The 72,089-nt window shown below is 43.9% G+C and overlaps 1 protein-coding gene across 1 annotated transcript; it reads left to right on the top strand.

The window, feature by feature from the left end:
• Positions 1–7,175: 7,175 nt before the first annotated feature.
• On the top strand, positions 7,176–50,206 carry LOC103695637 (zinc finger CCCH domain-containing protein 45-like). Its single transcript, XM_008777010.6, has 7 exons — positions 7,176–7,730; positions 10,102–10,503; positions 14,046–14,208; positions 14,372–14,482; positions 25,057–25,125; positions 46,111–46,197; positions 48,823–50,206. The coding sequence occupies exons 1-7, from the start codon at positions 7,348–7,350 to the stop codon at positions 49,696–49,698; spliced, it is 2,091 nt and encodes a 696-aa protein (XP_008775232.4). The 5' UTR covers positions 7,176–7,347; the 3' UTR covers positions 49,699–50,206.
• The last annotated feature ends 21,883 nt before the right edge of the window (positions 50,207–72,089 follow it).

The raw sequence follows: 72,089 nt of genomic DNA on the forward strand, positions 1-72,089 counted from the left end.
AACGGAACGCCAACATCCAGCGCCGACCTTCGGTCCCGCTGACTTCAATTATCGCCCCCTGGCCATTTGCCCAGTGGGGAATTGATATCCTGGGGCCCTTCCCCCTAGCCACCGGATAAAAAAAATTTCTGGTCGTCTCCATCGACTACTTCACCAAATGGGTCGAAGCCGAACCTGTGGCCCGAATCACCGAGCAAAAGATGCGGGACTTTGTTTGGAAATCCATAATCTGCAGATTCGGACTCCCCCGCATCCTTATATCAGACAACGGCCGTCAGTTCGACAACATCCACTTCAGAGAATTTTGCTCCGAACTAGGCATTGACCACCGCTTCACCTCGATCTCCCATCCCCAGACAAACGGAGAAACTGAGGTAACTAATCGTACCATTTTGCAGGGGCTCAAGGCTAGGCTTGATCGGTCCAAAGGACAGTGGGTCGAGGACCTGTACAACGTCCTCTGGGCTTACCGGACTACGTTCTGATTACCCACCGGTGAGACCCCCTTCAACCTGGCGTACGGTACGGAGGCTGTTATCTCGCTGGAAATCGGCCTCCCCTCCTCAAGGGTGGAGTACTACGACGCCAACTCCAACTCTTCCCGGCTCAGGAATAACTTGGACCTCGTCGAAGAGACGCGGCAGGTCGCACGAGTCCGCATGGCAAGGTACCAGCAGAAAACGGCCCAGTACTACAACTCCAGAGTCAAGCCCAAGCTCTTCAAGGTGGGGGACCTCATCCTCAGGAGAGCCGAAGCTTCTCAGCCTACCGAGCAAGGAAAGCTCGCCCCAAACTGGGAAGGACCGTATCAAATCGCTCGAGTGCAACGACCCGAGGCGTACAAGTTGAAATCTCTTGAAGGAATCCCTATCCCGCGAAGCTGGAACTCCGAGAATCTACAGATGTATTATCAATAAAACCCCACGGGGTTCCGGGCGATCAGGAACATGGATCCTGTCTCCTCTTTATAATGATTTGCCTCCTCACAATGATTATGATTATGTCTTCCCTAATATTGGGTCGTTTGTGATCCTCAGATACCCCGACTAAGGTCGGGACGCCCCGTGCATCGACCGTAGAGTCCCAAACTCCCTCGACCTCGGAAAGCGTCGCAGGTCGACAGAGCGATCCCAGATCCCTCGACCTGGCGCACGATTCCTCGACTAAGTTCGGGATGCCCCGAGGATCGACCGTAGAGTCCCAACTCCCTCGACCTCGGGAAGCGTCGCAGGTCGACAGAGCGTTCCCAGACCCCTCGACCTGGCGCACGATTCCTCGACTAAGTTTGGGATGCCCCGAGGATCGACCGTAGAGTTCCAAACTCCCTCGATCTCGGGAAGCGTCGCGGGTCGACAGAGCATTCCTAGATCCCTCGACCTGGCGCATGATTCCTCGACTAAGTTCGGGATGCCCCGAGGATCGACCGTAGAGTCCCAAACTCCCTTGACCTCAGGAAGCGTCGCGGGTCGACAGAGCGTTCCCAGACCCCTCGACCTGGCGCACGATTCCTCAACTAAGTTCGGGATGCCCCGAGTGTCGACCGTAGAGTCCCAAACTCCTTCGACCTCGGGAAGCGTCGCAGGTCGATAGAGCGTTCCCGGACCCCTCGACCTGGCGCACGATTCCTCGACTAAGATCGGGATGCCCCGAGTGTCGACCGTAGAGTCCCAAACTCCCTCGACCTCGGGAAGCGTCACGGGTCGAGAGTGCGGCCCCAGACCCCTCGATCTCGTGTATGATCCCTCAACTAAGTTTGAGATGCCCCGAGTGCCGACTGTAGAGATCCAAACTCCCTCGACCTCGGGAAGCGATGCCAAGTTGATAGCAAACCCAAGCTCCCTCGACCTCGCGCTCGATACCCCGACCAAGGTCGGGATGCCCCGTGAGTCGACCGTAGAGTTCCGAACTCCCTCGACCTCGGGAAGTACTGCCGAGCTGACGACGAGCTCACCCCCCCCCCCCCTCTCCTCAATCCGAGGAAACCGGGGACAATGCCTTGACGGCCCTCCGGGACATTCAACAGTAACAACGGAGCAACGCTCGCGAAGGCTTTCGACAACGGCAATACCCCCTGGCTCGATTGGTATTTCCGAAATAGACCCCAAGCTAAAGGATGACTCCAAAGGCCAGCCAGGAAACAAGGCGATCTACTCCACTACGAAGCGCGCAATCTCGGAGGTGCAAGAGGTACATCCTACTTGACATTCGCCTTGTTATATTCATATACCTATGTATTGCCAACAAAATCCCGATTGAGATCGGGACCTCATCCCGGCCAAGGCCGGATCGCCCCTACGAGTCGATCCAAGACCGAGGTCCCACCGACCTCGTGCACGCTTCCTCTACCGGTGACCCCCATGACGACTCATGCAAACTTTTTTGAGTAAGGGCCTGATTCGGCCCCCATACGTTGAGACATCGATGTCGACCTGTGAAGATGACCTCGATCACGGACGTGCTGATCGAGATCAAGAGGGCCGAGGTACCCTTTACAGGTTCCGACTCCGCTTGCCAGAACCTCGGCAGAGCCCGAGGGCAATAACTATGAAAGCCCCGATGACAGTTTGACTATTGGCTCATGCTCCCCTTCAGGGAACGGCCCTAACATTTTTTCGGACCTACGCTCCAAAAAGCCAAACTCAAAAGCTTGATCAAATACCCCGATAGCGACCTATGCAAATCTAACAAGGCCCCCTCTCGGGGGTCCGAGGCCCGAGCCTGGTGCCCCAGAAATCCAAAAACCAAACTCGGTGACCTCTGCGAGCTTCAAATCCGAGCTCCAAGACTTGGCAAAGTTTCCTAGAATCCAAGCTCAGAGCCTCCCCTAATCAGCGTGACCGGAACTTAGACACTTAAACAAGTTAGGGGAAAGAAAAGCAAAACACAGCCAAGAAGCATGCCTTCATTGGCAAGCAGCCCAAAGGCTAGGATACAAAGTCGAGGGTCGGTAAGACAATAAGTTGAAGTACCGGCCTCGCTTACAACTGAAGAAAATAAAAGGGAAAAATAAGCGTAGAAGGGCGAAGGAAAACCTTTTCATTAGTAAAGTGCCGGAAGGCTAAGTACAAAATTGGAGATCGGCCGTTCAACAAATTTGAAGGCCGACCTCATTTACAACAAAAGGAAGATAAAAGTCCTAAGTCTTAAGGGACGGCAGTTGCGTTGGCATCACCCTCGGGGTCATCTATGGCGATGACCTGGGGGCCTTCGGCGGACACGGGCTCGGGGTCTGCGGCGGGGACCTCGGTGGGCGCCTCGGGAGCGTCCTCGGTGATTCCGTGAGGAGGAGCCTCCGTCACCGCCGGCCCGGCCACGTCTGCCTCAGCCTCGGCAAACTCCTTCTCGGACGCGAGGGCAGCGGGAACTTCGTCGTCAGAGTCGGTACCCAATCCCATCCTCGGACGAACCTTAGAGAGATCGAACTGGGGGCAGAACCGAGCCATCTGCCTCCGAAAGTTGTCGAAGCCACGGAGGAACCCATCCACGGTCTCCTCCTCCAACATGTCGCGGAACTCGTCCGAGTCCTTGAAGAGCTCCACGGCATGCTCGGCTCGCTCGAGTGCCCTCCTTTTCCGGGCCTCCAGTTGCTCGACCTTCAGCCGCAGGACCCCGCCCTCGTATTTGAGGCCCGCAATCTCGGACTGAGCCTCCGCCAGACGCGCCTCCGAAGCGCGCAGGGCCGACTTGGCCAAAGAATGAGCAGCCCTTTCCTCCTCGAGCTCCTCAACAATGGCCAGTCGCCCAGCCTCCGTCGCCTTCCTCCGCGCTTCGGCCTCAGCCAGCGCGGCCTCCAACTCGGCGACCCTCTTTTTGGCCGGCTCCAACTGCCGGCTGAGTCGCCGAGTCTCCTCCTGACATCCTTGGGCGATGAATACCAAGGTGTTGACTTCGTGAATGTGCTGCAAGAGAAAAGAGATAAAGCGATTATAAGTAAAAAACATACAATACGTACACTAGTAGCCGAAGGAAGATTAAGAGAATGGCTTACCCGAACAGTATTGCGATAGGTACCGTCGACGATCTCTTCCAGCGATAAGTTCCGGAACTCGGCCCGGTCCGCTGGAAGCATAGCGCGCTGAAACACTGCACGCGCGACGTCGGCGTCGTGGAAGGCCGAGCTCCCCTCAAGGAGTGGGGACCCTGGCTCGGCTGATTCCCCCCTCTGGCCCCTTGAGGAGCTCGGCTCGTCCGAGCTGGGGACCTCGGGGCCCCTGCTCGGCTCGGGCCCCGAACGCCGCGGCTGGATTATTGTCGGCCCTCCCCGCTGGGCGACAGGGACAGGACAGGATGGGACCGCCGAGCCCGCATCACCGGCGGCCGACACCCGCCCTCGAGCGGCTGCGGAGACCCCCGCCTCCGGGCCTCCCATCCCGGCCGAGGTAGAAGCGGCGGCCGACTTCGACTTCTTCCGAGGCTGGGGAATAGCCCTGCCGGCCTCGGCCTCCCGCCTTTTCAACCGGGAGAAGAGAGATGTGTTGCTGGTCGGCATGTGAGGAATGTCTGAAACAAAAAAGATTTTTTCTAAGTATCAGACCAACGTTAGAGGAGCAAGAGGAAGGAACAGATAAAGCAAAGACGAAGCAATGCGACTACTCTTACCCTCGGGATGCGCCGAACTCAAGCCAACGCTTGCCAAGGCGCTCTCACTTAGGAGCTCGGTCAGGTTGAACCCCTTTCCGAGGCCCCGCAAAGCGTCAAGGACCCTCTGGTCCCTCCCCGAGGGCTCGGAGAGCCTGTTAAGGGCCTTCAGCAGGGGGTGCCCCCACCTCGGGTCAAATCCCCACGGCACCTCGGACGCAAGAAAGAAAAACTTCCCCTTCCACTCATGAATAGAGGAAGAGGCACCCTGGAAAAGCGACATACCACCCCGAAAGGCGAAGTATAGCCACCCTCCATCCGCCGGGTTTGTCTTCAGTAAGAAACACCGGCGGAAGACGCTCACCGAAGTCGGGATCCCATGTGCAAGACAAAGGGACAAAAACCCGACTATGGTCCTCCACGGGTTCGGGGCGAGCTGTGCTGGGACGAGTTGGTACTCCACCAGCAAGTTGTTCACGAACTCGTGTAAGGGGAACCGCAAGCTGGCCCAGAGCGTTTCACGATGAATCGCGATCCGACCTGGGGGCGGCCGCGTCACCCTATCCTCCGGCCCTGCAGTTTCGAGACGAAACCCGGGCTGGAAAAAGAACCGGGAGTGGATTAACTCCAGCTCCTCCCCCGACAGACTAGACCCGACTTCCTCCGGACCAAAACCCATTTTGGAGAAAACCGAAGTAACCTAAAGACAAAAGAGACGGGAAAAAGGAGAAAGAAGAAGAACCCCCTAGCTAACACAAGGAAGAAACCTACGGGGGGAGTCGCCGGAAATCGCTCCAAGCACCACCGGCGAGATTCTATTGAGAAAGAGAACGAAGGTGGAGACGGCGAAAAAGAGAAGGCAACCGAACAAGACTCCTCTTAGGGTTGGTTTGGGAGGGGTTTATATAGACCCCCCTAACGACCCAGATCGGCGGGTTTGGTTTTCACCCCTCCGTCTGGATTACGCCACGTGTCGGCCTCGGAAGCCAAAGTGCCGCATTCATTCCGGACCGATGCCTCGGGCGCAGAACCGAGGCGTCGTCCCATCGGATCTCGCGGCCTCATCATGGACCTGCTATACCGGATCACCTCGAAAGGCGAGCAAGTGCCGCCCCCGCTCCCCTCATTAAAGGAGCCCCGGGACGCGCGGAGCGCCGACATAATTGTAGCCTCCCAAATCCCCGTTCGGCCGATATGAGATTAAATGCGTCCGACCTCGAGTAATTGGCTTAATCCTCGATCCCAGACTACCAGCTCGGCTTTAAATCCCGAGCGGCTGATCTAACGTCCGACCTCAAGGCGTCCGGTTCAATAAATGTCCTCCGCCCGAATCACACCACGTGTCCGCCTCGAACATCGAGACAGCGTACTTATTCAAGAAGGACGCCTCGAATACGGAATCAAGACACCGCCCCACCAGGTCCCAAGACTCCATCATAAGCTCACCATACGAGACGGCGACGAAGGGTCGAGAGGCGCAACCCCCCGCCTCCCTTCCGTTATAAACGCTTCGGGACACGTGAAGGCGCCAGCATAGTTCAACTCTCCTCGATCTCAGTTACCATAATAAAGACTCCTACTTCCCGCGTCCGAGCTCGCAAGCGGCTTGAACTCGGAAGTCGGGGGGTAGTGTTGGGGGAGCGCACCTTCCCCTCCCGAGTGCATGAAAACTCTGCCATCAGAGGACCGATGACGGCCGACCTCGGGCGGCCGAGCTCGGTGCCCGACCCCGGAACATCCGACCCGAAGAGCTCCCGGCCTCGGAAGTTCGCCCTCGCCGCCCACCTACCGTGGTTGCATCCTGCCGAAGTCTGGTCAGGGGCCATACCCTGCCACCGCCTCCAGCATTTAATGCGCACAATCAGTGCATGTCTCCGACTCACTCAACAATCAATGCATGTCTCCGACTCACTCAACAATTAATGTGTATCTCCAGCTCACTCAACAATCAATGCGCATGGCTCCTGTTATCTACGGATCCTCAGTCCAACACGGCAAATCGGCTCGGCAGTGTTCAATCAGCCGTGACAACTCTCTGATCCCGGCCTCACCTCCGACATCAAAGCATTAATCCACCTGATCGCGCACCAACTCGAGCGATGTGCTAAGTCGTACGGCGACCTCGCCCCATCACATCACAGGTAATCCGACCCCCCTATAAAGAGGAACCCCTCCTCCTCAATGGGGGGTTGAACTCAGAAAAAAGGAAGCAGAACGCTTCTTCCCTCTTCCTCTCTCCCAAATTTAAGCCCCCTCTAACTTAAGCATCGGAGGGCCGGCGCCGGAAACCCCGGCCACCGGCTTCTTGCAAGATCCCCCTTCCACGGAGGACGCCGCTCGCCAAAATTCGCCGAAGCTCCACCTCCTCGGCCGACGGCCGCCCCCGGGTCCAATTTCCAGCAACAATATTATTTTATATTACAGTGATATTATACTATATCGTATATTATGTATTAATATATGTTATGTATAATACTATGCAATGTCCTTCATAATAATTTTGTTATACAAAATAATTTTTTAATTTATTTACTAAATATATATTAAAATATTATAATATTTTAGTAATATAATTATGAAATAGCAAACATCCTTCTGCCTCCCAAGTCCCAACGGGCCTGAAATCTACCGCCCCCCCCCCCTCTTTTTTTTTCTCCTCCATTTGGAATGAGACTCCTCTGTTCCCAGAAATCCTAACCCCAACCCGTAAACGAGAGCTCCCCCAAAAAGCTAGCGAGGGTGTCTCCTCCTCGCCTCCTCTTCGAGGGTATGGAGGACGCCGAGGGAGCCCTCAGCTTCGACTTCGAGGGCGGCCTCGACACCGGCGCCCCGGCCCATGCCTCCTCGGCGCCGGCCTCCCTGATGCCGTCCGACCCGACGGCTGCCGCGGCGAATGCAGGTGCCGTGGCGACCCCCGTCGCCGGAGATGCGGCTTCCACAGGAGGGAACATCCCGGGCAGGCGGAGCTTCCGGCAGACGGTGTGCCGCCACTGGCTCCGCAGCCTCTGCATGAAGGGCGACGCCTGCGGTTTCCTCCACCAGTATGACAAGGCGCGGATGCCTGTCTGCCGATTCTTCCGCATTTATGGGGAGTGCCGTGAGCAGGATTGTGTCTATAAGCACACCAATGAGGATATCAAGGAGTGCAACATGTATGAATCTCTAGATCCCACACTCTCCCTATTCCTTTCTATCTGCCATGTTTTTCTGATTTTCATTTCTTCAGAAAGAAATATGTATCAGGGGTTCTTGATTTGAAGCTGATTAGATGCAAGACAATACACGTTGTTCTTAGGGTTTTGAGTTCTGTTGTGGAATTTCGTACATGATTATGGAATTTGGGGACTTTTGGTTCCCTTATTACTCTTTGGAAGGTGCTGAGTTTGAGGAAACTTGGCGATATGAGATGCAGTTTTTGGTTCCTTTTGAATGTATGAATTATCTTTATGAGGGTGTGAGGTCAAAAAATTAGCCCATAATATCCTAGTAGTGTTGCCATAGAAGTTAATTATGGCATTAATAAGAATTAATGGGATATTTGTGAGAAATCCCTAGATTTTGGGAATTATTTTGCAATGCAACAGAAAATTATATTGATCGTCGTTTTTTTCAGGGCGGTGGCGGCTAGACTAGTTTACTCTTCTTGGATGCTGCTTTTAAAGAGTAAAGCTACATGTGGGGATAAAAGGGGCACCATAAAGTTGCTTTGACTTTAGAGGTATATGTTTGTAGATCTCCAACTTCTCCTCAAAAGAAAAGGGGCTCTTTTTTTTAAACATGGGTATGAAACAAAGGACCTGGTTCAGATTACTTATGAAATGGAAGTAGATGGAAAGTTCTGATAAGGATTACAACGAAAAGTGCTTGGATGAATGTATATAAGATCTAAAATTTCTAAGGAAATGTGGGGGTTAATACTATGTTTATCCACATTAAGTAAAACCAAGTATAAAAAAACATAAAACAATAGATACTTCTGACAAAAGGCATCCAAAAAATATATTGAATGATGAAAGTAAACTAAATCTTAGACATATGAATATGTAATTAGATACAAGGGTCTTGCACTAAGGCCCCGTTTGGCAGAGCTGTTGGTAGTAGAGCTTTCAGAATTAGCTCTTTTTGAAATAGAACTTTTTGAAGTAGAGATTTTATGAGAAGCTATTTGCTGTTTGGTAACTATATTTCTAAAGTACTATGAAACTGTAATTTGTGTTTGATAAATAAACTGAGAAAGTACTTTTGGTATAACAAAATGACCATAAAGGACATTACATATTATTATGCAATATAGTATAATAAAATATAATATGTATTAATACATAAATATATGATATAGTATAATATTACTGTAATGTAATATAATATTATTATAATATAGTAATATAATATTGTATACTATAGCATAATAATATAACATAATTTGATATTATATAACATAACATATCAATATATTATGATATAGATAATATAATATTATATTTATGGTATAATACAATAATAAGGTATAAAATATTATAATAATTATTATATATTAATAAATATAAAGATACATTTTCTGTAATTATAATATTTTATTATGGGTATTTTGGTGCAAAAATAAAAAAATTTATAAATCAAAACAGTTTTTCGACGCATGCTAAAAGTGTTCTTCCGAAGAAGCTTCATTTTGGAGCTTTTCTTAAAAAACTGTTTTAGCTTTGCCAGAAAGCTAAAATAGCTTTCTGACTTTTTTACTGAACACCTCTATTCCATCCAAAAGTACTTTTGGAGGGTCAGAAAGTGCTTTCTGACCCACCAAAAGCTCTGCCAAATGGGGCCTAAATTGTTTGCAAGGTACAACCTTCAGTTAGTTGTGAAACGTATATTTAAATGGTTGTGAAGAGATGAAAAATATAGAGATACAAATCTTTTATTTGTAAAAAGAACGAGGTGCATAAGCTCTAAATTCATGATGTTAGTGTAAAGGAAAGAGTGTCAAGAATTTGCTTTCATTTGATCTGCTCTTAACTTCTTGTGGAGTTTCCACTGTGTATTTGAGCGGTTCTAAGAAAAAATAAGAGTTTTGTTAGATAGTCCACACATTGGTGCCTTATTGTAGTTCTTATTGTTTGAAAGTATAGTCAGACATTTATGTAATAGCATGAGATTTAATGAACGAATTGCATTGGTGAAGCTTTTTAGAATTGGTAGCTCCATAAAGGAAAAACTTTTTGTTAAATTTCAAGGCAAAAGGGTCTTTTTAGAACTCACCATTAGTATACAAATTTGCAGCTGTCAGTTACAATTGACATGCAAGAAGCACTTTGCTGCTGATATAACTGAAATATCTTCAACTAAGAAACTACTTGGTAAGGTATAATTTTATTATTTGGGATCACATTGGATATGTCATATGGTTTGAAATGCTTTTGATAGTATACATGTATTATATCTGATTACTATGTTTTGTGATAGGCTTTAAATATCCCCCATGTATGCAGAGGTATCCAATCTGACATTCTGGTGTTATATCTACTGCAGGTACAAATTGGGTTTCTGCCCAAATGGTCCTGATTGTCGGTATAGGCATGCAAAGCTGCCTGGACCTCCTCCCCCTGTTGATGAGGTCTTTCAGAAGATTCAACATCTGAGTGCTTTCAACTATGGCTCTTCAAATAGATATTTTCAGCATAGGAACACTAGTTATAACCAACAATCAGAAAGGCCTCAATTGTCACAAGGTTCTGCAGTAGCTAATCAAAATGCAGCAGCGAAACCACCAATTCCAGTTGAACTGTCCAATGTACAACAGCCACAATCTCAAATTCAGCAGTCACAACAACCACCACAGCCACCTGCTGACAATCAGGTGCAGCATATTTCAAATGGCTTGTCGAAACAAGCCACTAGAACTGCATCTCCACTCCCTCAAGGGCAATCTAGGTTCGTCTGGAGTTTCTAGATTTTGTCAGGTTTTGTAAAAAAAAATGTCTTGTAATATTTTATCATACAAACTGGTTTCTGAAGTCTCTACTGAAGTTGTATTTAGCTTCTGAGAAGCCTATGCCTATTAAAACTTATGGTGTTATTGAGTATTTAATAACACAGTGGGGAATCAACTTTGTTTCAAGGATTTTTTTTCTCCTGCTCTCCTTTAACAGCAAGCAAGAGAACGTAGTGCTTGTATATGTGGCTTAGACATTTCTTTTAAATAGCATCAAAACGAGATAGATGCAAGTTGGTAGCGGAGAGTAATTGAACCTACTGAATTTTTGCAGTACATAATAATTATTCCTTTTAGATCATTCATGTACTTAATGTTGTCCTGTCACCCGTATGACCAATGATTTAATGAAATAGTCAGATGCTATGTAATATGATTATCCTCATCTAGGAACATCAATCTAAAATCTATAGTTTATAGATTGTATTTAGCAATTAATATGCTTATAGGAGCTGTCAAAAATATAAAGGCCGGGAAAAATATTATGAGAACTATGTATGTGTCTATATCATGGGCTGTCAACCACCTTGTCTTAGAAGTAATCGTCTGATTTAGAATTATTTCTGGGCTCCATTGGTGTTGTTTTATTATAATGCTTAAGTGGACGGCCTAGTATGCATGAACTAAAGTTTAAAGTTTCTCATATCATGCCCATTTATGTGAGAGGTTGGCATGAATATTCTACTGTGCCTAAATATCTTGCCACTTAGCTCCTAATGATGTTGAATGACATATGACTCCACTTATGGGCACTTTTAAGGCATCAAGATACACTTGGAAAGCTTATCTTCTAGAGCACTAGTTCTTATAGTTGTAAAATGGTCCTGTGACATGCTTTAAATCTTTAAAAATATGTTTTAACATGACAAGTTTATGAATCTCATGGTCATGTTTTTGCTGGTTTCATAGAGCAAAGCTCGAAATAGACATGTTGCATCATATTACAAGCTTTTCACAGCATTAACATCGAATAACTTTATTTAGGGAAATTGATTGAATATATTTTAGACATTTTTTGAGTTTAACAAGTATTGATTGTATTGACATAGTTTGCTACTTGACATTTAATATTGTTCCTGTTAGTAAAGACACTAAAATATGGACTCAAGGTTTTTACTTGTTACAGTTTTGGCTATTATAAGATGAGTTTTGGCTTCAATGTTGACAATTTGAAGTTCAGAGTTTCAGGCAAAAAATAAAAGCAATCAGAAAATAACCAAGAAATATAAAAATAAAAGCAAGAAATTATATTGATATCATTTGAGATTATCTTGTACTTTGGGAATCCATGAATGAGTTATATACTTTTGGTGGTCAGATACTTTTTTGAAGCCATTTAGAATTGTTGATAATAAAATATGACTCTAAAATTAGAACAAATAGAAAATAACTAAACTAAGATCATCTTTTACGTTATAAAATATTACATGGTGATGAATTCAACAACTATATAGAACCATGTTAGGATAATGGTGTTCTAATTATCGAGTGACTAGTGATGCTTCATGGAATGCAAGCATGAACAATGCATATGATATTTTGAAAAGAAAATTCTGCTGATTATCTTGTAACTAAACACTTACGTGCTTTTGGGTCTCCTCCAAAGTCACAAAATTTGAGTTAATCCTCGATAATCCTTTTTAGAGGATTATTATGTCAACCAAGATTTGAAAATTTGGTTTTGGTTTTGTTTTTGGCTTAATTAACTTGGTTTCAATTTTAACATTCTCGATAGTTTCAATAGCTCTGGTATAAGTGCAAAAATTTTAAAAAAAATGAAAATAATGAAAAATGAAAAGTCAAGAAAGGTAATTCAAACCCATTTGTGAGTATACTGGTATGAGTGCTAGTGGGTTGAGTCAGGTTGGGACCGAGTTAGCTCACCTTGTTGTTGGGTCAAAAAACACTCAACCCATAATTGATCCCATTGTAATTGAGTATATAAATGCAAATTCATACCCAAACCACTTGTTTTACATGGACCATTTCCCAACTTGCTAAGCCATTTATAGGTCTATTCTTGCTAGTTATCTACCTTAAAAAATTGAAAACAAACTATAGCTGGGAAGAAGGGTTCTAGGGTTGGCTGTCTAAATAAAGTGAGAGAGAGGAGAGGAAATTAAAGTGGAGAAGAAATATGACAACACGCTATGCACTTCACTCTTTCCCTCAATATTTTTTTAATGTTTTTCATAATCATTGGTTGCGTAATTTTTCTCATCACTAGAACCAAGACCTAATTAGCCTATGGTCAACTTCTCTATTACCACTATTCTACGGGCCTAGGACTATGTTTTAAGAATTTATCTATCCCATGCCGACCAATTAGTTTGGGGGCCAAGTTCGAACTGAACCTATTTATAATTGGGTTGATTTTCACTAAACAAACATAACCTGATTATACGAACCCTCAACCAAACCCATTTATTTCAAGCATGTTCTGGCAGGTTAGTGGTTCCAAGCAAGAAATTGCCAGTCCTATATGTTCGCTTGTTCAGGACCTTTTGTTGTATCGCTTTAATAGCTTTGTAAACAGTCAAACTATGATTTTTCTAAATTCAAATTTATTTCAACTTTTCAAGCTTCACATTATATTATATAAGGCTATAGTTTGATGTGAGTTAAACACATGACAATCTACATTATTAAGATTTAAGCATTAGAATAGCTAAATCTATGCCAACAACTTTCTTCTTTTGAGTTTCTTAAGACCTAACAGTAAGTTTCTTTCTTGTCTTTTCAAGACTCATAGGAACTAACTTTAGTCTTGACAAAATGCTTCTTGGAATTCAAGAAAGAATAGGAAATTATAGAAGTACACACAACATAATACCTATTTCACCAATAAATCAGTTTTGGCTGAAACTATGAAACTGACACTGGTTTTGGATCAGTTCCAGCTGAAACTGTTTTTCAGTTCAGTTTTGGAGTTCTGGATGAAACTGAAAATGATATTATTAGCATAATGCCAATCGATCTGCAAAAGTAATGAGAGAAAACATTAAGAATATCTATATTATTAAGTTTGAAACTACTGAAAGCGGACTGGGAAGATCAGTTTCGGTTGAAACTATGAAAATTCTGGCTGTTTCACTTAGGTTTTGTGACTTCTCTTTGAAATCTGCTAGTCATGGTCCAAGCTTTAACCCTTGGAGCGGTTGCAGACAATATGGAAGTGTAGTTATTGTTGCCAAGCGTCATCATAGGATAAACATGGTTCACTGGTTGATTTGATGTGATCGATGGCTTTTTGCTTTCTTAATTGAAGCTAATTGCTATTGTAAATTGTGCTTTATTGCTCTATAGGTTGCTTCTATCTTGTTTATTATTTGGATAGCAACATCCTATCTGCAACCTACATATTATTCTACAACATTTCCATATGCTTTTCCCCTTTTTTATGTTTACTTTTGGATGGATTTGATTGGATGCAGTCACTGCCTTCTGATTAAATTTTCTATTCTGAAATATGAATAACTAGGTATTTTATTGTTAAAAGTTGCAACCGAGAAAATCTGGAAATATCCGTTCAGCAGGGTGTTTGGGCAACTCAAAGGAGTAATGAGGCTAAACTTAATGAAGCTTTTGAATCCTCAGAGAATGTTATTTTGATATTCTCAATCAACAGAACTCGACATTTCCAGGTAGGATAGACTTGTTACATTTTGCTTTGTCAAGCACGTGCCTAATACAAACCTTTAAAAAAATATGGATAGAAAAAAACCTTTAGTTTAATTGGTTTCTCAAAATACCTTTCACTCTTATTATTGTGGCTGAAGCAAATAATGCTTGCTTGTGATTTATAAGGGTTGTGCCAAGATGACATCTAAGATTGGTGGATATGTTGGTGGAGGGAATTGGAAATATGCTCATGGAACTGCACATTATGGTCGAAACTTTTCAGTCAAATGGCTAAAGGTATGTTTATTTTGATATCCTTTGTTAGATTTATTTGGTTAAAGGTGTATATTGCGATGAATACATTCTGCATCACGAAAAAACAACTGTCCTATCTGCAAATAAATAGCATTTTCATTGACTTAGATGTTCATCTTTCTATGTAGATTGTTGCCAGTTTGCAGCAAAAAAGTGCTATCTTTTTCAAACATATAGTACATGATACTTAAACCTTGATTGTCATACTGGTTTATGTATCAAGCTATTACTAATTAGTGCCAGATTTTATAGGATATGATAGTGTTCTAAAGTATGGTTGTGGAACATAGATTAAAGCAAAGAATAACTTTTGTTGAGAACAAATATTACTTGGCTTCAGGAAGTCAACCATCCAAGTTTCAAACTATACTTTTGTGTAGATGGTTGGATGAATTGTATAAAGATAATAGAAAGAATCTGTGCTATATTTATGGACACCGAGCATGTCATCAATATTCATGTGAGGTAATTAATTGTTTATTAAGGTAAACAGACAATCCGTTAAGTCTTCTATTAACATAATCAAAGACTCATCAGGGATGTTCAGAGGTACGAGAGCAACTGCATTTGGGTGCTTTCAGGACTTATCAATTTTTGGTTGCACTAGGCCTCAAGGTCAGCCGAACCGGACCGAACAGGTTGGAATGGGTCCCGAATCGGTTGAAAAGGTGTGTAACCAGACCGAACCGGTTGGAACCAGTCGCAAATTGGCCGGAACCAACCAGTTTCATTCAAACTCGGTGCGAACTTGCCAGAATCGGCCAGTTCCATTAAACTCAGTGCAAACCATCCGATTCACACCAAGTCGGCCCGATTCAGAACCGGGCCCCCTCTCTCTTTCCTTCTTTTGCTAAAAAAAGATTTTGGGAAGGCCTGAGGCTTTTCCAACATTTCTTCTCTGTAACGTTTAGAGATCTTCCGGCTTCTCCTTTTCTCCAATTTGTAAAATCACACCGATTCAGTGTGATTGAAGAAAGATCCAAATAAGGTGTGCTTCCTCTTCCTTATCTCATTTTCTTTTTTTTTCGGACTACAAAAAATAGCTTGAAATTTGCAAAATAAGAGGAGATTATGCCAAAATTTTGGATTTGGGCTTGATTTTATGATATGTTGTAGATCTATGGATGATTTACACGATGAGATTTTATGATATGTTGCATCGCCATTTGACTAGATTTTAGATATCGGTATGTATGTTGTACTTAAGTATATATAATTAATTATATTATTTTATATTTTTTACCTCATTAGTTGATTTTAGGATATTTCATGTTGCTTTTTCTAGCATGCAATATCTCACTAATCATTTTATGTTTTGTATCACTTTAAAACAATAAGATGCATCATTTAGGTTAAATCAGGATCATAGAAACATCAAAAAACATAAAAAAAGTATCAAAAAAAAATCAAACTAGACTTAAAATTATTAAAAGAGTTGAAAAAGATTGATTACCAATTAATTGAACTTGAAAAACTCAAAAAAAAAGCGTATCGGTTCGGCGGACCTTGCTAGGCCTAGTCCAAGGATTGGCCCAAAGCCTTGAGTTATAGGTAAATGGCATGCTGGTATGCGGGAGGCAGTCCCATGAAACATGGTGGATATAGTATTGACTGCTAGGATGATACAAAGTGTTAAAGTTTATTTAAGGTGGAGTGGCTGTAATTTTGATGGTTTAAAAACCAAGCAACTTATAATATGGATTTCAAGTGTAGTAGGATGGTGAAAATTGATGGCCTGGAAATATTGAATATTTTTTTTTACAATTGTGAGTATGCTATATGGAAGAATGATGTGATATATTTAGAGATGCATGATTCAATTAGAGGGTAGTAATCACTGTTGAGATTTTGCAGGCATTGCTTGCTACCAAAATTAAGGAAAATCTTATAAAATGTTATATAGATTGTTGATATCGTAGTGGATTAAACTCACTAGTTTTGCATGGTTGCATGAGCTTAAATGGTGACTATTATGGTGACCAGTCTCCTTTCAAATTGGTCATGTATATTATGTTTTGTGGCAGACTCTCTCTTGCTTAAAGTTACCTAGCTAGGAATTTGGCGACAATTTTATAGGGTCGATATCAGGCTGGTTGGTCATTTAATTTACTCAATCCTTCCATGGAGCCTTCTCAACTTTGAGCTCTAGTCAACTAACACTGAATTTAATGGGAAAAGGCTTGGTTGATTATGATGACGTTATAATGTCTTATGGATTAAATTGATGATCAACAAGTTGGGTATGCATGTAAGATTTTTGTTAAGAGATGAACACGTTTGAGGTTAGTGTGGCAAAACTAGGAGATGTAAAGTTCCAAAAACATTAGATGAAGCAATTGAAGTTGCACTAGAGGATAGAGTTGATAAGAATCCTATTAAATTGGTGAGCTCATGTGCGTTAAAAGCCAAAGTTTGCCTTGTACGAAGAGTGCCTCTAATCTTGTAGATCTGAATGTGAGATGTTCTAATAACATAGATTTGATCAAAATTTTTATTTTATAGATTTTGTTAGTTAGATTGAATGGGATGCCGTTGGATCTGACATGTGTTTAGGGAAGAGTATCATGAAACTCAGAATTATAGGTATATTCAATGCTTCCAAAAAGGGAATTGATCCATGGTCAATTTTATAATACATAAATAGGTATAGCTAGTTATACCTTGTGAAAAGAATACCTTTCTTCGCAACTAGCCATTCAATTTTGTTTGCAAAGAGATTCATTAAGTAAACAAATGTAGCATGTTTATTGGAGGCTATTTGTTTCAAGGTCTGCCTAACTGGGCTGTACCACCCGGTTCAGGCAGTACTTAACCGATCCGATGCGAAACTGGATCGGTTTGCCATTTAAATTCGGTTCTAGCCCCTACGGGTCGGAATCGGCCGGTTCGATGCCGACTTGGTGTGAATCGGTCAGTTCGTAGTGGGTCAAACCCGTTTCGAATTGGGTTGACTATGGGCACTGGGGCATTATTGCCGCAACTGGCCCATGTATGGACTAACTGTGATGTGCGATGGTTGGACCGGTCCTAACAGGCGGAGCATAATCAACTTTTTGACATACTGTGATATGAAGACTTTCTTCCATAAGTTGGTTGATGCTTCTTATTAGGTGCACGACACCGTGTACATCCTCAAACTCATGAAGGAAATGATTGATCAGATAGGAGAGGAGAATGTCGTGCAGGTTATCATTGATAATGAGTCACAATTTAAGGCCGCCAGAGAGATTTTGATGGAGCGGCCACATATTTTTTGGATCCCATGTGTTGCATATTGTATCGACCTCATATTGATGGACATTGTGAAAATTCGTAGGGGACAACAGACAGTGGAGATAGCTCAAATCATCACCAGGTATATTTATAATCATACTTGGATCTTTCATTGATGAGAAGGTATGCAGAAGGAGATTTTGAAACCAGGAGTCACGATTTGCTACCAATTATGTTTCACTTGATAACCTTTTTAAGAAGAAAATAGCCCTGCGTCAGATTTTTGTCAGTTCCGAGCGGCAGAAAAGTAGATATGCCCAGTACGACACTGAAAGAAGCAGTGTCGAAGGCTTGGTGAGGAGGCAGATATTTTGGTACGGGTCACTGCGATAGTAAAGGCTATCGAATCATTTTATGAAGTGCTTCGAGGTGTGGATAGTTAGGTACCCTCAGATGGATTTTCTGTATCATATGATGGAGTGGGCAAAGGTATAGATTATGGAGGCAGATCCAATCCTTGCTCAGGAGTATATCAGCATCATTAATTTGGCAGTTTGACTACCAAATGGGTAGAAACTTGCATCTAGCAGGTAAGCTAGAACATTAAAAATTAGATTGCTTCTATACTTGTATAATTTAACTAAGACGATTTTCTCTATGTGCAGCATACTATCTGAATCCTCAGTTACAATACAACATAACTGGAATTGGTATGGATGACGAACTTCTGGCCACTCTGTGTAATGTTATTTACAAGATGGAGCTTGATCCAAAAGTCGCGGCCCTATGTTTAGAAGAAGTAACTAAAGTGACATGTGTAAGTTAATTGATATCTTCTATTATTAACATAGTACAATACGGTTCTTTTCCATAGACCAAATTATTTAGAGGGAAGCGATAGACAGCGAGCATCTGTCGTAAGTAAGAAAAGTATGAATTCAGGTATGTTACACGTTAGGAGGATATTTACCTAGAGTTAGATGGTTCCTAATATGTTACTATCTTATATCTATTTTTTTTAATGTCTTTACAGCTGAATGGTGGATTCATTTTGGGCTATCCGCAAAAGTTTTAAGCAGGTAGCTATCCGGATCCTTTTTCAGATGGTCTGAAGCGGCTGTGAGCGTAATTGGTCCACCTTCGTCCTCATCCACCGCAAGCAGAGAAACCATTTGGTAGAAAAGTGCCTCAATGACTTTGTATATGTTCACTACAATCTGAAGTTGAGGCTAAAGTGCATTCAGAAGAAAGTGGAGCTCAAGTTTACAAATCTGATGTATAGTGCTTTTGTTGATGTTGAGGATGATTTTATATCGGATGGCTTGTGGGGCAGCAACAGGAGCTGGAGCTTGAGTCAGGATTGCCTCCACGACCGGCCAACTTCATAATCAGTGAGGCTAGGGTCGATAGGGCTAAGCGCAATATTCCACGCATTTCTACAACTGATTAGCCACAGCCACAGCCACAGCCACAGGAGAGCCAGTCACCACATGACTCTTGTCCGAGATACTCTCAAAGATATGATCGAGAGATGCTTAGACAAGACCACTATGCTACCTGGTCGACTCGGTCAGGAGAGAGGCACGGAGGGTAAGAAGGCAGCTGCCAAATACACTAAAAAAACAAAAGATACCTGCAGTCTCAATGGAGAGTCGAGGAGTCCTAAAGCAGTAACGATGGCAGTTTTGGTGGTCATGGATCTACTGGCCATTCAGGAAGTGGAGGACAGGAAACCACTATTTATAAGACAGCACAGGATGGTCTTCGATACATCGATGAGTTCCAGTTTACGTATGCTACACAAAATAGGGACCACGGTGCACAATCTGATAGAGTCCTCGAGAATATGATTGCATATAGAGTACAGGCTCCTCGAGGTCATTCAGAAGGATACGATGCAGTTGCAAATGACCTCGCACGTGGAGTAGAATCCATAGATGTATTAGATTCCGAGTCGTATACTGGAATCTATTAATCGCAACCACAAAAAGCCTGTGATCTATACGAATACGGATCTGGATCTAGTGCATCTAAGGCATCTTCCGATGGCTATTATCTTATGCAATTCGGGGCATCTCATAGGTCGAATTTTGCTGCCGGCATATTCGGATAGGCTCCTCCACAGTCGTAATATCTATGAGAGCCATCGCCACTCGACTAAATTTTAGATGTCGGTATGTATGTTGTACTTTAAATATATATAAGTGTATTATTTTATATTTTTCACGTCACTACTTGAATTAAGGATAGTTTATGTTGTTTCTTGTACCATGCAACATTTCACTAATTATTTTATGATTTGTATAATTTTAAAACAATAAAATGCATCATTAGGTTAAACCAAAAATATTAAATTACATTTAAAATCATTAAAAAACTTCAAAAAGATTGATTACCAATTAAATATTCTTGAAAAGTCAAAAAAAATTGGGTGTGTCGCTACGGAACCGGCACGCTCTAGCTGTATCGGTTTCGGTTCAGTATCGAACTGGTACCGAATTGTACCCATCGCCGACCAATACAGGTTCCAAGACTGGTTCGGCGATCCTTGATCTATTGCACATGTACCTTGAAGGACATTATGGCATAACTGTCAAGGTGAGTAGTTGCGCAATCTAGTAGTCAAATATTCTTAGACTTGCTCGCTTTATTTCGTTATATGTGGCCAATAATGAAAGTCGAAGGACTCTTGAGCTCCCAAATATCGACTATTGATGAGTTGTAAGGTGTCCATGGAGAAACTCAAGAGAACCCTCATCGTTCTTGGAATAATTTGCTTCGAACATATGAAGAAAATCGGAACTCTCAACTGATTCTTATGCAATTGGTTTGTGTTTGGTCTTTTTTTTTTTTGTTGCATAGGCCTTGGATAGACTACATCTTTTGGTTATTGAATAGGATCCACGAATAAACCTAGGAGACTTAATTAAAGTGAAAGTGATGATATGGCCTAACCATGGGTTAGAGCAAGGTTAAATCCTGGTAGCGAGGCCTTCCTGATTTTGGAACCAGGTTGGTACAATATTAAGATGGACCGAAACAATTATTAAAAAACAAAAACAAAAATAAAATTAAAAAATAAATAACTCGATGTCCCGAGATGCCAAACCATTTCGAGTGTTGGGATGCAATGTTCTTGTTCTGTCTTAGCTATGATAGATTGGGATGACTAGAGCCCTGTTTGGGGGAGCTGTTGGAAGTAGAGCTGTCTGATGTAGAGAGTTTATAAAAGGCTGTTTGCTGTTTGGTAACTACATTTTTAAAGTGCTGTGTCACTTTAACATGTGTTTGGTAAACAAACTGAGAAAGTACTTTTGTGTGACAAAATGACCATGGAGGACATTACTAGTATTATACAATAGAGCATAATAAAATATAATATGTATTAATACATAAATATATGATATAGTATAATATTAATATAATGTATTATAATATTATTATAATATAGTACTATAACATTGTGTATTATAGGATAATAATTTAATATAATATTAAATTATTTAACATAACATATCAATGTATTATGATATAATATAATATAATATTATATTTATAGTATAATACAATAATAAATGTATAAAATATTATAATTATTAGTGTAAATTAATTTTTTACCCTTCTGATGACCATTTATCTCTCTAACAAATTTTCTAGGTTAAATAATTACTAATATTTATTTTTATTTATTTATTTATTTAGATCAGATTATTTGCCATCACTCATTATTTTTCTTTTTATTTATTTTATTTAGTTATTTATTTATGATTTTATTTCATTGAAATATATTTATTTATTAGCTTATTTATTATTTATTTATTTATTTGTTCATTCGTATATATATTTATTTGTGCATTTATTATTTTTCTTTTCTTTTCTTTTTTTTTTCTCTTTTTTTCTTTCCTTTTCTTCTTTTTCTTTCCTTTTCTTCTTTTTTCTTTTTTTTCTTTTCTTTTTTCTTCTCTTCTTCTCCTTCCTTCCTCTCTTCCCTTATTTATTTATTTATTTTATTTATTTATTTTTTTCTTTTTTTCTTTCCTTTTCTTTTTTTTCTCTTTTATTTCTTTTTCTTCTTTTTTTTCTTTTCCTTTTCTTTTCTTGTTTCTTCTCTTCTTCTCCTTCCTTCCTCTCTTTCCTTCTTCTCCTTTCTTATCCTCCCACGAGGCCGGCGGCGCCGGAAGGGGGCCAGGCCGTGGCGGCCACGGGAGGGGGCCTGGCCGTGGCCGCGGCTCGCCATGGCCGGCGGTTGGCCGCGGCGCAGCGAAGCCCCATGACTGGCCGCCATGGGGGCTTCGCTGTGGCTCGCCTCCCCGGTCCCACGGCTGGGACGCCGTGGATGGCGGAGGCCCTGCCACCCCACGGACGAGCCCGGCCGCTCCACAGGCCGGCCGCGCGCCACGGGTGGCGTCGCGACCGCCTGCGGAGGGGTTGCCGGCTACGGGTGGTGGCCGGCATGGTGGCTGCCACCGTGGGCAGCCACGAGCTCCCAAAACAAAAAAAAAAGAAGAGGAAGAAGGAACAGAGGCAGCGACGTTGAGAGGAAGAAGAAGATAGAGAGGGAGAGGGATGGGTGAGCCGCTTGCGGAGGGGTTGCCGGCCATGGGTGGCGGCCGACATGGTGGCTGCCACCGTGGGCAGCCACGAGCTCCCAAAACAAAAAAAAAAGAAAAAAAAAGAAGAGGAAGAGGGAACAGAGGCGGCGACGTTGAGAGGAAGAAGAAGATAGAGAGGGAGAGGGAGAGGGATAGGTGAGAGGAAAAGGCGGGATGAGAGTTTTAGAAGAAAAAAGTAAGATTTAAATGAGGGTATTTTGGTAAAAAAAAACAGCTTCCCGACAAAGCTGAAAACAGCGTTTTCGGAAAGGTCCAAAATGGAGCTTCTTCCAAAAAGCTGTTTTCAGCTTTTTGGAAAAGCTGAAACAGCTTTTCAAAATTTTTACCAAACATCCTTTTTCATCCAAAAGTCCTTTTGGAGGGCTAAAAAGTGCTTTTTGGCCCTTCAAAAGCTCCCCCAAACAGGGCCTAGGTCTAGAGAGAGTGGGGATCCTTGATGTGACCCATGACATGGTCTCTCTGGTCTGGCACGACATCATTGGAATGGATCAGGTCCTTAATCCTTGGGTTATCATGTTCTGGTTTTTTCTTTGAGTTTCTTGCATTTTAGGGTTCTTTAGGGACACATGATCCAAAGGTAGAATTTTAGCGCAAAAATTACCAATGAAAATTATGTGATGAGTTGTTTAATCCACGCCGTTGATTATGATTTGAAATATTATGATACTTGAGAACGAAAAAACAAAATGTTTTGGAACTTCTTTACCTGTGGATCAAAAGTTTGTTTCTGGTATAATCTTCACCAATGTATCCATATAGTTATGTGTAACAACTTGGTGATTGCATGCTTACATGGTTTTCTTCTTGCAAGCATGTGTTAAATATGAGTTGCTTTTGCCGCAAGCATTGCTTCCTTATAAGTGATCAAGTACACAATTTCTACAGACTTCCCAACTCAGATACGTTATTTTGAAAGATCAAAGATGGATGATAGAAATACAAGGAAGTTTATTTCTGTCGAGGGTGCATAATATCATTTAATTCGACATTATATTTGCAATATTGTAGTGCTTCGTAAAGTTACACCATGTTTGGGATGTCGTAGACTTGAGCATTGACCAAGTCGGGCCGGGTTTGGGTGGGGCCTAAGCGTGAGATCAAGAGCCTAAAGTCAGGGTTCAGCTTCACGTCTCAAATTTTGATTTTGAATGGGAGATAGGAGGTAAGCATGACACAGGTACTCGATTTGGTGAGAGTGTGACTTGCTTATGAGGGGTTAGCTAGAGGAGAATGGGAGGGAATTTAGAATTTAAGGTTCCGTTTCCCCATTTTATTTTTTTCTTCACTTTTAACTACTATATGATATGTATAACATAATATAATATAATGTAATATATATTATATATAACTTTTGGGTTGGGCCATGCCAAAATTTGGGAAGCACGAGCTTGGCCCTATTTTGGTTCGGGCCTAAAATTTTTAGCCTGGCCAAGCCCGTTGGAACAAATATCTTGACCTAGGCCCACTATAAATTAGGCTTGGTTAGGTAAGTTGGGCCAATTTTGCTCAGGTATAGTGGATGCTCATACACATAAACATACATATATATGTTTGTGTCTGAAAGGTTTGTGAATGGTATATGACAACATTGTTCCTTGGTGCCTTTTCTATTGATTAGCATGTCTAATACGTATGGATATCAACCCAAGAGAAGGTCAAAGTTCTTCCTCGAGTTTTACCTACTGTATGTACTTTCTATTTGGTAAAACCAAGAAATTAGATATAATGGCAAGTTCAAACTTTTTTGATGTGTGGTATGACTGTAATGGAAGTATAAGGATAGAGTTTCACCTTGATGAAGCATAAAGTCATTCCTTCCAATAAAGAGTGTTATTGGCAGGTCCAAGGAATATAAGGGGTCAAGAAAGAGAAAATTGGGACCTAGGATAATATTGATGGAAGTCGAGACAAGAATAAAAGGGCATGCAAGTGCACGAGGCTCCTGTTGTAGCAAGTTTTCAGGAAGATTAGATGTACACAGTCTTACCCTCGTGTGTAAAGAGATTGTTTCCATGTTTTAAACCCTTGATACTCAGGTCAAAATGAAGCAACCTTATAGTTGTGCCAAGGCCCACCCTCTAAGTTGAGACAAAAATATAGAGAATAAAAAAAAAAAGCTTGCATTGATAATGGATGCTGCACGTTGTTGGAACAGTTGCTAACGAAGACTCATGTAGAGGTTCTTAGTGAGTACTGGAGCCATGTTGAGGGTCAAGACCTAACATAATATCACTTGGATCTATCTTGAGTGATCAAATGGAGGTACTCGATATTGAATGCATTAGTTTTATTGTACAACTGAAAGTGGAAGTTGCAGCATAGAAGATCCATGTTTCAGAGGTAGGTATGAATATGATCAAATACATATCAGAAGATTATGCTGATGGTTGGGGATTGGTTCAATTGTCATTTTCTGTACAACATTTATCGTTCAGTTATGAATAATTTAGTGGGCGTATAGTTTGGAGATCTAAAGCCTTCTAATAACCTAATTTATCTTTGAGTGGTACACAGGTACTAGATTTTTATGCTCGCTACTGCCTTTGATTGATAAATTGTTGCTCAAATATGTAAATCTTGATTCTAGTTTATACTTTATAGTGTCATGCATTTCTCTGCTTGCTGTCTAACCACTAGAAACTTTTCTCTTTCAATAAACAATGCAATTTATATGCCTATTCTTATGGCCTCTCGACTTCGAAATATTCATGACATGCCTTTAAATTGCAGCTATGCGAGTTGTCCTTCAATAAAACACATCATCTCAGGAATCCCTACAATGACAACTTACCAGTGAAGGTACGGCATGTTCTTGTAAATTTTAACTTGACTGATGGCTTCTTATAACATCTCTTATTTTTCATCCTATTTTTGCTATTACATGACGGACATAGTGATGTTAGATGTGCAGGATGAGTAGTAGATATGTTGTCATCCTGTGTGAGATTTTTCATAGGTTCTTTTTTGTCGGAAAATATATGCTTGGAATCCTTGTAAATACAGAATGCTGGTAAAGTGCTGAATGTTGTCGATCTTTTTCTTTTCTCTTGTTAACCATGCAAATTTTCAGAATTACAACACACTCAAAGAGAAATATTCGGCAAATTGCCCAATTTCTTGTGCTGCTCTAACGCCCTGGAATTCTTTTAAGCAGTGTAACATTAAATCTTTTACATGAACTTGAAGTTGACAATTACACTACTGAAGTCAGCTCCTTATTAATTTGTTACTTACTAGAGGTGAAATGTTAAAAAGATGAAGTCTAGAAGACAAGCTATCGAAGCTTAGACTATGCTAAAAACTAACATGGTCAATGTGTAATTTAGGTATCTTTGGACTGGAGTATTCTTCCGCATCATATGTATGATAAGAAATGCTAAGCTACTTTTCTGCATTTTCCCAGTGTGTTTTTTGTATCAAGGGATTTTGGGCATGATATTTTCTTTAAAAAAAAATTCAATAGCAATACACGTTTTATAATTCAGCTGAAATTCTTTACAAAGGGTTGGCATCACCATACTATGTCATATGTCTATCTATCTTAGGTACCATCCAGTTTGTTGTACATGTTTGTTTGTGCCAGGGAGTTGAAACGTGTGCCTTTGGCAGGTTGATCGTTTAATTTTTTCCTCTTTTTTTTCCTGGGTCTGCATCATTTGAGAAGTGAGAAAAAAATATGTAATATCTAGCTCAATGCTGTGCTTTGTTGTCTTCTTGAGTAACAAATAACAATAAGAAACTCAAAATCCATTTCAAAATCAATTTAGAATTTGATCACAAGCAGAAAATTGATAATACAACTACTATAGGAGTATGATAATCTAATGAATGACAAGTTGTTTCCTACCATTTTTTTTAGTGATGAGTGATACAGATTAGTAGTTAATTTGAAGGCTAGCTTGCAAATAACCAATTTAAAGAATTGAGGGTAAATCTGAGCCATATTATGTTAGTTCATACGAGTTGCCTTGTATTTAAGAAAATCAGACAAATGTAAAGCTTTTCATGGTGAATGTTAGACTGATTGTTCCTTTTAAGAAACCCACTAATTAAGCTTTCAATTTAAGTATGAAAGGAAGCGAACATTTGCATAACATAATTTGGAGCTGTTATTAATTGATGATTAAAAAATTGGATTTCTAGATTTGATGTCACCAGTCTATCTCCTCACATGATAAGGAGTTTATCCTTTGTCCCATCACATTCTTTAAATCAAAAAATACAAAAGAGACAAGACAGAATATCCTTCTTAGGCTACTGCTATCCACCATGTTCTGTATATACAGTATTTAGCCAACATAGAGAAAAGGAAAAAGTTGACGGAACCAATGACCTTATCTTCCGCTGGACAATTTAACAGCATTTTTGGGTGTTTAGGTTATTATCAAATAGTAGTTCTTTAATATTTCATTGGGTTTTAGGATTTTTATAATTCTTTAACACATGAACAATAAATTTGATGATCATAAATGATACAATATGCTTCAGAACTTTGTAATATATGTTTCCTTGGCCTTTTTCACTTTTCTCTTCGTTTATTTTTTTCATCATTATTCCTTTTTCTTGGTCAAAACTCTACAGCTCAAGCTGAAATAGCTAAAACCAAAAAATGGCTAGCTTGCTAAAATTGAAACAGAATGCAAGCTTTCGAACCTTGAACAAAAAAATTTGTTTCATGCAGACTTGATTTAAGACTAATTTATGGATGTTTATGCTTAGGGCTGCATATGGGTCCAATTGGACCAGTGCATGCTTGCCTTGACCAATCCAATTTAATTTATTTATGGATGTTTATGCTTAGGGCTGCATATGGGTCCAATCGGACCAGTGCATGCTTGCCTTGACCAATCCAATTTCATATTTGGGTCATGGTTTTGAACTCAGACCCAACCTATTAGCTGATCGGATTGGGTTGGGTAGGGTCCATGGTAAGGATTTTAGACCCATGGGGTCATTCGGATTGGTCATGGTCAAGTATGACCTGGAACCAACCAAAAACGATCGAATTCGAATGGAGAATAGGCTAGATCGAGTTTGCAATTTGAGTCAAGAATCTAACTATTTTTTTATAGATAAAATACAATAATTGATAATTAAATATAAATTTGTTAAAAAATTAAATAAAACTAAAAAGAAACAACTTAAACTTAAATTTTTATTAAAAAAAATTAATTTCATCCAAGTAATCGATTGTTTTAAGTTTTCAAACTACAATTTTTAATATATATATATATATATATATATATATATATATATATTGATATACTTAGGACATTATAAATTGGAATCAACAAACACAAACAACGAAGTATGAATATTTTAAATATAAGTAAGTGAATATAGATTGGCGGAGATGTAGTTGTTGAGATGAAAAAAAAGAAGTGTTAGTTTAAATGAGAGTTCATTCAATGAATTAAGAAAGATATTTCTAGCATAAAGAAGGAGGAGGTTTATATGATTTAGATTTTTGGATTGAGCCTTATTAGGTTCAGATTGGGTCGGGCACATTTTTTGTTGACCCAATTAAACCCAAGATGACATATGGGCCAGGTTGGGTCTGGTCAGATTGAAAGATACAAAACTCGGTCTCGACTTGAAATTTAGATCTGGTCCAAAAGTTTTTAAACCTGACCCAACCCATGGGTGTTTGAATATGGATTAGTTAGGTTTATCTGGGTCGGGTCATGGATCGACCCAATCTATTTGAAGCTCTATTTGTGCTAAATCTCTTTCCCTTTTTTTACATATTAGGAAGCATGTTGTCTAGATTAAACTTAGATATTACAAGCTTTGAGAGGACTTGGAAGTGCTGCAGCATTAAAGTCCAAATATATTTGGAGATGTAAATTTTCAGACTTGTAAAATTGGATACCTAGAGCTCAAATTCCTAGAAATTTCTATTGATATGATGGATTGCTGTTATACAATGAAATGACATATTACACCTCAAACATGGTGCTTTGAAGTATTTTAGTTTTAAGAAATGATGCTTTTTCTGGTTGCTACTATGTGACAGAGGTTGTGAAGTAGTTTTAATTTTTTTACCTGAATTTTTTAATGGCATTTTCTGTAGTTTTTTTTGTAATTTTCGACCAAAGTTGGCATAGCTAGAGCCAAAGTCGCTGAAAAGTTACTGTTTTCTGATATTTCTGATGTTTAAAATATGAAATAAGTATTAAATATGTTTACATAAAGCTTTTTTCAATTTTAATTATATCTTCAAGTTACTGTTTTCTGATATTTCTGATGTTTAAAATATGAAATAAGTATTAAATATGTTTACATAAAGCTTTTTTTTTGGATGGCACAGCCTCAAAGTAGCATGTTGCTTTGTTAGTGATATTAGTGATTGGGTATATGCCCGAACTGAACATGCTAGTGGGTTGTTATTGACCTTCTGCTCCATGTGAGTTAGAGAATATCCCCCTTCAAGCTGTTTTTAGGAGTTTCTATTAGTTGGGGAAGATCAAAAAATGTATTCTTAGGCAGTTCCTTCATTGAGCACCACAGAATGAAGAGGAATCTATCATATCTTAAAATATATGCAGCATAAGAGGGTCTAATGCATAGTGGATTTTGACATATGCTTTTCAAAATTGTTTAGGAAACAAAATCACTTTAAAATATGCAAAAGACCATGATGCACATGTCATATTCCATCAAACTGGTGGAGGTTTTTGTATCCTTGTTTACTAATCCTGCCTAACAAGTGCTATAATTTGAGTCAAAGCAAGTGCTTTGAATCCTTGCTAACATGATGGTGTTCTTTGACATTATTCTTGCATCCATCCACCCAAATTCAAGACCCTTCTTCAGAAAAACTTTCTTGTACTTTGTTGTGTTTAAGATTCTCTCTTTTCTTTGATCTCTGTATTTTTTTGTTTAAAGAAAAGAAATCAGTACCATAATCCACCTTGACAATAGAAGATTGGGAGTGAAATGCTTTTTAAGTCGTAAATTCTTGAGTAGTCCCTATTTCAGGGAAGACAGAGAGAATAAACATGCATATACTGCTCATGATCAAAGCGCATAATCAGCTGAAATCATTCTATTGGTTGATCCAAGAAGGAAACTGGTAAAGTTCCGGGTTCAATGGAGAATGGAGATTCAATAAAAACATTTCTAGACTGTGGTTGCTTTCTCCCCCATGATGCAATAAAGAGAGAGAGAGAGAGAGAGAGAGAGAGAGAGAGAGCCTATTGTATATCTCGAGCCAAGCAAAGTCATTGTCTTTCTGCCGATCCGCTTTTCGGAGGATGAGCTTGATTTGCGGAAACACTCAATGCAGATGAAGCCTTTTAATCTAGGCCTTTCTATACTTTCTCGATTCGCTTCTTGCCCGAGCTCGGCTACTTTCTTTTTCCGGTCTTGTCTTCATCAAACCTGCGATTTGAGACTATAATACTAGAACTCACAAATGCATCTTTTCCAAGAAGACGAATGAATTTTATATAGAATAAAAAGGGGCTTTATGGTTTTTACGCTGAATACGCTACCTTAATCTACCCTATCTAATTAAGTGCTTCAAGAAGCTTGTCTACGCCTTCTATCCAGTATGCACCTACCATTGACGGTCGAAAGGCCTTTTCTATCTGAATCGTCAACCGATCATGCGTTTCTTTATAGCCGGAACAAGCACCTCAGCTTGTTAATGCACATCTCTTGTACTTCATTGTGTTCAGAATTTTTTTTTCGTTTGATCTTCTAGATGTTTTTTTTTGTGTGTAAAGACATTAGTGCTATAATCTAGCTTAATACATGTTAAGTATCATATGCTATTGCAGTTTGAATTCTGATCCATACAACTTTGCCAGTGTTATTCATAACATTTCTTTCAGTATCGCTAACATATTTTAATTCACATCTACACTTTCTTTCTTGGAAAAGATACTTGAATCCACATATGGGACAATCAATGGGATTGCTTAGGAGGCAACATCAGCTGGTCGCCAACTTGGAAACCATTAAGGTTTTTTAAGTATTAGTGAAACTATTGAAAAAAGAAACAATTTTTCAATCCATAAAAGCTGCTCCTTATTTTTTTTCTTTTTCTCCATGGATGATTCTAAGCATGTTATATAGGATCCTTGGATTTCAAGATAGCGATGGTGGAGCCATCTAGTGTTTGAGGGCTAGACAACTTGGTGGTGGACAAAATCATGGTCAAATACATAGAATGCGATACTGTCCAGAACTGGTATGTTTTTCTTTTTCTCCATGGACGATTTTAAGCACATGGCATAGGATCCTTGGATTTCAATATAGCAATGGAGTCATTGAGTGTTTGAGGGCTAGATAACTTGGTGGTGGACATGATCATGGTCAAATACATGCAATGAGGTACTGCCCCAAACTGCTTGGTTTGGGGCATATCAAACTAAACCGGGAGGGAAATGACACTATTCCTTTCCATACATCAAAAAATGCCGTTTCCCTCCCATACATCGAAAACTGCACCGAATCGATGCGAACTGCTTCGAACCAAGCGGTTGGAGTGGAGATGGTGCGAATCGGGCCGGCGGTTTGCACTAGTTCGGACTGGTTTTGCCCTCCCCCCTCTTAATAATTGAAGAGAGTGCGTGAGAAGCTCCCGTTCTTCTCATGCCACCTATCTTCAATTCTTCCAAAATTTCCAAGAAAATCAAAAAAATATTGCTGATTTCGATAAAAAAACACAAGATCCAAGCTTTTTTCAAGGTAGCATTGCATGCTTATAGTGCTCGATGAGCAAGCAGGAGTAGGAGCCTGAACTTGAAGAACTGGGATCGCTAGCTTTTTCCTTTTCATTTTAGTTTCGGTCTAATGCTCTAAAGACTATCATTGTTTTACGTTTATGCTACCATGGATTTCTTGTTGCCTGTTAATTATCTACTTGAAGACTTATGGTCACTTTTAGATCAAAATCTTGACTCCACTCATTTTTGGATCAGAATCATTGTCATTATTTTGCTTTTACCATAGTATAAAAGCAAAAGAATGACAATGATGGCTTGTAGGCTTGCAGCGGAAGCCAAAGCTCGATGAGTCAGGATCGCCTCGATGACCGGCCAGTTTCATAGCCAATAAGGCTAAGGTGGATGCATAGCAATGGGCAGGCCATAACATTCTATGTCTGCATTCAGCCGATCAACCACAACCAAAAGGTTAGTGGGTAGCCGATCATCACATGACTCCATGTTTGATATATCTTTCTAGAGATATGACGGAGAGATGCTTAGACGAGGCCATCACGTTACCCGGTTCACTTAGTCAGAAGGGCATTATCCGTCCTTCTGGTATAGCTAGGCAGAGAAGGGCATAAAAGAAAAACAGACAGTTACTTAGTGCAGCTTGAAAGGAAAAGAAAAGGCAGTTACAACCTTAATAGAGAGAATGGAGAAGTCAGTTCACCTAATTTCAGAGACCAGAGTAAGCAGCGATGACAATTTTGACAATCATGGATCTGGTGGCTAGGGAGAGTAGAAGATATGGGACCACCATTACGAAATATAGCTGTAGGGTGGTCTTTGATTCATTAGGGTTCTAATTTACGCATGTCACATAAGATAAGGACCATAGTACGCGAGCTAGTAGAGCTTGTGAGGATACGATTGCATACAAAAGACGAGCTTTTTGAGGTTGTTTAGGAGGACACAATGCAACTGTAGTTGACCTCGCACTTGGAGTAGGATCCGACATATCGGGTTCTGAGTGACGCTGAGGATGTGTTGAACTCTGGTTGAAAACTCGAAGAAGGAAGGGTATGTCGGTGCCACTAATTGTGGCAAGGTAGAAACTCCACTGTGGCACGTACGACGTAAGGAAGACGGTAGTTGGAAGAGGAGCAAGAGCGATCACTCTCTTCCAAGACCAAAAACACCATCTTGGTAGGCTATTCAAAGGATATAGCTCTCACGATGCTCACTTGCAAATCCTAAGAATCCACCAAAAGGGAGGAGAAGGAATAGAGAGAAAACAAGAGGAGAATAATTCCCACAATAGAATTTCCACTAAAGGATTTTCAATATTGATTACAAGAGGAGCTCTAGTGGGAGTATAAGTAGTATAGGGGGACTCTTTTCTTCAACTTTCCAATGTGGGATTTCTAGTCCTATTCTAACTTGAAGAACCTTAACTACTAACTTTTCTAATAATATCAAAAGTTCTCAAAAATCAAACTCCCTAGAATTAATTAACATCAAACTTTCCTAACTAAGATAGGAAAATAGTTAATCATCAAAAACTGGTTAACCCATACATACGGGACTCGCGGCCCGTGCGGTCGGGATGTGTGTCCTAGGCGCTCTGGCATCATACTCCACTGGTTGGAGAAGATTTGCCATCAAGTCTAGGTCTTCTTGGTCATAGAATTTTCCACCACCTAAGATTTTAGTAAGCACCACCTTGAGTTGTTCCTTCGGTTTTGCTTCAGAGGTGGAACCATTAGCATCTTCTTGTCCTTAAATAGAGCTATCCCATATTTTCAGCTTCTGTCGCTTCGCAAACTGCTCAGCCCTAGCAAGGAGGGGTGCATCTGAAATCCTCTCAAAACTAAAAGAAGTTTGGAGCTTTGTCACTCCAGCTTCCAGAAGAGACATAGCCATATCGTTCTTGGACTCCAATAAGGAACCTAAGAATGTGCCTGTCCTATCAGCTGTTTCCATCTCTTAATATCATGCTGCAGTATCTTCCTCATCAATGTAATAGCTTTATCTGAAAAAGGCTTATCTCCACCAGGGCACCGAACACTAGAAAAGGAGAACACAATGCCACATGTTTCTTTAGGTCTCAGTAGTTTAATCAGTGACCACTGAGAACATATTCAACAACAGCAGTAAGCCTTCCAGTTAGTTGCAGAATGGCAAGAAATCTTCAGCTTTTTTAGCTGACGCTGTGGTCAGGTCTGTTACGTGCATCACTGGATGATGATGATCCTTGACAGAATGAATTTCTTTCTTTCCATTGATGCCATGTGATTCAGCTTCCAGCATTGGCTCTTGTTCAACGGGCTTCCCTGAAGATTTCTGCTCATGAATGCCATCACCTGGAAGATTTCTGCTCATGAATGCCATCACCTGAGGTTGAAGGTGGATCAACTTCAAGGAGAGGGTGAGGCCTATGAATGGAAGAAAATGGAACCATCCCAAGTGCATCAACCAGAAGATAAGCATGTGGCTCACAATTAGCTCATGCCCGAGATGGTAGATCGCTAATAAATGTCGGGCAAAAATGGTGTTGTAGCCTTAAACCAGCAGACCTTTTTGCAAGACTAGCTTGGTGGTAGTAATTGTCTCTATAAGGATCATTGCTATGAGTTGCAGCATGCTGCATTCTCAAAATGCTTTCAATCTCTTCTGCTGACATGTACCTGGACCAAACTGTGGCCAATCATTATCGTGCTCCTGGCTGCTGGCATCAGAAGATTGTTGAGAAAATTCCGTTGTGATGGTTGAGATCTCAGATCTCTCAAGTAAGACATACCAAGAACTGCATCAAGCTTATTCCTTGTGGAGGAGGGTGAGAGTTAAATAAGGGCGATCGCAAGAGAGAAAATTGGGGCGGAGATGGTTGGACCTGTTGCAGTCTCTGTAGTTGCTGCTGTGAAAGTTGCTGTGAAGGCATTAAGCCATTTGGCTGCCGCAAATGTTTCTGTAGGAAGTTTGGCAGCAGATTCGGTTGTTCCCCTGCAAATAGGCTAGATTGATTTAACCAGTGATTCTGCGACCGGCTATTAATTGAGAGACCTAGAGAGGCAAACTGAGACATGTTTCCACCATAGTGCAATCCATGCAATAGTTCTAGCAAATGAAGCTGAGGACCAGAAGAAGGAGATAGATTTGAAGGAGTCTCAACCAGCTTCTGTAAATTGCAAGACTTGACAAGCTATTTAGAAAAGCCATTGTTCAAATAAACCATGCTGATCACCATGGAGTCTCTCAAAGTTCTCGATGCATGATTCCACAAGAGACGCATTTCCATTCATCTCAGTATTGGGCAATGCGGGACAAAGACGAACTTCATTTTCAGCAAGAGAATACCAATCAAGAATGCCGATATCTCTATTAGGAACACATAATTGATAGCCAAGAATAATGGCATCACGTAATTGCCTTGCCCCACTCAACTTATTTGATGCATGGCTCTTCCCATTGGCAATATCTTGTAGACTGTGGACAACCACTCTGCCACCATCAGAGCACAAACGAAGGGTAAGTTCATGTTCAAGATAAGGCATCCATTGTCCAGTAAGGTCTGTCGTACCATCTTGTACCGTATCATACCAAGAGAAAATCGATATGAAACTCAACTTTGAATTGGTACAAGCCCTGTGCCGCCTCATACTGTCCCATACTGAGGCGTACCAACCTGTACTGAGATGCATCGAGGTGTATATCGACCCGTACTGAGACGTACCGACCTGTACTGGGGCATACCAAGGTGTATATCAACCTATACCGAAGTGCACCGATCTGTATTGTGGTGTTTCGAAATAAAAATTGAGAAAAGTGGTTAGAAAGCTATTTCGGTACATGATACGTACTGTATCGTACCGACTGTACCGAATCGGTAAGATACCGATACAATATCTGGTACTAAGATTGCAGACTTTGATCCCTCCTAATCATCTCAACACTACTTTGGTAACGCTCAACCATAGTTCTTCAGAGAGGTTCATTAAAATAATCTCTTCGTACAAAGACGGCAATTTTTCTGCTCGAACTTCACTGACAGTGCTATATCCAATTTTTCCAAGTGTGCGGTTAGATGTTGCTATTAAATTTGGTCCGTATGCGTTCTTTTCAAGCTTTATAAAGTTAGAAGGAAGTTCTTGGTTGTTAGGTGCTCCACCATAGTGAGAGTAACCTTCAACTTTCTATCAAACAATAGAACGATGTTGATGCCTAGCTGCCTCGACATATTTGCAACTGAAATTTGTAACACAAATCGAATGAATCCCAACGTCTGCCACTGCCCGGCATACCAAGGGAATTACATTTGAGACCACTAAATCAGCCTTGATAGAGTTCAGCCACTTCACTTTAGTTGCCAAAGCAGAAGGCCCGAGGTACCATAGTCTGATGATACTTCTCTAAGGAGGCAAGCTAGTCTACTGTCAAAGCGTCAGCTTGCATAACTTCGCAATCCCGCAAAACTTTGGAAACATGAAGATTGAGAGACTGCATGTCGGTGGTGAAAATAAAGTCTGGAGGAGCCGGGACCATGGGAAGCCGCAATGAGATCTTGCACAACCAATGCTTCGCCTTGATCTTCATCATCCCACTTGACTGGTTGTTCTTCTTCTTCGGTACAAGATTCTTCCTCCACCAAAGAGATTATCTTTCGATTCGGGCAATCAGTTGCAATATGTCTAAAACTCTTAACACTTGAGGTACTTGCAGGGATTGGAGGTGATAGTATTGGAATGACTGGGGTTGCTGAGGACGCTCTTGTCATTCTTTTGAGGTAGTTGGGAGGTGCTAGCTTTGGAGGATGCCGATGTCTTCGACATGAAACTCCTTTGGCTGGATGCTCCATCTCTATACCTTGGAAAGTGTGAATTACTTGTTCTTAGTTGCTGCCTTTTGACCTTCGTTTCCAATCGAATCGTGTCATTCAGCATCCAATGGTTAAAGTTGCATGATTTGCTCAATTTCAGGTTTCAATTCTTCAAAACGTTGCATTATATTTTGCTCTTCGGGCTTGATGTTGCACGTCATGAGAAGTTGCTTAAATTCTATTTGTATACTCTTCTATGGCCATGTTATGCTACCAAAGATTGTGGAACTTAAGAAATTTGTTTGGGCAATAATCTTCAAGGAAAACCTATTTTTGAGTTTGCGATGCATTTTGCCCCACATTCGGATCTGGCCACGTCCTTCATACTCATGTTGCCGTTTCGGATTTTCCTACCAAATTGATGTATACTTCTTAAGCTTGATGGTGACTAGCTTCATGCGTCAATCGTCGGAAACTTCATTGAGCTCAAAGACTTTTTCAATGATGTGGAGCCACTCAACTAATCATCAGGTTGCAGGCATCCTTCAAAGTCAGAGATATCTATTTTGATGCTAAAGCCACGATGGTTGTAATGTGGTCTTCATTCACATTGACGACGATTATCTTCTTTTCTCGATGAAGATGCTCTTCGATTGTAAATAGATTGAAATTTTTCACTTTTTTCATTAGAACACTTGCTTTCATCATTAAAGGGCTCTCTATCAGAGTAGTGATTGGAACCTTGACGATGTCGGCATTTATGTTGTTCTTGTTGTCGAAGCCGTTGATTTTTTGGAGTTGTTGAAGCTGGCGGCGCAGTTCATTCAATTCAATGTCACACAAATCTCGTACACATTCTTGGATGTTGTGGTGATGAGATGACATCTTGAAACTATGCTCTGATACCAACTGACGTTAGAGAGATGTTGAACTTTGGTTGAAAACTCGAAAGAGGAAAGGTATGTCTGTGTAACCGATTATGACGATGTAGAAACTCCACTACAACATGTACGCCATAAGGGACGGTAGTTGGAAAAAAAAAGCAAGGGCGGATCACTCTTTTCCAAAGCCAAAAGCACCACCTTGGCAGTCTACTCTAAGGATACAACTCTCACGATGCTCATTCGCAAACCCTAAGAATCCACCAAAAGGGAGGAAAGAGAGAATAGAAAGAAAACAAGGAAAGAATAATTTCCACAATAGAATTTTTTCTGCTCAAGAATCTTTAGTATTGATTACAGGAGGAGCCCAAGTGAGGGTATTTATAACTTGTATAAGGGAACTCTTTTCGTTAACTTTTTAATATGGGGCACCAAGTCCGATTCTAACTTGAAGAATTCTAACTACTAACTTTCTTAATAATATCAAAAGTTCTCAAAAAGAAAGTTCACAAAAATCAAACTTTCTAGAATTAACTGACATCACACTTTCCTAACTAAAATAAGAAAATAATCAATCATCAAAAACTAGTTGACACATACATACAGGACTTGTGAGATTGTGACCTATGTGGTCAGGATCCATAGCCCTGTGTGGTCGAGATGTGTCTTTGGCACGGGCATCACTAAGTTGTACGTTGATCTTATTACCTGTAGCCATAAGCCTATAAGCTATACGGATATGGATATGGTAAATCTGAGGCGTCGTTTTCTAGTGGCTACTATCCTATATAGGATGAAGCATCAAACAGTTTGGATTTTGTTGCCGGTATATTCGGATGGGTTTCTCCACAACCATATTATCAAACTAGTGATGCTTTCCAAAGCTAGAGCTTCAGTGAAGATCCGAGATTAGCTATGATCCAAAATGCATACCTTTTGGGATAAGCGTATAGGATTACAAAGCCATGTGCTTGGAGGCAAGGTACATCATTTTGGTATTAGGCCCCGTATCGGTGCCATTCTGTTATTGTGTCGGTACACCTGGTAAGGAGGCCGGTTTGACGTACCGAGTGTTAGTGTGCTTTCTGTACTGCGCATTGGTAACGAATTGGTATGGTATGGTATGCCCCGTACCATCTAGTTTGATATAGTATAGCATACCTTGGTTGGAGGGTGGTTTGATGTGCCCTGATTATGTTAATGATCCTGACATCTATGAGAGACATCGATATTTCACCAGATTTTAGATGTCGGTGTGTATGTTACATTTTAAATACATTTAACTGATTGTATGTTTTGTCTTTCACTGCATTTCATGATATAATTATCGTCTATTTAGGGTTAAAAAGCACCAGTTAAGATGTATCGAGTAATAAAAATATCGAAATAGGATTTTAACCCTAATCAAAGCATCAAAAGACATCAAGAAAAATCAAATTAGACTTAAAGTCATTCAAAAAATAAAATAAAAAACAAATTGATTACATTTCATTAAATGTTTTAAAAAATTGAATAAACAAATAAAAACAAAAAATAGGCGAGCCAATCACCAGCATACCACGGCATACCGTGTGTCGATACGGTACCGAACCAGTACTATACTAAATCGGTGACCGACCGGTACGGTTTAGCCAACATTGGTAAAATAGGTGTTCTAGTGTCTGCCTCAATGGTGAAGGAGTTGGATTCCATCTTCATTATCATGAAGGATGGTCGTGTCAGGCTCATCTAAAATCTCAACAATTGTCATGGCTTCCTCATCATCTTCAAAAACAACAATCTCGCATCTTTAATCCATTCCTTTGATGGTCTTTTGGTAAAGTATTTTAGACATTAGGGCACAAAGGATCTAAATATTTCCTCCTAATATAGTTTTATATAAAAAATCAACTCACGCCCTTCTTGTTATTGTCGGAGGAAAGGGTCAGCTTTTCTTGAAAATTTCAGAAATGCTGGAATTCTTTGTTTTGACTGATCCAACTTTGATTAGCCTGTCTTTTCTCTCTATTTGGAAGCTATGCAGTGTTGAAGTGGTCAAAATGATAGAAGGCTACCCTACTGCATAGGGTTCTCATGGAGTCAAACTCAGACTCTGAAGCATGAATTGTCTAGAACTAATCATAACTTAAATTTGTACATGGTGTAGAGTTATGGCTATTAGTTTTCTTAGATCTTAAAGTATCTTGGACCGCAGGTTACTTGGCCATATATTGTCTTGACCAATTTGTTGCCTTTTTTCACTTATTTGGTTACTTGGTCCTTGGATTAGGGTAGGCTATATGCAGTGATGGCAAAGCTGGACAGATAGGCTTTTATATTGCAATATAAGTTTTCTTTTTCTTTTTCTTTTTTTTGAGAAAGAAAGTGTTTTCTTTCTCGTCCCCGCTCTTTCCCCCCCTTCTCTCTAGGGGTCTTTTCCCCTTCTTCTATTCTCCCTCTCCTTCTTTCTTGGCCTCTTTGTCTCTCTTATATTATCTTTGTTTTCTTGATGACATTATCCCTATTTCCCCTTTCCACTGTTCTACACCTCACTCTTCTTAATGTTTCTCATTGTAAGCTGAGATTTGCTTACATAGCAACCATAAAACCCTCAGCACCTTTCAAATTAGTCTCATACATCCTCAGGAGCCTTCTAAACTAATTTGTTGGCCTAGAAGCCTGTTAACTTGTTAACACCCATCAAAATATTCCCTTTTTGCCATATTTTCTACAATAGGATTTCAAGGCAACAATAGCTTATTCCTAATCCCTCTCATCCCTTAGTCTCATCTATGCTATGGAGGTCATCTCAAGTGGTCCTACATCGGGTTGGTATCAAAGTCAAACTTCTTGCTTTACCCTTTTGTCCTCATCTCTTTCCTACTTTTTTTTGGTTTCTTTCTCTTTCCGCTATAGTAACCAACAGCGAGCTTATTTAAGGTTTGATTCTCTCACCTGAGTATATGCGTGAACAAAAAAAATCTAAGAGGAACTGATTGTCAAAACTTTTGTGTTTCTAGAATCTTATGTAGTGAACTCGCTATAATCAATGACTGGTATACAAGCCAATTTGATACTAATTATTAGAAACCATGATATTGGTGCTGAAAGACAAACTGTAGTAAGATCTTGCACTTTCAGCCATATATCCTCCTCAAATACAAAATCAGATCCTTCCACTGTGGATCTTGGAGTGAAGTTGAAGGTTGTATACTTATATTTGGAGCAAATATGGGGACTTTTGTTGACTAGTTACATAGCCTTGAAAGCTTCTCCAAATGGTCTCATGTATCCATAATAGTTCTCTGATGAGCAATTGCCAATTTTCAATTCCTGATCTAGAGGCCATGAGTGTAAAGCATGGCACTAGTGGGTTGTGCTTATTTGATGTGACAACACAAACTTGCAACATTTGGGGGGAGATTTTTGGAGCAATAACCACAGCTTTATTGTAACACTTATGGTGTTGCTCAGAGCAAGAGATCTTGCGGAAATTGAAGCATGAGCTATGCTACATGGGCTACAGTTAGCACATGAACACCAACTAATCCATTTACTGGCGTAGATTGATAGCAGTTCACTTTATGACTCTCCTACAGCACATTGAACCACCATTGCATATTGCTTCACTAGTATCTAATATTCAATACTTGTGAGACCAATTTATAGAGATTTGGATCACTCTCATCTCTGGAAACTAGAGAAGATCGGCTGATTGGTTGGCAAAGAGGACCATGTCCACTCAATGCATATTTTCTTCACTTCCCTTCTAGTGGACATGCTTTCTGTCTTTAGGAAAGAGTTTGCAATTATAGTTTGGTGATCTAGTCAATGCTATAGAGCCACATATCATCCCCCGCCAAAAAAGTATGAGCTATCTAACGATAGTTTTTCTCTTTTTTTTTTCTTTCTTTTTTTGTGTTGAAGTGAAACTGAAGGGAGTTGCAAGAGTTTGGTGAGCCAAATATTCAACAAAATAATTATGCCAACATTCGAAGTTCAAAGGACATGATAGATATGACAAGGCATTTTGTTCCACCTAATTACAAAAATAGGTCTATCACCAATTTATCCATTTGGTGCATGGTAGCTACATAGTGGAAGTATACACATGATTGTTCTGCAATTTGATAGCATGATCCAAGTTCCCATGGGATGAAGACGTGTTGATTTCAATGTATTGCCGAGGTCTGAACACCCCAAATTTTAGTGATGTTAGCAGCCAAGAAGATTTATATGATATCTGATGAGATACAAGTCATGTTCCAAATGGAGCATGATCAAACAAAAATATCTGTGTTGAAGCTAGGGGTGCAAATGGGTCGGGCTGGGTCATGAGTGACCTCGACCCAACCTGGTTCCTTATTCAAGTTCTAATTTTAGACCCATACCCAACCCAATAGAAGATCAAGTTAGATCAGTCGGGTCTACCGCTACAATTTTTGACCTATCATTCGGGTTAGGTCGGTTCCATGTATAACCCGAATCCAACCCAAAAAATTTGGGTCCGAATCGAGTCTGGGTCGGGTCCGGGTCGGGTCAACCCATCCATGACTTCAGAATTTATTTGCACCTCCGCAGGCTACGGCCCGCAGGCCGAAATAATTTTATAGATTCGAGTCGGGTCGGGTTGTAGGATTGAAAATCCAAAATTATCTAAATTTCAAATGGGTCGGGTCGAATTTGAATTTATTAAACTCAGACTCGACCCAGAAAATGGAATGGGTCCAATTTTAGAACTTGACCCGGCTCCAAGGGTCCTCCAAAACAGGTCGGGTTAGATATAAGCAGGTCGGGTCATGGGTCAACCCGACCCATTTGCAGCCTTAGTTAAAGCTTTCTGACTCATTCAGATTAGAGCAATAAGTGCCAGAGATGAGCCACTCAAAACCATCAATAATTTACACAATAATTAGTGTCAAACCATCACACACTTTAAGCGCATAGATTTGTTCATGTGTGAGTTCCAAACAAAGGGCCAAAATTCAAGATTTCACTTGCAATGGATTTGGCCACTAATATGCATAGTGTGCTAATTGTTGACAAGGCGTTTTTCATCATTGATGCAAGTTTTGAGTGGAAGGACAAAGTGATCCTAGAGCAGGAAGAGTGTGACAGAAATAAGTGAGGGAAGTGAAGATGAAGTGCATCATTATGTTGTCCTTCCCTACTTTTCACGCCTTGTCATGAAATGGCAAAGAATAGAGTGATGGAATAGGCAACTGCGCAACCTGGGGATTGATTCCCGGAGCTGCATGGATGTTCTTGAAAATAGGGGCGCACTTGCATTGGTACAAAGTGGCATGGATGATTAACACAAACTTAAAGGTCCATGAATGCAGGCTTTGACCTATTCAATTGGAATTATGGTTGATGTAGTGCAATGTGACCACCTGTGAAGGTATGTCACATCCTTCTTGGGTGTGAATAAAAGCCACCATAGCCGCTGCTAACTTGGTGGAAGATTAAATACTATAGCAATTACTGTTATGGCACTATTCATGCTCCCGTAATCATTGACAGTAATCAGCATACTAGGGAGTCTAAAACTCTTGTTAGGATTTTGTTTTTACTCTAAAATGATATTTGAGATATGTAATCAGATTTACATGCAAAAGATGAATGTTGGGTTTTCTTTTCACTTATGGTGTGATGCTGTAGGGCATGGTCTGCCGTACCTGTCCGTACCAGCCGGTATAGGCCAGTATGTACCGGTCCGGCTTGAGACCGGTACCGGATCAGCGTGGAATCCGGTACCAGTAGTTTATTATTGAAGAACCGGTACGGGACCGGTTCATACCGGTCCGGGCCGCCACCGGTACGCCGACCGGTACCGGTACGACGGACCTTGCTGTAGGGTATGTGCAATGCTTGCAAGCCTGGGTGTGATTCTTAGGTCCCAAAGTAAGTTAGGGAAAAAGTATTCTCTTTTCACTTACCTTTTAATTTTCTGTGTTATGAATGTTGGGTTTTCTTTTCACTTATGGTGTGATGCTGTAGAGTACGTGCAATGCTTGCAAGCCTGGGTGTGATTCTTAGGTCCCAAAGTAAGTAAGGGAAAAAGTATTCTCTTTTCACTTACCTTTTAATTTTCTGTGTTATGATTTTCTAATTCAATATTCTTCTAAATTTAGTTTTGCTTCCTTTTCCTCTTCCTATTTACTCTTTTAGATCTTTCTTCTAGTGTTTTTTTGTTATCATTAAAGACAGAATTCAGTTCCTTTTTTCCTCTTCCTCTGGTTCTAGGTAAGATTAGATCTTCAATTTGCTGCAAGCCTGCAACCAGCCTGCTTCCTAGGGTCAGCAAATAGTTTGAAAAGATCTGATCACTTTCTTTTGGCACCTAAACCTGTTACTGTTGTGCTGCGCTCCAATCAAAGATTTAATATTCAAGAATGTCTCTATGTTTGCAGATTCGAAACTTTTTGGATGTGTGTCCAACCTTGGCTTTCTAAACCAACCATCCTCATCCTTCAATAATCCTCATCCATATTTGTCTTGTCTCCCGTCCGTAAACTCTAGTTTGTCCTTTTGCCTAGCTGTCCTACATCAAGGTACTCAAGCCGCAAGGTACTTTTTTTTTAAAAAAAAATATTGGATAAAAATTTATTTGTTTCTTTGGTCCTTAGGCTGGTCTCTATATATTGGGAAAGCTTTGCTCTATATATAGGAGGTGAGAAAAGTATTGACTTGAGTTGTATCATTCTGTGAATTCAGTTGTTGAGCAAGAAAATGATTTTGTTTCTCCCTTTTGTCTCCCTCTCTTCCCATTGCCTCCGCTCTCTCCTAACTTCTTGTCCTCCCTCCCTATTTCTGAATTCTTAACCCCTTTATTTCTCTTATAATATCCTCTATTTTGTTGGGGAATAGTCTCATAGTCCAACTCAAAAGCTTAAGCTGGTAGGTGGATGGTTCCATGAGTATATAAGACCAACTAAAGTCCCTAATTTATCCAATGTATGACTATTTCTCAACATCTCCTCTCACATGTAGAGTCCAAGGGATGGAACTCAAAGAGGGGTGATGTGTGGATTAGTGAGTGGGAGCATGGAGGCATCAGTAGGAAAGACCTTATGATGTTAAAGTCCAACTCAAAATTTTAAGCCAGTAGGTAGATGGGTCTATGAGTATATAATGCCAACTAGTCCCTAACCTATCTAATTTGGGACTATTTCTCAACGGTTTTCTGCTTATATTATCCCCTTATCCACTTCTCTACGCCTCACTCTTCTTGGAGGTTGTGATTGTGAGCTGTGATTTGATTACATATCAACTACATGCCCTCTCAGAACCCTTTACAACCTTTACAACCTTTAAGATTAGTATACTATGATACTTAGGAGCCTTCTAAACTAATTTGTTGATTTTGAAGACTTGCTAACACTATCAAAGTACTCCCTTTCTACCTTGTTTTCTGCAATAGGATGACATTGCAAAAAGTTCCTATTTCGTAATTTTCTTTACCCTTGGGCTCATTTTAGCTAGGCCATCTCAAGTGGTCTTGCATTAAGAAATGTCTTCGTCTTTGGTACTTGTTGCTCAACATACTTGGTTGCCTATTGTTATAAAGAAATCTCAAGGTTTAGCTTTAGTTATTGAATATAGTGAGAGCAAAAGTGTAGAAGTACTAATAGGAGATTAGGATAATAATGTGGAATGGGTATGTACTTTTATTAATCAAGCTGCAGTGCAGGAGTGAGGCCTTCTTATAATGAATAAGCTTTTGAAACAAGTTAATATAACCTTGGTGATCGAGGTTGGGTCCTTGTGGGGGCAACAGATATTGTTTCTCCTCTTAGCATGTTTAAGTTTGCTCATATATGCTTGCACACGAGCTGTTTTATGCAATCCCCTCAAAGTTAGCAGTATCAAGTATAAAAACACAAACTATTTTTTTAATTATGTTGTTTATAATTATATTTATTGTTGTTATTAATAAATAGATTAATAATTAAATGATACCCATATTATAGGAAGTTAGACTACATTGTTTAACCCTTAAATCAGCATAACAGACTAAAGGGTCATTCATGTTTTTTAAAGGACCAGTAAATGTTATTTTGCATGCCATTTAAATTTGTTGAGATTGCATGGTCATTTAAGGAGTGGTTCAAGATTTAGAGTATACCTTTCTAAGAATCTTGGGTTATAAGCATTCCTAATGAATATTCTATCTGGATGTGACAAGGATCTAGCAAGAAAATGAAGAAAATTTCTATAAACTTGCCTAAGATCAACAAAATGATTCATGTGCATTAATCTTTTTGACCTCTTTTAACATCCATATAAAGTTCATTCCATTGTCAAATTTTAAGGGTCTAATATTATAATTTCCTGACTCATAGAAGTATAGAACCAAGCATATAGCTTATATAATGTGGGTATTTTATTCCAGTCCAGGACTTGCTATTTTGTTATAGGGCACTCAATGTTATTGGTTTTGAAAGAAATCTGGGCCTTGCATGCTTAAAGGAATTTGCAATTTGGATGGAGGAGAAGTGAAGAAATTAACATCCCCATATAAAATTCCTGCATTTAACTGTCAAACTTCAAGGTCGAACATTAGCACATCTGACCCATAGTACAGAACCAAGCATTGTTCATGTAATGTTGGTAGTTTATTCCAGCCCAGGACATGCCATTGTATTATATGGTGGACAAATCATTGGTTTTGAAATAATTCTAGGTCCTGCATGCTTGAGCAGGTTCGCCATGTGGATGGAGTGGGTTCGTATATAGAAGTCTAATTATAAAAGATACATTGTTACATTTGAGAGATTTGGAGGAGTGTTATAATTTTGATTGTTGACAAAGCGATACTGTTAACTGTGATGAATGGGGTCCAAAAGTTGATAGCTGACAAAATAGTAGTGGTGCCATTGAGGTCACACCTTACTTTTTTACTAGCAATAGATGTAATTTCAGTAGCGAGTTTGGGATTATTTTCCGCATGTACCAAGAGGCTTGTGAAGTTGCTGGGGCTGGTAAGATCTTGTTATGAAGGCATGGACTATCTTTGATTTTAGTTTCCTTCTAGCAGATATTAGTCTTTAGATGTCTTTTTGTTGTTGTAACAAATTTATGAAATCTCGATAAAATGGTTTTAATGAGAAAGTTGACCGTTGGCATTTATTATAATGTATCATTGCTTGGTGCAATGATAAAAGGCTTGGGTTGACAAGTGCAATGGCATGGGTCCGAGTTCTGATGCAACTACACTCTGGGGAAAAAAAGGCAAAGGTTAGGTTTGTCCTCAGTTTGCCCCTCCCAAGATCTTGGATTGCTAGGACCGTAACTGGTTAATGTACTTTTTTTAGCCATTGGTATTTATTACATGGTGTTGGCTAAAATTTGTATTTTCTTATTAGTTTGTCTCTTAGAAGCTCAATAATTGAATCTTATTGAGACTAAAATTTTAGTTCTTATCAATTTTTTGACATGATTGCAGATAAGTCGAGACTGTCAAGAGTTGGAGCCTTTTATTGGTGAACAGTTGGCTTCTTTGCTTTATCTTGAGCCAGATAGTGAACTCATGGTATGCTGTTTCACATTTACCTAACTTTTATAATCTGTACATTGTATAACCATTAATTATGAAATTAACCTACATTGGACATCAGACCTGCACATCTTTGTTGAGTCCTCCATATCCCAGGATAAAGAATTTGTAGAAATTAGTGAAACTCGGGGTATGAGTCGAAGATATACAATTACTAAATACCTGGCGTACACACTAATATGAAATAAGATTCTTAATTTCACTTTGGCTTATACACTAATTCCCCCTTTTGGTGTGTAATGAAATGTGGCTTTCAATTATTTCACTATTAATGCCATGTCATTGGATCCACTCTTGTGGACAAGTCTACCTTTCGGTTCTTCCTAAACCATATGTCATCTCCTCCTAAAAACTAATAATGCTTTGTACTAGTTCTTTTGCTACCTTTAACATTTCTATTTTTATTTCAACCATTCTTCTTAAGTCTTCAATTTCTTCTAGAGTACTTCTTTGTGTACTCCAGTGTATACAAGGAATGTGTACCGAACCAGGTTTTGTACGCCATACATGAGTATAAACGGGGTAACCCCAGTAGCCCAGCAAAACCCTGGGTGGAGTATATGCCAGGGTATGTGCTAGAGTTCGCAAAGCATTTTTCTTTCTTTTATAGACCTCTTGAGCTTTTTTGGCAATTAATGCTTTGCTGTTTCCATATTCAGCCCTCACCAAGGATTACAATGTCTGTATGTATCATACCTTCTGTCTGATATATACTGTCTAAAAAGGTTATCAACAGTGTAAGGCGCATCTTTTTGCCGTTTGTGGTGGCTCACACTGCTGTGTCAGGTCGTATGGATGTGTAGCATAGCATGCTTACCCGTATGGATTATATCCTGCTTGTTATTTTAAAATCCTTATTTTTCTTGATCATCCTTGTATCTATTCAAGAGAGGTGTGGGGCTCTTCTCCATTGTTTATTATTGTCATTGTTATTGTTATTGTTGTAATTACTTTTTGTCACAGGATTTGAAGGCCCATCTACAGATTGAACATGGTGGGGTGAAAATTATTCTATATAGCGACAAAGGAGAGATTACGGAATTATACAGTACAAATTTTTTACATATTATGACTAATTTACAAGCATACAACATAACCATCTAGGACGTCTACAACATTTACAATGTGATAACCATGTGTATTTGTAGTATACATAGTTGCATGTTTCCTTGTGGTTTTTATCAGAAATTTCAGATGTACGTGTTGCATATATGTAGTCATAGTTATGTATTTTTAATACGTTTAATAAATAAATTCTTGACCTTTATGATGTTTGCCTCCTTACATGAATTTACCAATATTTCTTCTTTGACTAGGTCATTATTCTTGCATTCTTTTCTTGTTTCAACTTATGAATGAGCATTATTAGTTACCTGAAGCAGGAGTAGATTGGTATGTGTGTGTGAGGAAGAGAATCTCTTAAACAAAGAAGTGCTAAGGAAGCATGTGAGGTTCCTAAGTAGTTCAGCACCCTAGGTAGAAGATAAATAGGCTTGACTTTCCACCCACTGGAGAATGGCTGTTAACTTTTAAATGCTTCCAGTTATTTCTTCATTCCTCTTAATCATTTAAATTTGCATGTGTAGAACAGATGGTGGTATTGCAAGTTGTGGAGTATATAAAATCTGGTTACAATTCTTATCCTTATTTTGATTCTTACTATGCTAATGAAAATTAAGGTCCAAAAGCGCGTTAGACCATTTTATCAAAATTACATCTTTCTTTTAGTTTTTGATCATGAAGTAGTTGTACTTTACCATCCCAAAATTGAATATAGTGAGCATTCATTGTTTACCCATTCCAATAGATCAGAAACACAATTTCTTTGGTTTGTCATACAATTCTAACAACAATAAATTCTTTTGTCTTTTCATAAATTTTATTTAGGTTTGTTCGAGAAACATATTTATGAGAAAAGAGCCCTTATATACCATTATGTGACTTGGTTCATCCTCTTCAGCTTAACGATTTATTTGGGCAACTTTAACCGATTGTCATCATGTATGCTCTCCTCTTTTTTTGACGAAATCATGTATGCTCTCCTTATCTACTAAAAGTTTTCTTCCACAATCTTCGGCTGGACAAACTGTGGGATCATAAAACTCGTGCCAAAAAAGGTTTGACTCTGAGAAATTTATTCCTTGCTAATCCATCATTGCTATATGTATCACATTCTTTCATATGGCTCTGCTAAGTACTCCTCAATTGGTTTGGCACTTCTCTGGGATTGTTTAAATTGACCTATAGGTTAATGACCATCATTGTCATAAATCCTGTGACTTAACAAATTTCCAGTTGTCCTTTTTTCTAATAAAATATGTCAAAAGAATTTCTCAAATGAAAATTCAATTAGTTTTTCTTTTAATATTAATGAATGCTGAAGGTTGGTTAGGCAAAGAATTGTTGATTGCTCTTTAATTTATTTTGCCAATGATTTGGCCAATTTTGAAAATTGTCTTTGTTATACATACTTCTTTTTCAAGTTCCTTTACCTGTTCATTTTAGTTACATCCTTATGCTTGAATGCTATTCATTTTCTCTTGTTCTGTTTTATTTTAAATATTTGCGTGTTGTGTACTGAAAGAGTGAGTTATGATGCAGGCAATGCTGATTGCTGCAGAATCTAAATGTGAGGAGGAAAAAGCAAAGGGAGTTAGTACAGATGAAGCAGCTGATAATCCAGATATTGTCCTTTTTGAGGACAATGAAGAAGAGGAGGATGAAGAAAGCGAGGAAGAGGATGAGAGCAGTGGCCAGAGTGCCCAAGGAAGGGGTAGAGGAAGAGGAATGATGTGGCAGCCACACATGCCACCGGTGCGTGGAGGGAGGCCAATGCTTGGGGTCCGGGGTTTCCCTCCTGTCATGATGGGTGCTGATGGATTTGGTTATGGTGATGGCTTTGCTACACCAGATATTTTTGGCGTTCCTCCCCGGGTTTTTGGACCATATGGGGGTCCCAGATTTTCTGGTGACTTCTCAGGAACAGGCTCCATGTCTGGGTTAGTTTTCCCTGGTAGGCCACCCCAGCCTAATGCCATTTTTCCAATGGGTGGCCTTGGAATGATGATGGGCCCAGGTCGGGCACCATTCATGGGTGGTATGGTGATGAGAGGTGTTGGTCGAGCCACTCGTCCGATGGGAGTGCCGCCTTTCCTCCATCCGCCTCCACCTCTACCCAACACTAGGGCTGCAAAGAGAGATCAAAGGAGACCCGCAAGTGATTGGAGTGACATGCATGAGCCAGGATCGGATCAGGGCAGCAAGGGTCAGGAAATGACAGGCCCTAGCCATGGAGTAGATGATGAGATGGTGTCTCATCATGGTGCAAAGGCCCAAACTGAGGGTAAATTTGTTTCTGCAAACAGTTTCCAGAATGATAGTGAGAGTGAGGATGAGGCAGCACCAAGACGGTCGAGGCATGGCGAAGGAAAGAGGAAGCGGCCTGGGTCTGAGGGTGAAGCAGCCTTGGACCAGTAATAGACACCACCGACTGAGCATCAAAACCACTGAGGTTACTAACATCTTTGCTGAAGGGTTATGTTCACGATCTGATGAGTGGTACAGGATACCTGAATTAACCACCCTCCTGTGACACTCTATTCTCAGGTTTTGGAGCCTCCTGTTGGGGAGTTGGAATTAATGAGTGTCAGATGGTTGTCGAAGAGTAATAGGGTGCATTAAAGAGAGATTAATGATGTGTATAATAATATCTATAAGAAGAAAGTAGGCACATAGACTATTGAAATGCTTTCTATTCTATTGGACCCTGTACCGCATAATTGTATATGAATTTGTGTACAAACTCGGAATTCTTTTGTTGTGTAGAGACCTTGCCACTTACCACCAGTGGCTGTCAGCTTCGATCATCTGAAGCATGGTGAGCAGATTTTGTTTTCGTTTTCATGCTTTCAAGAGACTTCCATGCAAACTAATCGTGAAAGATATCTTTCCTTGTTTCCAATATATAATTATTGAAGTTTTTATTGATCGAATGACTATGAATATAGGTAGCTATTACTGTGAAGTCACGCAACTTAGCTTCATGTTTTCCACCTTATACTAGAAATCAGATTTACGAACTATTATCAACTAAATAGACTGTGGTCCTACACTTGATCTTTTTTATTTGCTGCTTGATAGTAACATTACTTGCAGTCCAGGGTTCTATGGAGAGGCAGCCTTCAAACAAGTTCTGAGGGAAGCCTTTTCTTGTTTCTAATATGTAATTCTTGAAGCCGTTTTATTGCTCTGATGCCATGCGGCTGAAGCCAAATATTTAAGAAAAGGCTATATGGTTATGGCATATGGTTATTGTTGTTGACGAATTCAGGCCAAGGTCGGAGTGCAACTTGGAGAGCTCGGCTGGAAACGAACTGAGCAGGCTGTCCGAGGTGCGAAGGGTAGATCTCCTCTGGATGTGGCCTGTAAAAAGTCTGCTCACTGGAGAGTTTCTGACGGAATCCTCCGATATCTAAATTAGAATAACGAGACAACAATATAAAAGAGAGAGAATTTTAGCAGAGTGGTCTTTGTGAGTAATATTGCATGCGTACTTAAAGTTCCTCAGGCTCTTTCTTTATATAGGAGAGCTCATTTTGTCGTTATCTGGCCTGATGTGGCAAGCATTTATAGCTAGATAACGGTTGATTGTATGGTCGAGGTGTGGGTACTAGTTTGTGTGGGCGGCAGACAATGCTGGTGGGGAGTAGGTCGTGGCGCTGCCACGATTGCAGGTTGTTAAAGCTGTCGATTGTTGAGATTGTCAGTCTTTGTTGACATATGCTAATTATTCTTTGGCTGATGGCTCTTTGGCTGATTGGTCGAGGAGCTCACTTTGATTGGTTGGCTGCACGGCCAAGAAGGTCACTTCGGTTGGTCAGCTGCACGACTAAGGTCGAGGTTGTTCTCCTCGACTTACATCAAAGGATAGGTTTGGCTCGGGTTGAGGTGTCTAATATTTTTCACAATACTTGTCCCCCACTTTCAAGGTCGAGCTGCATCTTAGTTTGGGCGACGAAAGTCATGTCATCACCTTGATCGAGGGTAGCGCTCTTATCGGGGTCATTATATGCATCAATTAATCTTTTTGGAGCGTTGTCATGGTCGTCTTGAGGTGTCATCATTATAAGGTTTTCTTCAAGGCGTCATTAAAGCAGCAATCCGGTGGATCGCCCGTGCCATATCCGAGCTGACATGTGGCATGATTTGCTTGAGTAGACAAATCGGTGCTTTGATCAGGGTCATCTGCACCTCTATATAAGGGTAGCCCCTCTCCTCAATTTATACTTCTTGTTTCATCCATTGCATTGTCCAAGTACTCAAGTGTCCAAGCTCTCGGGAGGTGCTTTGGTGAAATTCTTCGTCTCCAGCTCCGGCGTCCCCCGCCTTCATTTTCAGCTTGTTTACTCCTTCGGCTGCTTGGCCCTTCTTCTTGGTCTTCTTTTGTCTTCTGCATCTCGTCCTTGACTTTTTTTTCTCGGTCTTTCCTTTCATCTTCTTATTGCTACCATGAGCAGGGTTGAGGTCAATGCTTCTAAGGAGAGTTATCCAACTGATCGCTCTTCTCAAGGTCAGCAGTTGTTGCCTTCGGGCGAGGCTGAGTTTGAGGTCAGATCGGGCCCGGATTATGAGGCATCTGTCCTTACTCAAGAGGAAATAGACCTTATCCGATCTTAGCATTTTGTGCCCCTCGAGTTCACTTTTGAGTTCGCTGGTCCATGTGACTGAGTGATAAACCCATGTCCTCCTCGGTTTGGTTTGTATGAGGAAATTCTACAGGCAGGGTTGAGGCTTCATTTCCACCCCATCTTTGTGCAATTGATGAGGTCTTACGTCCTCGTCCCGACCCAGCTAGTATCAAACTCCTGGTGGGTCTTAGTTGGTTTTCTTTCTCTTTGTCTTCTCTAGGGCATCCAAGCCTCGGTCCTCCTCTTCCGGGGGTGCTTCACCTTGAAGAGGCATCCTCAGGATAGTAGTTGGTGGTATTTCTCTCCTCGAAGAGACCACCAGCTGCTCCGAGGTACTCCCTCTTCCATCCATGGATGCAAAGTGAGGTTTTTCTTTGTCCAGCCCGAGTAGTTGTGAGGGTTTGAGACTGTGTGAGGGCATCTCAAAGCGATTTGAATCGACCCTCGAGGTTGTCTGATCACGATCAAAGGGCCTTGGACAAGCTTCTCCAGTCTCGAACTGAGATTCTTACCCTGCAGGAGTTACTGTCCGAGGAGACTCTGATTAAAGTTAGCATGAGTCCGGTTGACCCTCAAGGTGAGTTCCTCTTGGATTTTTCCTATCTTTGCACCTCAGTGTCATTGACCAACTTCGTCTTCGGTTTGCATCTCTTGTCGCCATGAAGACAAATCTCACACTGATTCGTGAGAGGAGAAAACGAAGAAAAGGTTGACCACGACTGTTGAGGGTAAGGCCTTTTAAAGGAAAAAGTTAAGGGGGGAGTCCTCCTTGGCTCTGCTACTAAAGTTGTTGCCGAGACCACTGTTGAGGCTTCAGTGCCCAAGGTGCCTCCCGAGGTGCTCGTACCTCGAGGGGAGATTATAGAGCTCAACCATGAGGTCGAGGTTGTTCAACCAGTCAGGTTGGCCTCTCTAGAGGGGGTCGTCCTTGCCCAACCCTATGCTTCTACCATGCCTCCACGCCAACCATCTCCCGAGCTTCACTCCTTGGCTTGATCGGATCTGGATCTATCCGCTTCATCCAAGGAGGGCCACTCAGCCTTGTCCCATGCCTCCGGGACCCATTTCCTAAAATGGGCAGTCGAAGAGTCCGACTCGGCTCTGGAGTCTCCCAAAGTGGCGAGGGTGCTGGTTTGAGCCATGCAGCTTCGAGCCAACAGGGTGCGCTTCCTTGACCCCATTGAGTTCTTCGATGGAGCCGTCACCACTGTCATTCGAGTAAGTTTCATAGATCTTCATTAAATCGCTTTCCTCGAGAACTAATTTCCCTTCTTCTTTCCAGCAAGCCCTCGAGGTCAGCTGCATGCATGAGAGGATCAAGTATGCTCGAGGAGCATCTCGGGGTACAAGGTGAGGGCAAAGACCGCCGAGGAGCACACTTGTCTGGCCGAGGCGGGGACAGAGGCTACTAAGGAGCGGGTTTGAAAAGTCGAGCTAAGGGTGAAGGCAGCCGAGGAGCACGCCTAGCAAGCCAAACTAAGGGCCAAGGCAAACGAAGACAAAGTCGAGTCGGCAGAAGCCCATCCCTCGGCTGTGCGGACCAGGCCATGATCATGGAGAGGCAACTATCCATGGCTAGGGAGGCCTACCACGCTGCTAAGCAGAAGGCCATAGAGCTTTTTGAGAAGCTGGCCAGGCCGAGTGAAAGGTTGTCGAGGCCAGGGAGGAGGGCATCTGCGCTAAGGCGAAGGTTGCGGAGGTGGTCAAAGAGTACCGCATCTTCGAAGAGTTTAAAGAGGAGGCCTTGAAGAATGCGACTGACGTCTTCGGAAAGGGATTCAAAGAATGCCAAGCTCGGGCTCAATGACTCTTCCTAGAGACGGACTTCTTCGGCCTAGATGATGGTGACGCCGATGTCGTTGGTGGCGATCTCGGTGACAGCGATGGCGACGAGGTCGGTGGTGGCAATGGCAGCGCCCTCGGCGGCGATGGTGGCAATGGCTAAGGCCCCAAGGAGGCCGCAAGAGCTGATCCAGGGGAATGCCCTCCTTGTCCTAGATTGTCGCCTTGCTCTGAGGGGGCTGCAGGAGCTAATTTGGAGGAATGCCCTCCTTATCCTCGATCATTGCCTTGACATCGCAGATGGCGCCCGAAGACTCGACCTCCAGGGTGATGGTCTTGTTGGTGTGGGTCTTTCCAAAGATTCGCTTATTGCAAGGTCAGATCTAGAACTCCTCATTTCAACCAAAGGAAACTTGGCACCTCAGCGGTAGAAAAGGTGATGCAAGCAAAGGATGAAGTCCCTCACCTTGTCATGTTTGCTTTTTCCTTTTTCGTTCAGGCAAACCGAGCTCAATATACCTTTCTTTTATTTAGCCTCTCACTTCGGCCTTTACATGCGCTCGACTACTTCTCAATTTCAGTTTGGGTCATCGCATCGAGCTCTTCCCCTCAGGGTTCTTTGGCATGTCTTGGGCTCCTCGATCGATCTTTCCAAAGTTCAGCTCCCAAAAAATTCTGAGTGAGCTCGGCTGAAGGAGGTCCCAACTTAGCCCGGGGTGTCTCCTTTTATCTCTGGAATATGGTACTAGAGGCATCCTTGGATTGAGATTCAGGAGGAATTCCATGTGGGCTCGGTCTTCTGCTCGAGCCATTCTCGACCTAGGGAGGTTGGTTGGCGTGCCAAGCCTTCAACACGGGAGCCCGTCTTCTGCTCGGTCTATTTTCGACCTAGGGAGGTCGGTAGGCATGCCAAACCTTTGGTGCGGGGCCTGATCTTCTCATCTCTGGAGTATGCTCTCAAAGGCATCTCTAGAGTCAATTCTTAAAGAAAATTCGAGTGGGCTCAGTCTTGATGAGGCTGGTGCCTCCTTTTATCTTTGGAGTATGTTTCCGAGGCATCTTTAGGGTTGGAGAAAATCCAAGTGGCCTCGATCTTCAAGGGGTTGGCGCCTCCATTCATCTCTGGAGTATGCTTTCGGAGGCATCCCTTGGGTTGTCTAGTAACAAAAATCTGAGAAGGCTCGATCTTCAGGAGGTCGGCACCTCCGTTCATCTTCGGAGAATGCTTCCAGAGGCATCTCTGGGGTTGGCTACTAGTAAAAATCTTAGTGAGCTCAGTCTTTAGGAGGTCGGCGCCTCCGTTCATTTCTGAAGTATGCTCCTGAAGAGATCTCAAGGGTTGGTTACTAAAGAAAATTCAAGGAGGCTCGGTCTTCAAGAGGTCGGAGTCTCTGTTCACCTCTGGAGTATGCTTCTGAAGCCATCTCTGGAGTTGGCTACTAGAGAAAATTCAAGTGGGCTCAGTCTTCAAGAGGTTGGCGCCTTCGTTCACCTCTAGAGTATGCTTCCGGAGGCATCTCTAGAGTTGGCTACTAGTAAAAATCTGAGTGGGCTCGGTCTACAGGAGGTCGACACCTCCGTTCATCTTCAGAATATGCTCCTAGAGGCATCTCCAGGGTTGGCTTCCAGAAAAAATCCGAGGAGGCTCGATCTTCAGGAGGTCAGCACCTTCGTTTATCTCCAGAGTATGCTCCCGGAGGCATGTCTAGGGTTGGCTACCAAAGAAAATCTGAGTGGGCTCGGTCTTTAGAAGATCAACACATCTACTCATCTCCGGAGTACGCTCCCGAAGCCATCTCTAGGGTTAGCTTCCGGAGGCATCTTTAGGGTTAGCTTCCAAAGGCATCTCTAGGGTTAGCTCCCAGAGAAATCTTGAGAAGGCTCGGTCTTCAGGAGATCGGCACCTCTGTTCATCTTCGGAGTATGCTCCCGAAGGAATCTCTAGGGTTAGCTCCCAGAGAAATCTTGAGAAGACTCGGTCTTCAGGAGGTCGGTGCCTCCATTCATCTCTAAAATATGTTCCGGAGGCATCTCTGGGGTCGGCTACTAGAGAAAATCTAAGTGGGCTCGGTCTTCAGGAGGTCGGTGCCTCCATTCATCTCTAGAATATGTTTCGGAGGTATCTCTGGGGTCGGCTACTAGAGAAAATCCAAGTGTGCTCGATCTTCAAAAGGTCGACGCCTTTGTTCATCTTTGGAGTATACTCATAGTGGCATCTCTAGGGTTGGTTCCTAGAAGAATCCTAAGGGCCCCAGGCATCCCTAGGGTGTCCTCTTATTAGGGCCCCAACAACCCTAGGGTGTCTCACTTATTGGGGCCCCAACATTCCTAGGGTGTCTCAAATTGAATACACTTGTTCGCTTGTCATAATTATTTGATCTGAAGATAGAAACCTAGGAGGAAGATTTTTTTTATTAAAGATAAGATTGGAATACAATGAACCTTACTGATAGTAGATGCGCAGATTGTCGAAGTTCCATGTCGGTGGGATTAGAGTGTCGTTGATGTTGGGAACCCGCCCATGCCGCTGATATTTCAAAAATTTCAGATGGCAGCGGAATCGGCATGCACGGGTTCGACGTTCATCGCATGAACGCTTGTTTCGAGACCTTTCGTAATTAGGTAAGAATTAAAACTTTTAGAACTAATAGGAAGATCAAATCTTCACCTTGCGCGGGTAGATGATCACCGCGAATCTGAATTCGTGGTTTTGGAAGAGGGTTCGTTTGAAGCCGTTCAAACGTCCGGCCTCTACGGGTATCCACACGAAGTAGAGAACCGATCAAAGCTTTCTTGTCTTCCCGGGGTGCTAGCTCCCTTGCAAAGACTCCTTTGATGGCTGATCTCTTCTCTTTCTTTCAACTCTTGAAAGTGCTTGAGAGGAGGAAGAAGAAGAAGGAACTCAAGGAAGAAGAACACAGCTTCTGCAGCCTTCTTTCTTTTCCCTGCGTTGGAAGAAGGATTGGAGGAAGAGGAAGACGCCAACGCTTGGACCTTGCTCCTCCTTTGCTTGCGGCTGAACCAAGAGAGGAGAGGGGAGGGTGGCGGCAGCAAGAGGAGGATGAAAAGCTCTCTTAGGGCGCCGGCCTCTAGTCCTCTTTAAAAAGGGATTGGAGCTCCTAACTTTTAGGAGTTCCAATGACAACCTACCAAATAAGAAGGGGGCGCCGGCCCTAGCTCCTCTCTTCTTGTCGCCCCAAGCATTTGGAGAGGGGCTGATGCCCCTCTTAGTTGGTTAACCTAATCCTCTTCCAAAGAGGATTAGGTGCCTCTCTCATGGTTTCATCCTAATCTAATTAGGATTGGCCAAATTGGGTTCAATCTATGCTAGTCCTAATCCAATTAGGACTTGAATGAACCATGACTCAATTGAACTCTTCAATCCTAATCCAATTAGGAGTCATGTTGATTCATTAGATTAATAATTAATTTAGACTTAAGGAATCCTAATCCAATTAGGATTTGTTTAATTTTAGTCCTAATCTAATTAGGACTCTATTTGAATCCGAAGTCCTAATCCAATTAGGATTTCTAGGAATCCTACTCCAAGTAGGAATCCAATTTTAATTCAAAACTCCTAATCTCATTAGGATTGAGGAATCCTATTCCAAGTAGGAATCCCAGTCCTAATCCAATTAGAACTCTAGGTATCCTACCCGAAGTAGGATTCTTGTTTCAAGTCCAATTAATTAATTCCCTTTGTTCTTCTTCAACTTCTTATCAATCAAATTGATTTCTTGTGATTCCTAATCACGATTTCAACCATCAGATCGGTCAATACTTCTAGTGTGTGTGACCCCATAGGTTCTATTCTGACTGGTAGTGAGATATATTGTGATATCTATCACTATATCATTGAAAACTCCTTTCAATGGGTTGGAACGATTCCAACTCAACTCAATTAGGGTTTATCGATCATCAAGATAATCCCTATGAGTCCCACCATCCACCAGTGACACCTAGCAGCATGTAGTGGCTACCCAGCAGAATGGAATGATGAACCTCTAGGTGCAGTTAACATGTGATACAGTCCTACTATCGTGGATCCCTACAGGACGGAGGTCATGGACAACTCGTCAAACCCCATCGTCTGTCATATGTCAAGATTTGTTCGACTCGAGTTCGATAGTGAAAAACTCTTTCTCCACTGTGCATACTGCCCCGGCCGAGGTCTTACGAACTCAGTCTTATAAATCACATAGGATCTCTCCTTATCTATCAAGGTCGATAGATTCCATATAGGTGCATACCCTACTCCTACAGTGAACTTACTGCAGCCAATCTACACTGCATGGACCCATATAGCTAGAGACCATGTATGTGTACAGTCAAACTACAATAACCTCACTGTGAGTAGCCGAAGCACCGCAGGTCAAAGGACCAGTCACACTACTGCAACATCAAGCAAGTCACTGACGAGTGGATAGACATCCAAGTGACTTCTTGTATTGGTCACGCTCAGTACCCTTGTTCTCTAACAAGCACCTGCACTATCACTTCAGTGTCCCTACACTGTGGACTCAAGTCTCGTCCATCCAGAAGGAGAGTGATCTGTGCACTGATCGGATCGATCACCGTCCTCGTGATGATCCTTTGATCAGGAGCATTTAGAAATTAATCACCAATGATACATGGCTCAAATTCTCAACTCTTGAGAATATGTATCATCATCTTATTAATTTCTTGGACGATTCATAGACACATAAACAATATGAATGAAAAAGATGCCTTTTATTTATTCAATAATAAATAGTCAAGTACAAAATTATGTCCCTAGAATCAACAATGTGTCAGCCAAATTGGCTTCTAGGGCATACATCTAACAGTTGAGTCGCTCCAACCCATATGTCCCTGGTCGCACTGCTTCAATTATCTAATATGTGCCTTCCTAATTCGAGCTTAGCTTTCCGAGTTTCCTTGGTTGTGACGATTTAGTCTTTCTTAAAATGAGGTTGCCAGGTCGGAAGAGCTTGCCCTTGAACCTAGAGTTGTAGTATCAAGCCGCTTTCCTTTGGTACGTCGCCAGACGAACTTGAACTTGCTCTCTGGTTTCTTCCAATAGATAGAGGTTAGCCTAGAGCCGATCTAAGTTTGTCTGGTCATTGAAACTCTCCACTCCAAGTGATGGAAGCCTGATCTACAGCGGGACCACTGCCTTAGTTCCGAAGGAGAGGTTGAAAGGCATTTCTCTAGTGGGAATCTGATGTGTCATGTGGTATGCCCATAGAATGTTGTACAACTCTTCGGCCCATGACCCTTTTACTCAATCAAGGCTTGCCTTTAGGCCCTACAAGATAGTCCGATTGGTCACCTTAGCTTTCCCATTAGTCTACAGGTATGCTACCGATGTGAACCAATGATCGATCCCGAGCTTGGAGCAGAACTCCTTGAATTGGGCATTGACGACCTAACTCCCATTGTTTGTGATGATGGTTCAAGGGAGCCCAAACATGCAGATTATGTCCTTCCAAACAAAGTCTCGAGCTTTTGCCTCAGTAATTTAGGCCACTAGCTCGGCTTCTACCCACTTGGTGAAGTAGACAACGACCACGAAGAAATTTGTGCTATCCTATAGCTAGTGAAAAAGGTCCAAGGATGTCAATTCCCCATTGTACAAATGGCTAAAGAGCGTCGATCGGTGTCAACAACATAGTTGGTCATCATTGGATGCTTGTGCACCGTTGACATCGATCACACTTCTTGACGAGGTTGACAGCATCCTTTTGAAAGGTCGGCCAATAGTGCCCCTGCTGTAGGACCTTGTAGGCTAGGGATCTGCCCCCTAGATGGTTGGCACAAATGCCCTCGTGCACCTCTCGAAGTGCATAATCTACTTTGGTTGGATGGAGGCACGTGAGGAGCGGTAACAAAAATAACCTCTGGTATAACTTGTCATCGAGGAGGATATAGTGGGAGGCTTATTGCATTATCTGATGAGCTCCAGCTCGATCCACAAGCACTTTTCCATCCTTTAAGAAGTTGACGATGGGATCCATCCAGCTTGGCTCAACGTCGGTATTTAGCACTACCTTAGGCTCGTTGATGCTCGGTGTCTCCAAAACTTTGAGGTAGGTGGCCTTGGTCAGCTTGGTAGTCTCCGAGGTGTTCGACCTTGACAACAGGTCGACACCTGCATTCTCTGTTCAGGGGATCTATTGTATGTCAAAGCTATGAAAGGCCGAGGTGATGTCTTTTACCTTCTACCGGTATTTGATCATCGATGGCCTCCGAGCCTCAAATTGTCGGGTTATCTCCGCACGCGTTGCGACAATCGCAGCGGAAAGACACGCGCGGCGTCCCTAGGAACGTAGGTTTCGATAAAATTCTGAGTTCTTTAACTCAGAAGATTATAAAATCTAAAGGATAGATTAAAATTAATTACTTGATTAATTTTTAGATCTACAAAAATAATTGTAAAGATTAAATCTTTACTTTTGAGCGGGTAGATCTTCACCACTATTTGATGATCGTGGAAATTGGGTTCGTTTGAAGTCGCACAAGCGTCCGACCTCTACGGGTATCCATACGAAGATCTGGATTGATCAAGGTCGTGATATCACCGAGTGCTAGCTCCCTTGCAGAGATCCTTCTTTGATGGTTGGAACTCCTCCAAGCAATCAACTCTTGATTGCTTCCAAGAGAAGGAAGAAGGAGAAGGAGAAACGCCTTCTTCTTTTCTTTACCATGGAAGAATAAGGAGGGAAGAGAGGAACACCTTCCTCTCTATGTTTTCTTCCATGCGGCTGATGAAGAGGAGGAAGAAGGAGAACCATGCTCGCTGCCCCTTTCCTTTGCCTTTGTGGATGGAAGAAGGAAGAGAGGGAGAGATGGCCGCCATGATGAAAAGAAAAAGCCTCTTTGATGCAAGGGGGGCTGGCCCCCTTTTTATTTATTTTCATCTAGATGCCCCAGGCGTGGCCTCTTCCTTAAAATTAGGAAGAGCCACGCCCTAACCGGGTCTCACGTCCCGGGCACCTGGGACGCGGATCCTGGGAGGATCCAAAGAAAAGAAGGGCTCTTGCCCCTTCCTTATAATCCTAATCAAATTAGGATTTAGATGGCTCTTGGTTCATTGAATCCTAATCTAATTAGGACCCTATTTGATTCTGTGGAATGATTGAGTAAATCCCTAATTGATTTTGATGAGCTCAAAGCATGTGAGTATGTCTTATATTGTTCTAATGAATTCAATCTAGTGTTTCAGGCAAATCTTTATGAATTTCTATTTAAGTGCCTCGAGCTTTGGTTCAAAGTATTGTGGCTAAGTATTAGACTCAATTTGAACCAAAGTTTGCATCACGAGTCGACTCCGGAACTTTGCGAGTCGACTCCGGGACACTTAAAGTTTCTGGCACAAGCTCGAGTCTCCGAGTCGACTCCGACTGAGAACAGATAGAAAGACAGAACGATGAATTTTAGACCCTGTTAGCGAGTCGACTCCAAAAGGCTTCGAGTTGACTCCGATGCTTGGCGAGTCGACTTTAGATGGTCCCGAGTCGACTCCAAAGGGTAACAGACAGAAAGACAGAATGATGGATTTTAGACCCTGTTACCGAGTCGACTCCAGAAGGTTGCGAGTCAACTCCGACGCTTGGCGAGTTGACTCCAAGTTTGTCCGAGTCGACTTCCAGAGGAAAGCAGTCTGAAAGGCAGAGACTCAGTTTCGGAGACCCTATGAACGAGTCGACTCCAAGTGTTTCAGAATCGATCTTCAAGTTAGCCAAGTCGACTCCAACAAGGCCCGAGTCGACTCCAAGGCAGAACAGCTCAAAAGACAGATAATCAATTTTTCGGTCTCTGAGAATGAGACGTCTCCCAAAGATCTCGAGTCGCCTCTCAAGTCAGCCGAGTCAACTCTAAGTAAACCCGAGTCGACTCGAGGAAGAAAAACAGAAAGTTGAGTTTCTGGAACCCTGAGAATAAGCCGACCCCTAAGTGCCCGAATCATCTCTAGCTGTTGGCGAGTCGACTCCAGTTTGGTCCGAATCGACCCCAGGACAAGGCATGCACTTTAATTCAAATCTGCAATAGTGGAGGAGTCGTCTCCAGTAAAGCGCGAGTCGACTTCAGTAACAGACGAGTCGACTCCAGATCACGTGAGTCAACTCCGATCCCAACGGATGCATTGTCAGATTGTGCAGACGGGTTAGAACGGCTCCAAATCACTCTCTAATGGCTATTTTTCAAAAGAAATCACTTAAATAGCTAGAGTGAACAGTAGTAAACAACAAGAGAGTTATTCCATTTGAGTATTAAAGTTTTTCAACCACCAAGAGCTTCCATCGAGTGAATCCAAGCAAAAGAAGGAATAAGTGCATTCAACTCAAACCCAACAGGCTTCCTTCGCATTCAAGGCTCTGCCCACTGTTCTCCATCCTTCGACTCATTCAAGAGGAGACTTAGAAATCGAGAAGCCCCACTTCCTCATCTCAAATCTGTTTGAGGGCTTCTAACCCAAGCTTGCTTATATTGTTTCTTATTTGCTTGTTTAGAAGCTTCTTCTTGTGAACTATAAACTCTTATTTTGTATACTTGATTCAATCAGGGGATTGAATCAAGGGTTGTAAGATTTGTTGGTGAGTCAAAGATAAAACCAACGGTGTAAGATTGTGGTTGGTGAACCGGGAAAAACCAACAGGGTTTGATTGTGAACCCGGAAAAACAATCGAGTGGTTCTAGTCGGTGAGCCTGTCAAAACCGACCGAGTTCGTTGTTACCTCATGAAAACAAGTTAGGTTGTGAGCTTGCAAAACAACCGGCTGTAATCCTAGGAATTATAGTGAACTCTCAAGTGTGGCTTGGGGAGTGGATGTAGGAGCAAGGGTTGGCTCCGAACCACTATAAAACCTTCTGTGTTTGTATTGGACCATGTTTCTTTCTCTCTCTTCACTCATTGCATCTAGTGATCTAACTAATTCACTTGCAGTAGGCTTAGTTAATCACTCACCTTATTTTTAATTGGTCAATAATTAATTCAAACCCAATTTATCCCCCCTCTTGGGTTGTCTCCTTGGGCAACAGATTCAAGATCTTTATCCATAAGATTAAATCAATTATGACTCTTGGAGTCTTAATCTAATTAGGACCAAATTGGATCATGACTCAATTGAACTCCTCAATCCTAATCCAATTAGGAGTCATCTTCATCTATTAGATCAATAATTAATTAGGACTCTAGGAATTTTAATCCAATTAGGATTCATATAATTTTAGTCCTAATCCAATTAGGACTTTAGAAATCCTACTCCAAGTAGGACTCTAATAATTTGAAGTCTTAATCCAATTAGAAATCTAGGAATCCTACTCCATGTAGGACTCTTGAACCTTATCAAATAAGATCGAGCCCAATTAATTAGGTCCAATTGATTCAATCAAATTACAATCCAATTGCAATTAATTCCTTCTTCAACTCACTAACTCTGAGTGGGTTAAGCCAATTATCAATCAAATTTACAATTACAAACTGTTACGGGGGAACTTAGCCACCATGCCCCACGTGACCGGCACGCGCGCCCAGGAAGACTACGGCAGTCCCTTGATCCAGCAATCCGACTCCGAGTCGGACATCTTCGGCTCTGCAGCCCGACCCCGAGTCGGCTGCCCCTTGATCCAGCAATCCGACCCCGAGTCGGATATCTTCGGCTCCGCAGCCCGACCCCGAGTCGGCTGCCCCTTGATCCAGCAATCCGACCCCGAGTCGGACATCTTCGGCTCTGCAGCCCGACCCCGAGTCGGCTACCCCTCGATCCAGCAATCCGACCCCGAGTCGGATATCTCTCGACAACGACAGGCTATTCCCCAGAGGCACCCCGCGGCCTCCTGCTCCACTACTCCCTGCAACGGCTGTATCCGATGCTGCTCCACGATCTCCTGTAACAGCCGTACAAAGCGGAACTCCACTACACCCTGTCATGGCCGTACCCAGCGCTGCCCCACGACGCCCTGTAACGGCCATGTCAGTGGCCACTCCATCGTGCCCCACGATGACGAACCCCCCTGGAAAGACCCCCCAGCCTGGTATATATGCGGCTGGGGGGAGAAGGGGGGGGTAAGCAATATCTTCCAGAGCATTCTCTTATTTGCTACTATCGTCTCTACTTCTCCTCCAATCTCCTCTGACTTGATCGTCGGAGGGCCCCCACTACCCCAGTGGTGGTGCGAGGCTTGCTTGCAGGTTTCCCGGTGGAAGGTGGAGCGTGATCAACACCAACCAAGGCAACTCAGACGGAACCCCGTTCACACCGCAGTGCCAATCGTTCTCGGTTTGGACCACCAGCAACAGTTGGCGCTAGAGGAAGGGCCCGAATCTCAGAACGATCGTAATGGCACGGCGAGGTGGTCGTGGAGCTTCCAATGCTTCCGGTCGCGGGGCCTCTCGCGCCTCCGGCCGGGAGGTAGCCGCATCTCCAACACACTCTCAGCAACATTCCACCGCCCCACCTCCCATTCAGATGGTCGAAGCCGCTCAGTTCGACCAGCTAGCCCAGCAGGTTCGCACCCTCGCGGAGGCAGTGCAGAACCTGCAGGGTGTGATGTCTCGAGCGCCGCAGCGGGCCCAGGAGCCGCTGCTTCCGGAGCGCTCACCTGTCCTCCTCAACCCGCGTTCCTTCCTCTCCCATGGGGAGGAGCGCCGGCGCGAGGAAGATTCTCGAGCACGGTCCGTTCTGCCGGGACCTTCTCATCGGAGCTGCGCGGGGTACGAGAGGCGGACCCGGGCGCGTTCCCAGACCCCCCAGTCCTCGAGGAGCCCGCACTCCAGTCGGTCCCCCTCGCGCCGCTCCTTGTCTCCCACCCACCGGTCGCACTCCCTGGACCGACGGGTGGACGATCTCCACAGACAACTCCAGGTCCTGAAGGGCCACTCCAAAGATCCCTTCGCCGACTTGGAGATCTCCTCCCAGCCGGCGCTTGCCTCGAGGATCCTGCGGACCCCAAATCCGCCGGGGTTCAAAATGCCGGCGATCGAGCCCTATGACGGGGCAGCGGACCCGCGGGACCACGTCGAGAGTTTCAGGACCCTTATGCTCCTCCACGGAGCATCAGATCCTCTCCTCTGCAAGGCCTTCCCGGCGACCCTCCGTGGTCCGGCTAGGGCGTGGTTCGCCGGCCTGGAGGCTAACTCTATCCAGTCCTTCGACCAGTTCACTCGCCTCTTCATCAGCCATTTCGCCGTCAGTAGCCGACGGCGACTGGTCTCCGACTCCCTCTTTGATGTCCGGCAAAACGAGGGAGAAAGCCTGCGGGATTACCTTACCCGCTTCAACAAGGCTACGCTGGAGGTCCGGAACCTGAGCCAGGAGGTGGCTCTTTCAGCCCTGAAGCGTGGCTTCCGGAAGGGCAGACTCACCTTTTCCCTGGACAAACGCCTGCCGCGGAGCTTCCCGGAGCTGTTGTCTCGGGCGAACCAGTATGCGGACGCCGAGGAGGCGGCCGCCCACCGAAGCAAGGAGGCCGCCGAGACCCCTCTAAAGCTCGGGAAGAAAAGGCGAAAAGAGGCACGCCAGAGGAGGAGCCCGACGCCTCAACGTCGGCGCAGAAGCCCGTCACCGGCGAGGAACCACGGCGCCCCACGCCCTCGTTCTCCGCCCCGACGCTTCAACTGGTACACCCCACTCCTGACTCCCCGGGCCCAGATCCTTATGGAGATCAAGGGGCGGGAGGACCTCCCGGTCCCGAGACAGATGAAGAAGATCCCTGGGAGGAGGCCCTCTCGGGCGTACTGTGAGTACCACCGAGACCATGGCCACGACACCGAAGACTGCTTCCAGCTTCGGGACGAGATCGAGGCTCTCATCCGCCGAGGGCGTCTCGGTCGATATGTAAACGACCGACGTCCCCCCGCAGACCCGCGTCCGGCCGACCCGGCCTCTCAGGAGCCTCGGGAGCAGAATCGACCCGTCGCGGGCGTGATCCACACCATCACTGGGGGCTGCTCTCGGCCCGTGAGGAACGCAGGGGGCTCGGCGGAAGCATCAGGGGTGGCCGTCGCGAAGAGGCAGAGGGTCGGAAATGTAATCACTTTTTGTGATGAAGATGTAAAGGGGGTTCAGACCCCCCACGATGACGCCATGGTGATCTCCCTCACTATGGCGAACTATGATGTAAGGCGTGTTCTTGTGGATAGTGGAAGCTCAGCTGACATTTTGTTTTACGAGGCCTTCCAAAAGATGAGCTTGTCCCGACAATTGTTGCACAAAACATCCACCCCCCTCATAGGATTCACTGGAGACGCTATCTCGGCCGAAGGTGTCGTTGAGCTGCCTGTGACTGCGGGCGTTGCACCCGCAGAAGCCACGGTGCGGCTCGGGTTCTTGGTCGTCCGTGTTCCCTCGGCCTACAACGCTATCCTCGGACGACCCGGACTGAACGCCCTTCGCGCGGTAGTCTCTACATACCATTTGCTCATGCGGTTCCCCACGGCGGCCGGAATTGGAGAGGTCCGAGGTGACCAACCGACCGCACGGCAATGTTTCCTAGCAACTCTCAAAGGGAAGAAGCCCGTGGAGGCCCTAAGCGTCGAGTCCCTTGACGCCAGAGACGAGGTGGCTTTGCGGCACGGGGAGCCGGCCGAGGGTGTGATCGAAGTTCCCCTCGAAGAAGGTCGCCCGGACCGGACGATCCGGGTCGGTGCCAATCTCGACTCGGAAGCTCGGGCCCGGTTAGTGGAATTCCTCCGAGCCAATGCCGATGTATTTGCCTGGTCGGCGGCCGATGTACCTGGGATCGACCCGGAGGTCATTTCTCACGCCCTCAACGTCGACCCGACCCACCGACCCGTAAAGCAGAAGAAGAGACACTGTGCCCCGGATCGGATCCGGGTGGTCGACCAGGAGGTAGACAAACTCTTGGAGGCAGGCTTCATAAGGGAAGTGAGCTACCCCGAGTGGCTGGCAAACGTTGTACTTGTCCGGAAGGCGAGCGGAAAGTGGAGGATGTGCGTCGACTACACCGACCTGAACAAGGCGTGTCCCAAGGATAGCTTTCCGCTTCCACGAATAGACCAACTGGTCGACGCGACTTCCGGATATCAGCTGCTGTCTTTCATGGACGCCTTCTCCGGCTACAACCAAATAATGATGACTCCACAGGACGAGGAGAAAACTGCTTTTATAACAGACCGGGGGCTGTACTGCTACAAGGTAATGCCCTTCGGTCTGAAGAATGCTGGCGCCACTTACCAGCGCCTCGTCAATAAAATCTTCAAGGAGCAGATCGGCCGGAACATGGAGGTGTACGTGGATGATATGCTGGTGAAGAGCCGCCATGCAGACCAGCACATTGCGGATCTGGAGGAGACTTTCGCCACCTTGCGGAAGTTTCGCATGAAGCTGAACCTAGTGAAGTGCGCCTTTGGTGCTTCGGCCGGGAGGTTCCTCGGTTTCATTGTCAACCAGCGGGGGATCGAAGCCAACCCGGACAAAATCAAGGCCATCCAAGATATGTCCCCTCCGACCAAAGTGAAGGAGGTTCAGGAGCTCGCTGGAAGGGTTGCCGCGCTCGGACGATTTGTGGCGAAATCGGCCGAACGCTGCCAACCGTTCTTCAAGGTGCTGAAACGCCCGAAATACTTCCTCTGGACGGCCGAATGTCAAGCAGCATTCGACCAGCTCAAGGAATATTTGGCGTCTCCTCCCCTGCTGTCCAAGCCGCAAGAAGGGGAGATGCTCTATCTTTATCTGGCGGTCTTCTCAACCGCAGTCAGTGCGGTACTGGTTCGAGATGAGGCAAAACTTCAGAAGCCTGTGTACTACATCAGCCGAGTCCTGCGGGATGCCGAGACGCGGTATACGAAGGCTGAAAAGATCGCCTTCGCGCTGCTGACCGCGACTAGGAGGCTTCGCCCCTATTTTCAGGCTCATTCTGTCACCCTCTTGACCGATCAACCACTGCGGCAGATCCTCAGCAATCCTGAGAATGCGGGACGGCTGGTGAAGTGGGCAGTAGAACTTGGTGAGTTCGACATCCGCTACCAGCCCCGACCCGCCATCAAGGCCCAGGTGCTCGCGGACTTCCTCGCTGAGTGCACGGTGCAGGAGGCGGAACCTAGGCCGCCGGAAACACCCAGCCTCGACCTCCCGATCTGGACGCTTCACATCGATGGGTCGTCGAACCCCGAAGGTGGAGGGGCCGGGCTGGTCCTTACCAGTCCCGAGGGAGTGATAGCCGAGTATGCCTTGAGGTTCGGATTTCCAGTGACCAACAACGAGGCGGAGTACGAGGCCCTAGTCACGGGACTCAAACTCACCAAGGAGCTCGGCATCCGGCGCCTGAAGGTCTTCACCGACTCCCAGCTGGTGGTCGGGCAGGTCCGTGGGGAGTTCGAGGCCCGGAGCCCGACCATGCAGAATTACGTCCGGAAGGTGCAAGCACTCATTCCCGACCTCGGCAGTGTCGACATTCAGCAGGTCCCAAGAAGTGAAAATGCCAGGGCCGACAGGTTGTCCCGCTTGGTGGGCGCAGACGCGCACAACTTGTCGAGGGCGATCTACCTGGAGACCCTGGATGCCCCGAGCATCGGCGAGGCCGGAGCGGTGATGGCGATTGATCCGGAGCCATCTTGGATGGACCCGCTCGTCGCCTACCTCGCCGAAGGGATCCTCCCAGAGGACGAAGATCAAGCTCGGCGACTTGTCATGAAGTCCGCCCACTACGTACTCTATGAAGGAAGGCTGTATCGGACCTCGTTTACCGCCCCCCTCTTAAGGTGCCTCCGCCCCTCAGAAGCGGCCTACGCCCTCAGCGAAGTCCACGAAGGCATCTGCGGATCGCACTTGGGGGCTAGGTCCTTGGCGCATAAGATCATGAGGCAAGGCTACTATTGGCCGACCTTGTTGGAGGACTCAAAGGATCACGTACGGAAATGCGACGCCTGCCAGCGCCACGCCAACGTCCAGAGAGTCCCCTCTGTCCCCTTGGCACCAATCACCGCACCCTGGCCCTTCGCACAGTGGGGAATGGATATCCTCGGACTATTCCCCGTCGCTTCGGCCCAGCGGAAATTTTTGATTGTCGCCATCGACTACTCCACCAAGTGGGTGGAGGCAGAGCCACTGGCCACTATCTCGGAGGCACAAGTCCGGAAGTTCGTGAAGAAGAACATCATTGTCCGATTTGGGGTACCTCGGGTCCTCATCTCGGATAATGGTCGACAGTTCGACAACAAGCATTTCCGTGACTTCTGCGAGGAGTTCGGGATCGAGCATCGGTTCACATCTGTGTCGCATCCCCAAACCAACGGCGAGGCCGAGGTCACAAATCGGACAATCCTCCAAGGTATCAGAGCGCGAATCGGTCGGACGGGGCAAGCTTGGGTCGAAGAGCTCGAGAATGTCCTTTGGGCGTATCGGACCACGCATCGGACCCCTACCGGAGAGACGCCTTTCAGTCTAACCTATGGCACGGAAGCCGTTGTCCCCGTGGAGCTCGGACTCCCCTCACCTAGGGTGGCCGCACACCGACCCGAGGCCAATTCGGAGCAACTCCGAGGGAACCTAGATCTCTTGGAAGAAGCGAGGGAAATGGCGCAGGTTCGGATGGCGATGTATCAGCGGAGGGTGGCCCGATATTACAACTCCAAAGTCCGACCGAAGCTTTTCAGAATCGGAGATCTGGTGCTAAGGCGAGCTAAAGCATCTCAACCTGCGGAAGGTGGGAAGCTAGCACCAAATTGGGAAGGCCCGTATAGGGTTCGCTGGGTAAACCGACCTGGCTCCTACCAGTTGGAGGCCCTAGATGGTCGAGAAATTCCAAGGAGCTGGAATTCCGCTAACCTGCGGATGTATTACCAGTAGAACGACAATGCCAGAAAGACAGTTCAAAAATGTACAACACTTTTCATTCCAATAATTTCTGGTTACAATGGCGTGCTCGTGTGATTACAAGGAAGTCCCAGAGGGGAATTAGGGTGTAAAGAAAGTAAAGAAGAGGTGGAGACTCCGAGGAACTGAAGATCTGGGATCCCGAAACCTCCATCCGAAGCAGCTGCAATCCTGCAATCCCGCCGGAAGTGGGTGCTTCCAACCGGAGGCGCCATCGACGTCTCACGAAAAAGACGAAGAGCCGGCGCGGATGAAGAAGAAGTGGATGAAGGAGAAGTCCACACTGCTCCTACCCAGAGGCGCCATCCACGCCTCACGAAAAAGACGAGGAGCCGCCGCAGAAGAAGCTCCCGCTGCCTCCAGGGGAACGCCACCTCCAAGGGATATTCCGGTCCTCCCCAGTGTTAGGGGAGAGAAGGAATGCAAGGGAGAAGAGCATATGGAGGCGCGGTCCCGGATCAAGTGTCTGGCGCAGAGCTCAGTCGGGAGGCTGAACTTCAAGGAGGGGAGATGTGATCCCGGATGAAACGCCTAGAGCGGAGTTCCGCCGGGAAAAACCTCCTTGTTGATCCCAGATGAAACGGCTAGTTGGCGGAAGTCGCGAAGGGCGCGCCTCCCGTTCCTTCGGCAGGAGTCTCTCAGCCATGCGCCAGAGAGGAGGTCCACGATCCATGGCAACCTGAACAGCTCCGGCTTGGCAAACTCCATCGCACCTGCACCTGTATTTATAGCCAAACTGCGGCCCCCCGGTCGTTCCGATGCGGGTGGCTCTCATAAATGCGGGCGCATTGAATCCGGAGCCGTTCCGGCTCTCGAGGCGTATCTTCCTGCGATTTCATAAGCGTCATTCTCCTTAATCGCATTCTTTGTGCAGGACACTCCGGGTGGCATGTACCCCTAGGTCCACGTATCTCCGCTCGCGCTCAGGCCGCATCCGCCTCGAAGAACGCGCGTATCGCGGCCGCTTAACTGACACTCCTCGCAAGCAGCAACTGGTAATCCGATTTTCCAGGTAACGCATTAATTAGCGTTTAATGCCCTTCTGGTGTTCCCCAGGCGACGCTTGGAGAAGAGGAGAAACGCGATCGCAGCTGGCCACGGAGAAACCCCGTCGGACGGCAAGCGACAGGCGCACGACCAGCGAGCGGAATTTCCCGAGGCTCGGCCCTCGGATGCCAGGCTAACCCGATGATCATCCCGGGAGCAGACTAGCCTGAAGCCCCGACCGGTCGCCTCGGCTTGCGCCAGCCCTGGCCGACCAACGAGCGGAATTTCCCGAGGCTCGGCCCTCGGATGCCAGGCTAACCCGATGATCATCCCGGGAGCAGACTAGCCTGAAGCCCCGACCGGTCGCCTCGGCTTGCGCCAGCCTTGGCCGACCAACGAGCGGAATTTCCTAAGGCTTGACAACCCTCAGATGCCAGGCTAACCCGATGATCATCCCGGGAGCAGACTAGCCTGAAGCCCCGACCGGTCACCTCGGCTTGCGCCAGCCTTGGTCGATCAACGAGCGGAATTTCCCGAGGCTCGGCCCTCGGATGCCAGGCTAACCCGATGATCATCCCGGGAGCAGACTAGCCTGAAGCCCCGACCGGTCGCCTCGGCTTGCGCCAGCCTTGGCCGACCAACGAGCGAAATTTCCCGAGGCTCGGCCCTCGGATGCCAGGCTAACCCGATGATCATCCCGGGAGCAGACTAGCCTGAAGCCCCGACCCGTCGCCTCGGCTTGCGCCAGCCCTGGCCGACCAACGAGCGGAATTTCCCGAGGCTCGGCCCTCGGATGCCAGGCTAACCCGATGATCATCCCGGGAGCAGACTAGCCTGAAGCCCCGACCGGTCGCCTCGGCTTGCGCCAGCCCTGGCCGACCAACGAGCGGAATTTCCTGAGGCTTGACAACCCTCAGATGCCAGGCTAACCCGATGACCATCCCGGGAGCAGACTAGCCTGAAGCCCCGACCGGTCACCTCGGCTTGCGCCAGCCTTGGTCGACCAACGAGCGGAATTTCCCGAGGCTCGGCCCTCGGATGCCAGGCTAACCCGATGACCATCCCGGGAGCAGACTAGCCTGAAGCCCCGACCGGTCACCTCGGCTTGCGCCAGCCTTGGTCGACCAACGAGCGGAATTTCCCGAGGCTCGGCCCTCGGATGCCAGGCTAACCCGATGACCATCCCGGGAGCAGACTAGCCTGAAGCCCCGACCGGTCACCTCGGCTTGCGCCAGCCTTGGTCGACCAACGAGCGGAATTTCCCGAGGCTCGGCCCTCGGATGCCAGGCTAACCCGATGATCATCCCGGGAGCAGACTAGCCTGAAGCCCCGACCGGTCGCCTCGGCTTGCGCCAGCCTTGGCCGACCAACGAGCGGAATTTCCTGAGGCTTGACAACCCTCAGATGCCAGGCTAACCCGATGATCATCCCGGGAGCAGACTAGCCTGAAGCCCCGACCGGTCACCTCGGCTTGCGCCAGCCTTGGTCGACCAACGAGCGGAATTTCCCGAGGCTCGGCCCTCGGATGCCAGGCTAACCCGATGATCATCCCGAGAGCAGACTAGCCTGAAGCCCCGACCGGTCGCCTCGGCTT

The sequence above is a fragment of the Phoenix dactylifera genome, chromosome 14 (genome assembly GCF_051530095.1).
Source record: "Phoenix dactylifera cultivar Ajwa chromosome 14, Ajwa_hap1_PhDact_Kaust_v1.1, whole genome shotgun sequence".
Lineage (NCBI taxonomy): Eukaryota > Viridiplantae > Streptophyta > Magnoliopsida > Arecales > Arecaceae > Phoenix > Phoenix dactylifera.

What these genes read in the sequence shown, in the direction of transcription:
- LOC103695637 (XM_008777010.6), top strand. Translation starts at nt 7,348, where the DNA reads ATGGAGGACGCCGAGGGAGCCCTCAGCTTCGACTTCGAGGGCGGCCTC. An exon ending in CTCCCTCAAGGGCAATCTAG is followed by an intron (nt 10,504 to 14,045) that starts GTTCGTCTGGAG and finishes ATGAATAACTAG; the next exon opens with GTATTTTATTGTTAAAAGTT. An exon ending in ATGACAACTTACCAGTGAAG is followed by an intron (nt 25,126 to 46,110) that starts GTACGGCATGTT and finishes ACATGATTGCAG; the next exon opens with ATAAGTCGAGACTGTCAAGA.